The sequence below is a fragment of the Notamacropus eugenii genome, chromosome 2, assembly GCF_028372415.1.
Source record: "Notamacropus eugenii isolate mMacEug1 chromosome 2, mMacEug1.pri_v2, whole genome shotgun sequence".
NCBI classification, from domain to species: Eukaryota; Metazoa; Chordata; class Mammalia; order Diprotodontia; family Macropodidae; genus Notamacropus; species Notamacropus eugenii.
This window is the reverse complement of record NC_092873.1, coordinates 366,013,230-366,085,318: the sequence shown is the minus strand read 5'-3', so window position 1 is coordinate 366,085,318 and position 72,089 is coordinate 366,013,230. Positions and strand designations below refer to the sequence as shown.

The window sequence follows — 72,089 nt, the reverse complement described above, 5'->3', positions numbered from 1 at the left end:
CTCATCTAATAAGGGCAAGAACTAATTTATTTTTTCACCTCTGTATCCTTTGCATATGCTGGCCATTAATAATTATTGAATTGGTGGCATTTGCCCATAATCTCTGTTTCTGGGTAGACTGAGGTCAGTGGAAGAGCAACAGTAGAGCTCAAGTTCACCAGATGTCTTCAAAAATTTCAACACCAATATGGGTGAGCATCCTCTCTATTGGAAGAATTGAGGAGATGTAATATTAATAGAATAGAAAGATCTTCCCCACCCATTAATAGGCTTAACACAGGGAGCCTGTGGTCACATGGAGCTCAGGCTGGGAGGAGCTTGCCCAAGGATGAGAGAAAGAGAGAACACAAGCAGAGAGTGAGAACAAGCAGAGCAGAGAGAGAAGCAAGCTGTGAGCAGACATGGGGGGAATTTGTCTAGGGGAACTTGCTTTTGTGGGGAGGCCTGACAGAAAGGTTTAAGATGTTGGTGCTCCCTGGATTAGTGACAAGTACCCTGTTAAAGCTCTCTTCCTGTTATTCTAATGATGTCCCAAATAAATATTTTGGTTTTGCCTTTGAGGAGGAGAGTTTATTATATTTTGAGAATTTACCTTAGAAACATGAATGCATATTCATAGCGGTTGCTGTGGGTATCATTTTGGCATTACAAATGGTGACAAGGATGGGAACACAAAATATAAAACCTCAACTTGGAGACAAGAGGGTTCTAGGGAAGGAAATAGGTATTCCAGGATGGGAGGATATGCCTTATTCCTCCCTGGTGAGAGAATGAGCTAAAAGCATAGGACTTTGTGAAAACTGGAAACCAAGGCTACAGAAGGGAGAACTCATAGATTTAGAAAGATGTTTACAAGGAATACCAATACAACTGGGGAAAGACGAGGCAGAGTATGTAGAAGAAGATGGATGTTGTTAATAAGTTATTGAATTATATGTAAAAGTAGAGACAAATTGCTGGAGGAAAAGGTTCAGCTGAAAAAGAAGTCAGTCATGATTTTCACGAGAAGTTTTCTATGTTACAGCATCAGAACTTCCTTTTAGAAGAGCAAGTTAGAAAGTCATCAGGTGGTAGCAGAAAAGACAGCTGTGAGTTTAGCTCAGAAAAAGAAGAGAAAAGTTAACAAGAGGGAAAGTACATACAACTCTTGGACGTGTGAGGCCTGATTGAGATCCAGACACCTGGGAGGAAGATGCAAGGGAGGAAAATGAAACAAATTTAGATGAAGAGGCTTCTAGTAATGCAGATATTTGTCCAAAACTATGAAGGAAGCAGGAGAACCAGGGGGGGCCACTGAGTATTTAAGGAAGTAACAAAGGATTTTACTCAGCAGGAGGTCATACATATTTTAAGTCAATTCACCCCCAAAACTGGAGAATCAGTAGTATCTTGGATGGTGAGAATCAGTGACAATGGGGCCGGAGGAGTATGGGTAGATAACATAGATTGTTTGAAATTTATAGGTCTTAGTCAGACTCCTTTTGTACAACAAGCTTTTAGCGGTTACCATATTCAAGGAGTTAAAAATGGAACTAATTTATTAGCTTTAGCTGCTGAAGGATGCAATAAACAGTATCTCACAGATTCTATGTGACCAAGTAGAAATAGACTCTGGTATTTGCTTAGAGACTGTATGAGAAAGTTAAAAAAGAGGTAATGAAAACTGAAATCATGATTGGAAATGCAGATGCATATCACAGCACTCCCTTAACATTTTCTCATAGAAATATAATAGTGAAGACTGCTCCTCCTACTTATAAACACATAATTCTGACTACTAATGGGGGAAATAAGGCACCCTCTTTCAGAGGTGCTAGATAAGATTGCACAGTTAGGACTTAGGGGAATGGAGAAAAGATACATTTCCTCAAGAGAGAAGAGGAAATAGCCAGAGAATTCAAAGTCAGAATAGATCAACAAGGAGAGAAATATTTGCTGCTTTATTGAGAGCAGAAATTGATTATGGAAGAATAGATGGTATTCCAACTAATGAACTATACAAGATATAGTGGGAAAAGGGACTTAATATTAGACAGAATAGGGAAGTACGAACTGCTCCTACAAATCCTCCTGAATCACTGTATCCAAGTTTGTTACACCTGTAGGGAGAATAAGAAATTGGCCAAGCCTCAGCTCAGATTAAAGAAGTACACAGAAGGGATTACAGACCTCATATCAGTTTAATTATGTATTGGAAAAATAGATCAACCACTGTAACTAGGGCATTAATAGATACTTGGGTGGAGGCCTCCCTTATACATGGAAAGCCTGATAAATTTACACATGGAACTCCTATTACCATCACAGGACTGGGAGGAGCTGAAATACTAGTCAGACAAGTTAAACTAATGGTAAAAATTGGGCAATTACCTAAGAAAGAATATACAGTAGTAATTGTACTAGTTCCTGAATACATCATTTGGATAGATATATTGAGAGGATGACTTTAAATTCGCCTGAGGGGAGACAGCAATTTGCAGTAAGGAAAATAGGCATTAATGTAGTTCTAGTGAGTTAATGGATTCCAGAAGCATAGCTTACACTATATCTACCCTGCTTCTGGTTATTGTCTCCTTATTCTTTTTGGTCTTTGATTGTTTAATCTATTTGTTAGATTTGTCTCCTGTAGGTTTACTGCCTTCCACTTATAGATAACTGACTGCTTAAACTGGATGTCACCCTCTGTCCAAGACTATGATACATCACCCCTGGACTCTACATACCAGCTAAGGAACTGACCCCTTGAATGGGAACTTGTGAGGCAGGCACTGCTCTATGTCCAATCTCAGCAGGAAGTAGTTTTGGAAGATGAGACCTTCACCCATTATCCCAAGGGATTTTGGATGCCATATGTTTGGGGGGGAATGATGGGGTGTTTATACCCAAGCTCCCATCTTAAGATATTGTTTTATGTATTTATTTTGTGTTATCCCTTTTATATTGTTCTGCAAGTTATGTTGTTACAAGTTATCCCAAAGTCTCATTGGCTTATGTAATGCACATGGAAGCTCTTGGGGTCAAATGTAATGTTAATAGAATAGAAAGATCTTCCCCACCCATTAATAGGCCTAACACATGGAGCCTGTGGTCACATGGAGTCTGTGGTCACATGGAGCCTAGGTCACATGGAACTCAGACAGGGAGGAGCTTGCCCAAGTTGGAGAGAGAGCATGAGCAGAGAGAGAAAAGCAAGCTGTGAATGGGCAGAGGGAGGAATTTGTCTAGGGGAACTTGTTTTTGTGGGGAGGCCTGACAGAAAGTAGGTTTAAGATGTCAGTGCTCCCTGAATTAGTGATAAGTTCTCTGTTACATCTTACCTCCTAATATTCTAATGATGTCTCAGTTAAATATTTTGGTTTTGCCTTTGAGGAAGAGAGTTTATTATATTTTGAGAATTTACCCTGGAAATACACATGCATATTCATAGTGGTTGCTATGAGTATCACCCTGGCTTTACAGGAGAGGGAGAGCAATAACAATTGGGGGATCAGCGAGGGCTTCACAGAAAAGGTGATGGCCTGGGGAAGATCAGTTAGATCAGATGGCCCAGGTCAGAAACAGAGCAGATCAAAGTTTCTGTGCCAATTAGCAATGGGATCAAACCTAGAAGTGACCATTATTCTTCCAACATAGGTAAGATGGGGAGACCCAGTATTAAAAAGAAAAAAAAAACAATGCTGAATTTAATCATTATAGGACCTTGATTAGAGTGGGAAGTAAAATTTTTCTTTTTCCAAATCAAAGCACTTTATTCTGTTTGTAAAATTACTTAGAAGAGAAAAAATGGTGAGCTTGCAAAACTAAAGCTTCCCTTCTGATTAACTTGACATCAGAAGAACTACTTAGAGTCTGCATCTTTCACAAATATGAGGCTCATTTTTAAGCTTGCAAAGATCAGATACTGTTATTTTCTGTGATGCCTGTTACTGTTGCTAGGGTTGAGGAGCAGATGTTCTAAGCTTCAGACTCAGGGTTATCTGAATAAAGACCTTTTGTTTATCTAAGAAATGTCAAGAGAGAGTTGGTTGCTTCATGTCAGGCTGATCTCTTTTCATTGTGTATGTGTGTGTGTGTGTGTTTCTCTCATGACAACTTAGGGATTTGGAAAAGAAAATAAGCACAGTTCCAGGACTTCCATTTTCAAAACATCTCTAACAAAGCTCTGGGATAATCCTTTACATTCTCCCCAAGTATAGTATTTATTTTAGAGTTTCATTTTCTTTATTTTTTTCCTTCTTCTGATTTTAGCCCTGGCTATATCGAATATACTGATCAGCATATACACCTTGTGGAAAAGACAGATTGGCCCATAGCAAAACTCACTTTGTTACATAGATGTTAAGGTTTCTCTAGATCAAAGCTATTGTAAATTAAGCAGAACACTGCCAGGTACCATTTTGGGGCACAGAGGAATTTTTTTTTCATTAAAATGTCAGTATTTATTTTTTTCTCATTTAGATGTTTCATTTATTTATTTTTAAATTCTAATTGATTTATTTTTAGTTTTAAACATTCATTTCCACAAGATTTTGAGTTCCAAATTTCCTCCCCATCTCTTCTCTCCCCCACCCCAAGACAGGATGCATTCTGATTACCCCTTCTCCCAATCTGCCCTCGCTTCTATCACACCCCTCCCTTCTCTTATCTCCATCCTCTCTATTTTCTTGGAGGACAAGATAGCTTTCTACACCCCGTTGCCTAAATATCTTATTTTCCAGTTGCATGTAAAAACAATTTTTAACATTCATTTTTAAAACTTTGAGTTACAACTTCTCTCCATTTGTCCCTCCCCACTCATTCCCACTGAGAAGGCAAGCTATTAGATATACTATACATATGTAGTTATGGAAAAGATTTCCATAAAAGTCATGTTGTGGAAGACTATATTTCCTTCCATCCCATCCTGCCCCCCATTTATTCTATTCTCTCTTTTGACCCTATCCCTCCTCAAAAGTATTTACTTCTAATTACCCCTTCCTTCCACTTGCCCTCCCTTCTATCATCCCCCTCACACCCCCGCTTATCCCCTTTTTCCCTACTTTCCTGTAGTGTAAGATAGCGTTTCATAGCAAATTGAGTGTGCATGTTATTCCCTCCTTAAGTCAAATGTGATGAGTAAGGTTCACTTTTACCCTCTCACCTCCCCTCTCTTCCCTTCCATTGAAAAAGCTTTTTCTTGCCTCTTTTATGTGAGAGATAATTTGCCCCATTCTATTTTTCACTTTCTCCTCCTAATATATTCCTCTCTTTCCCCTTAATTTTATTTTTTTTAGATATCATCCCTTCCTATTCAATTCACCCTGTGCCCTCTATTTATATGTATATAATCTATACAATTACCCAAATACTGAGAAAAGTATCAAAAATTATAAATATGATCTTTACATGTAGGAATGTAAACAATTCAACCTTAGTAAGTCCCTTATAATTTCTCTTTCCTGTTTACCTTTCATGCTTCTCTTGATTCTTGTGTTTGAAAATCAAATTTTCTATTTAGCTGTGTTCTTTTCTTTAAGAATGCTTGAAAGTCCTCTATTTCATTGAATCACCATTTTTTTCCCCGAAGCATTATACTCAGTTTTTCTGGGTAGATGATTCTTGGTTTTAATCCTAGTTCCTTTGAATTCTGGAATATTATATGCCAAGCCCTTTGATCCCTTAATGTAGAAGCTACTAGATTTTGTGTTATCCTGATTGTATTTCCACAATACTAGAATTGATTCTTTCTGGCTGCTTGTAATATTTTCTCCTTCACCTGGAAGCTCTGGAATTTGGCTACAATATTCCTACAAGTTTTCCTTTTGGAGATTCTTTCAGGAGGTGATTGGTGGATTCTTTCAATATTTATTTTATCCTCTGGTTCTAGAATATCAGGTCAATTTTCTTTGATAATTTCTTGAAAGATGATGTCTAGGCTCTTTTTTGATCATGGCCTTCAGGTATTTTCATAATTTTTAAATTGTCTCTCCTGGATCTAGTTTCCAGGTTAGTTGTTTTTCCAATGAGATATTTCACATTGTCTGCTATTTTTTCATTCCTTTGCTTTTGTTTTATGATTTCTTGATTTTCATAAAGTCATGAGCTTCCATATGCTCCATTCTAATCTTTAAGGAATTTTCTTCAGTGAGTTTTTGAACCTTCTTTTCCATCTGGACAATTCTGCTTTTTAGGGCATTCTTCTCTTCATTTGCTTTTTGGATCTCTTTAGTCATTTGGATTCATCTATTTTTTGGAGTGTTATTTTCTTCAGCATTTTTTGGGTTTCCTTTAGCAAGCAGTTGACTCATTTTTCATGATTTTCTTGTATCACTCTCTTTTCTCTTCCCAGTTTTTGTTCTGCTTCTCTTATTTGAAATCTTACTTTCAAAATCCTTTTTGAGCTCTTCCATGGCCTGAGACCAATTCATATTTTTCTTGGAATCTTTGGATGGAGGAGCTTTGACTTTGCTATCTTCTGTTTGCATGTTTTGGTCTTCTTTGTCACCAAAGTAAGATTCTATAGTCTGATTCCTTTTTTCAGTTTTTGCTCATTTCCTTAGTCATTTACTTGACTTTTAAGCTCTCTGTCAAGCTCTGATTCCAGTGGGGGTGGGGGGTGTACTGTCAGCCACTTGATTCTCCCACAATCTGTGGGCCTAGAGCTCCAGAAACAGTCACTGTCTCTGCTCCTGCTGCTTCTGTGGCTGCTGCAGGATCCTCAACCTCTTTCCCCCTCTGCTGTCCTAGGGCTGGGGCCAGACCACTCTACTCTCCCACACTGGTCCCACAGGCTTTTTCTACTGATCTTTCAATTTGACCTCAGAGTTTTGGGGTCCTGAAGTCTGGTGAAAGAGATTCAGTCTCCCCAAGGCCTGTTTAGGTCTTGTCTGTGTTGGCATGGCCCACACTGGACTGCACCTTCACACAGAGGAATCTGAATTCAATTAAATTCAACAAATTTTTACAAAGACTTACTATATTCAATGAACTATGCCAGGTCTTGGGGAAACAAAGACATATGTTTGTTTTTTGGGGGGGAGTTGGAAAAAAAACTTACAATGAAAGGCTTCAGGCTTTGCAAACAAAATTAACAATGGGATTAAACAATCTCATAACTGCTGGTAGATATGTGGAAAAGTTAGTGTTTGGTACAAATCTGAATAGTCTGGTACATCCCTCATATCCAGACTATTGTTTTTTCCCTTAAGAATCTTAAATCTATCTTTATTGGGGGAATCATGTGAGAGAAATAACAGTTGCCAGAGAGTCAGAGAAGACTTTGTAGAGGAGATTATGCCTGATTTGAGTCTTAAAGGAAGACATAGATTCTGAGAGCCAAAGATAAATAGAGAAGTACATTCTGGGCAGGGAGAATGGCTTATGGAAATGTACTGGGGTGGGAGACAGAGCTTTGATTTTAGAAAATAATAAGAACAACAACAATAATAATTAGCATTTATATAGCACTTTAAGGTTTGCAAAAAGCTTTACAAATATTATCTCATTTTATTCTCACAACAACATTGAGAGGTAAGTGCTATTATTTTTCCCATTTTTTAGGTAAAGAAAATGAGGCAGACAGAGTAATGGCTGGAATAGAAAGTTCATTATGAAGAGAAATACAACATAAATGGAAAGTAAATTGGGAGCTGTATTACAGTGAACATTATGAGGCTAAGCATTCTAGAGCTGATGGGGAACTTGTTCAGCCGTTTTCAGTCATATCCTTCATGACCTCATTCTGGGTTTTATTAGCAAAGGTACTGGAGTGGACCATTCCTTTTTTTTTCTCTGGTCTATTTTACAGGTAAGGAAACTGAGGCAAATAGGGTTAAGTCACTTGCCCCAGGGGCACATATCTAGTGTCTGAGGCCAAATTAGAACTTGGGACTTCCTGACTCCAGGCCCAGAGTTCTATCCACTGCACCACCTAGCTGCCTGAAGAAGAACTTTTGAAATATTTTGAATAAGAGATGAAGTCACTCGCATTTTGGCTGTTGTGTGGAGAATAAATTAAAGAGGGGAGAGATTAAAAAGAGAGAGACACTTTAGGGCGTTATTACAATAGTCTTGGTAAGTGATGATGAGGGCCTGAGTTAGGGTATGTATATGTAAATGGAAAGAAAAAGGAGATTTGAGATATTTTGTGGAGGAAGAATCTACAAGACTTGGCAGCTATAATTTGTATGGGAGATAACTGATAGAAACAAGTCAAGGATGACTTGAAGGTTATAGACTGCCATGATGATGGAGACTAAAATGCAAATAGAAATTCAAAGCAGTGAAAGGCTAAGGAGGAAAATAATAAAGTACAACTCTGACAGTTGAATTTGCTATTCCTCTGGGATCCTTAAGAACAGAATTGTGCAGACACTTCTTTCTTCTCACATGCTTAACCTCTTTAGGTATCTTATCACTTCTCTATTGAATCATTGTGATAACCTTGTAATTATTCTTCCTGTCTCATCTCCCCTCTTTTGAATTTGTCTTACACACAACTGCCAAAATGATTTTCTTAAATCACAGATCTGACCATGTTATCCCCTTATTTAGTAACCTCCCATAGCTCCCTATTACCTATATGTCCAATATAATCTCCTCAGTTTGGCATTTAAAAGCTCTCACAACATGGCTTCAAATTGTCTTTCTAACCTTACTATATGTTAGTTCCTTTCATATACTCTACAGTCAGTCAAATTATCCATCTTTCTGTTCTTTACGTACAACACTCCACCTCTCATCTCTGTGCTCTTGCCCTCATTATAGCCCATGCCTCTATCTCTTTGAACCGTTAAGACAATAATACATAGATAAAATTTCTAGATAACTGAAATTTAACCCTTGAAACACACAAGCTCTTATAATAATGGAAATCATTATAAAATGTTATATGTTCCCTTCTCTTGTATCACAGAAGACTCAGAACATGATTAACTTATTTCTAGATGAATCAATATAATTTCCTATTACAGTGTTTATATGTTATTTCTTTTCACACATTCTATAGTCTTACTAAACTGTCCTTTTTTTCTATTCATCACATGACATGCATTTCTCAAACCTGTGCTTTTTGCTCTCTCTCTCACCTATACCTCTAATTTCTCAGAACTCTTAGTTTCTTTCAAAGCTTAGTCCAAGTACTATAATATAATGACACAAATTCAACAAAAATGAATTGCTGTCTAATATACATGGTACTAGTACCTTGTACTAACATATAAGGGTACTGGTAATACAAAAATAAAAAAGTAAACAATACTTGACCTCAAAGACTTTATATAGGGAAAACAGAGGAGTTAAAATGATTAGAGGTTGTGGTGGAATACAGAATGGATTTGGGAGGGGTGAATCCCTTGGGGAACTAGAAGGACATGGAGTTATTGTCAAATGAATTTCAGAGTTATAGATTGTGGAATTGGAACCCCTGAAAGTGATGCCAAGATGAAGAAGGTGACCATTCTTGCATGTGTTAGAGGTAAAATGAAAGTAGTATAATCAGAATTGAGGAGCCTGATGAACTGGGAAGCAAGGGTATTTGAGAGGATATTAACATGAACATTGAAGTCCTAAAGTATAAGAGCAGTGATTGAGGAGAAGAAGAAGACTGTCAGGCAATTACTAAACTCTTAGGAAAAGAAGGAAGAAAGAGTTGGGGTGGAGATGAGGGGGATGATTAGATAATAGCAAGCATGGGCATGATAGTCTGATGTAGTTGAATGGCTTGAATTTTCAAGGACAGGTTGCTAAGTTAAGGTGGTAAAGGAAAGACCTAGAAGTGGCATGAGGAGAAAGAAGGATGCCTACCTTCTTTGCTGATTCAGTGATATCAGGGGTCATGAAAGCAGACACCTTCAGTACTAGAGAGGGAAAAGAGAGGGAAATAATATCATCAGGTAAGAATCTGATTTTCTTTGAGTGTAAGGAGATGGAAAGGAAGTATTCTAACACAAAAGATAGTTGAAATTGACTAGGGAGTCCATGAGGCACAATGGAAAGGGACAATAGAGTTGAATAGGACCCTGGAAGGAATAGGAAGGCATAGAGGACTATAAGGAATCCAGGAATGACAGTGAAGGAAAGGGAGCTTTAGAGTAGGCAATCTTGAACTCAGAATTTAGAATGACAGGAATTCTGAATGGAGTTATAGGACAGCAGATTATTATACTTTCCCTAGTAGCAACAGGAATGTCTAGATTATTAATCCTTTAATAAGAGATGGAAGGGGACAGAGTACACAAAGGAGCAGAATATTTGGCTAGATGCAACTAGCAAGAGTGAGATATAGTTAAATATCTGGGTGTTACACTGGTTCTCATGGGATACTAAAGAGAACAAGGGAAAAGAAGCTAGTATTTTGGGTGGATCCTTTTTGGCAGATTTGTGGGGAAATATGGATAAGTATTGCTTAGATATCACGGGGTTGTAATCTTTATCGTTTCAATAAGGCAACATCTGATGGAGAGAACCAAGCTATATTTTAAGGCATTCTCTTTTGGTTTAATCACTAGCTTTATGATGTAGACTGTAACTTTGATTATATTTGTAATAACCTACTGCTGGGATGAGGAAGAATCTGATATTCTTTTTTAAAAATTCTTTGATAAATTTTCATCAACCAAAATCTTTATCCCCAGATTTAGTTCTGAAGTTCACAGGATTACAGAGAGTCCAACTCCCTCATTTTATAGATGAGGAAACTGAGGCACAAAGTTTAAGCAACTTTTCCAGGATCACACAGCTAGTAAGTATCTGAGACCAGATTCAAACTCAGGTCTTTCCCACTCCAAGTTCACCACTCTTTTTATGTATTGTATTTAAGCATTAGAATGTAAGCTCTTTCAGAGTAGGGAATTTTTTTTCTCATATCTATTATTTCCAGGGCTTAGCACAGTGCCTAGCACATAGTAAACATTTAATAAATGGACTATCTATCTATCTATCTATCTATCTATCTATCTATCTATCTATCTATCTATCTATCTATCTAATAATTTACTACCCCATGTAGCTGCTTAGGTGTTCAATTAACTTCGATGTTATCAGGATTATTGATAGCCACCTCTAGACTTCTGACCTAAAGAAATAAACAAGTTTCCCTAGTATAAATGAGTTTAATTTTTTTTTTTTTACTTTCTGAACTCTTCCTTGGTAGCCCTAAACAGGTTTATAGCATGATCAGAAAATAGGCATCCTTTCATGTAGTAGGAAAGCAACTGAATGATACATAGATGCATCTCTGTATTTTACATACCTTTAGCAATATCATTCCCCAGTTAGAGAGACAATTTAGGATGATTTTGCTTCTTGACATATTCAATATTCTGGTACCATGATTTGTTTTCACAAGGTCATTTAATTAGATGACAGTCACCATTGCTGATTTGAGAAATTGTCCTTTTATTATCCAGTGTTCTTTGAATAAGAAACTTAAGGTGAATGGTCTGATTGCTACTCATCTCTTCAAGCCATGAGAATGTAAAATCCTTGATATGGCCCTCTGTCATTTTATTAGGGAAGGAAACTCTTCACATTCAAAAGAATAGCTAGCTGTCTGTTGTCTTATATCAGCTAATCCCATTTTGATCCTTCATTTCATTATTCACAGGAGGGAACAGATAAACTTCTTAAAATTAACTCAGAAAGAACAGTATCTTGGGTCTTGCATGAATGATTAATTTGAATCTCCTTGTATAACTTTATTTAATTGCTGGTTTAAGGTGCATTTTCAAATATGTCTTTATCTCTTCTTGGAGACGATTTAACCTTCTCTCTGGTGACCATATGAGTAAGACAGGATTTGGGCTTGTTTGTTTCCACTTAAAATGACAGATTGTGCTAACAGGGCTTCACTGCAGCACTCAAGGAATTAATGTACAATTTCAGATTGAAGAGAAGGATACAGGTCAAATACTATTACAACAAATAGTTTTATAATGGAAATGTTATTACAATAAAAAAAAAAAACAAAACCTCTCAAGCCTAAAGTTGACTTTACCTTGGACAGTGTTGGTTACAATAAAATCCTAGACTCATTGAAGGACTTAGGTGATCCTTGAGAGCTTATTATAAGGAACTTTGACCATTGTCACTTTCCATCATAACGAGCTCTCAATTCTTCATTCTAGGTCTTTTTAAAAATAAAAAAAATAGTATTTGCAGGAAAATTATAACTTAATAAAGGGAGACAATATTGCCTTATTAGGATGACCACTTTACTTTTCAAAGTATTCAGGCTTAGTAGAAAATATTTCTCCGGATAGTTCCCAATTATAGTTTTAATGTAAAAATTATTGACCAGTTAGGGACAGCATGGTGTAGTGCATAGAATATCTGATTTAGAGTCAGGAAAAACCTACGTTCAAATCCAGTCTTAGGAACTTATTAGGTATATCAAGTTATTTCACCTCTCTGAGCCTCTGTTTCCTCATCTGTAAAATTAAAAGGTTGGAATTAATGACTTCTAAGGTACCTATCAGCCCAAAATCTAGGAATCTATGACTTCTGATAGCAGGATGTGCTAGCTACATTGGCTATACAGCACTCCTAAGCATCTATTTTGCTAATAATTGAAAAGAATGACATAGAGAAAATCATGCTTTATTTGTTCAGGGCCTCATTGGTGAGCTCAAGAAACAATCATTTCACTTTCATAGTACACTTTACAGAATACAGCCTTTTGAAATTAAATACTCTTGAGAAATTAGCAATAAAGAAAATGAAGATCAATGACAATAGTAAAATTCTCCCTATAAAATTCACTAACCACATACCTTTATCTATCATGTTAGCAGAGTTGGACTTATTTTTTAGGGGACTGGATGGAGTTACTAGAAGGTGCCATATAGATCTCACAAAGAGAAATAAATATTTCCCTAGCTAATTCTCCATGGTATTATCACCAACCATGAGTCAGTGCTTTCATTTCTACTTTTGAGTCTCCAGTAATCTTCTGATAATATGCAAATATTTCTAAAGAAAAAGCATATTAACTTATTGACCATTAACACTTTAGCATGGATTTATCCAGTACGACCTTTTGAAAGAGCAAAATTCAAGAAGAATAAAAGGAGATCTAGAAACGTCATTGTACTGGGGAAGTCAAGCAAGAGCACAGGATCATAGATTAAGAATTGGATGTGACCTAATAGGTCACTGAGCGGAAAGTTCCCATTTTATAGATGAGGAAACTGAGGACCAAAAAGGGTAAATTACTTCCCAAGTTCAAACAAGTATTAAATGGTAGCTCTGGGATGTTATAAAGAACCTGTGGCTTCAAACCGAGCACTCTTTTCACTGTTCCAATGCTATCTCTTCACTAGGATGACTCAATGAGTGATTATTACCCCCTTCATCACCTTAAAATAGCAATAGAAATGCCAAATAAAGTGAAATAACAATAACAGCAAAAAAAATGGAGAAGGGAAAAAATTCTCACCAGGAAAATTAACTCACAGAAAAACCAAAAGACTGAAAAAATAAGTAAGAAGAAAAAAGACTATAATGAAGTAAATATACATTTCAGAGTGAAAGAAAATAAAGAGAGGTCTCCAGAAAGGAAGAATAATATAGCAACAATGGTGTCTAGAAACAAAATTGGATTCAATGTAAGAAACTTGAATAATTAGTAAATTCATTAAGAGAAATGAAGAAATATGAGGTATCTCTAAAGACCAATATAGAATTTATGAAAGGAGGGGAAAAAAAGTCAGTCAATAAATATTTTTTAAGTACCTACTATGTGCCAGGCTCTGTGCTAAACACTGAAGATACAAACACAACACAACAAAACAAAAAAAAGAAGAAAGAAATAAATACAGTTTCTGCCCTCAAGAAGCTTGCAATCTAATGGGAAAGGGGAACAACACACAAAAGAAAGCTGAAAATCTTTGGGGACCTGGGGTTGGAAAGGGAAGGGCTGCCAGGGAAGGTATTTGAAGTGGGGGCATGGTAGAAGAGTCAGAGAAATCACAACGTAGTGCAAGATGAGAAATGAAGAAATATTTTGACTTGGAGTCTTTTAGATGGAAGTTTGGGAGTTCATGGCTCCACCCCATAGTCAGAGGCAGAGAGTGCTGATGTGGTGGAGTACCAAGGCTGATGGGATCCTGAAGGATTATGTTTTACTAATAATGAACTTCTTGAGGGCACAGGGGAAAAGTTAGAGAATTTCCAAAGTTGTGCAGCCAGGTGAGAAATGAGGAAGAACATGAAACTTGAGATCTGGGATGAGATCATGAAAATCTTAATGTATCAGTGAGTTTTCTGAGGAATAGAATGATGCAGCTAGAGGAGAAAAATGAAAAACTGCCTTAGAAAAATGAAGATAGGGAGAGGGACTGAACTTGTGATTTTATTAGTATAAGGAACTTATGGATGAGGAAATTCCCTCTGCCACAGATTGGCGCCTTTTCTGCCACTTATAGTCTTAGAGAGTTGTTCAGGACATTGAGAAGTGACTAGCCCAGGGACCCACAGCCAGTATGTACTAGATGTGAGAACTGAACACAGAACTTCTTGACTCCAAGGCTACCTTTCTATTCATTATATAATGCTGTCTATCAACAAGCAAAGTAAACAAAAACAGCACAAATTTGAAGATTTAAGATCATCTTAAATGAAGATAATTTATCGAAAGGATAAACCTCAGTGAGACAATCCAGAAAAAAAAAATGTGAAGAAATAAAGAGTTTGAAGAACATATTTCAGGGAATCATAAAAGAAAGTTTCTCAGAAATACTGAAAAGAATGGACTAAGTGCAGAGATATAGAATCCACTGGTCATCAGCAGAGAGGAACTTCAAATTTAATTTTCCTAAAAATGCTGAGAGGCAGTTAAGTGGCACAGTGGGTACAATGCTGAGTCTGGAGTCAGGAAGACCTGAGTTCAAATTTGACGTCAGACACCTACCAGCTACGTGATTCTGGGCAAGTCACTTAACCCTATTTGCCTCATTTTCTTATCTGGAAAATGAGCTAGTGAAGGAAATGGCAAATCATTAGTATCTTTTCCAAGAAAACGTCAGTGTCATGAAGCAATGCACATGACTGAAACAACTCAACAACAACAAAGAAATGTTGAATCTTCAGAGCTGTACTGACAGAGACTCTTGAAAGGAGCTAGTAAAGCATATTATGGATTTTACAAAGACTATGTAGTTTTCTCAGCAAGAGTAAGAAATTAAAAGAGAGATTGAAATGTGACATGACCCAAAAGCATGGCAATGGGACTTCATCCTTACATTGCCTATCCAGAAAACTGAGAAAAGATTAATTCAACAAAAGATTTCTACTTCTAGACTGATAGCATCTAGTGCCTCCCCTACATCTTCCACAAAATATGCAAGCTGATGACATTCCTCCAGTGCATATTAGATTGTGTTATGTGGCTCCTCAGAAATCTTCAGTTACTCCCTGTTACCTTTATATTAAAATACAAATTCCTCTGTTTTATAGTTCAGGTCTTTAACAATCTGATTTACAACCTATTTTTCAATATGAAAAAATTACTCCCTGTCACACATTTTGCTCTCATGAAAAGTAGTATGTTTCCTGTTCCCCACACATGACATTCCAATATCTCATTTCTATGTCTGCTTGAATCCTCTCTCTCCTCATTTCTGCATTTTAAACTCCCTAACTCCCTTCAAGGATCAGCTCAAGTGTCATTCCCTTCAAGAAGCCTTTACTAAATCCCCAGTAATTAGTAAACCATATTGCTGCCTGCTTTGGCAAATCTCTGATTATTTATAAATATTTGGTATTTATGGGAAATGTGAACATGCTACTAAAATGTAAGCTCTCTGAGGTCAGGGACCATTTTACCATTGCATTTGTATTCCCAGCATCCCACATAGCATCTGGCACATATATTTGCATATATTATTACTAGAATAACAATCTGATACAATAAAAATTGGATGCTGATCAGAATTTTGAAGGTGTTTGATATCACAGCATATAAGAAATAAATGAAGGAACTGGGGATGGTTAGCTTGGAGCATTCTTAGAGAAGACATAATAGCTGTCTTTAAATATCAAAGTGCTATTACGTGGAAGAAGGAATGAGGGTGTTTGTTAGTCCAAGAGGACAGAATAAGGAGTAAGGGGTAGAATATATAAGGAGACAAAGTCAAGCTTAATGCAAGGAAACATTTCCTCATGGTCAGTTGTCCCAAAGCAGAGTGGTTTACCTCAAGAATTAGAGGATTTTCATTTCTAAAAAACTTCAAGTGAGGGCTGGACTATTTCTTGTTGGTTGTGATGGTCAGATATGGGTAGAGTCAGTTTGAACTGAATTTGAATTTGAATTGAAACCTTTGAATTCCCTTCCTATTATGGGGCGTTATGCTTCTAAAAAGGTCAAAATGAAAGAAAAGATTGTCTATTGGACTTAGTGTGTCATTCTACTTTACAACCAATAGATCTGAGGAGTGAAAATCATACTGTGGGAAAGAGTGCTGGAGTCAGAGGATATGGATTTAAATCCTGACTCTGACACTTAACTAGCTATGTGGTCTTGGTCAAGTCACTTGACCTAAGCTTCATTTTCATCACTTGCAAACGGAAAAGATTAGATTCTTAGGTTCCTTCTCACCCTTTATCTGTGATCTCACGCATTCAATGATTGCCTTCTGGTTGACAGTGAAGCCATCATCTTTTAAAATGTATTTCTATTTTCTCAGCCCTTATACATACTGTATTGTTACTCAGACTTTTTTCTGGCCTCTTTTTTAAAAAGAAAGAAAATAAAGAAAGGCTATGGGGCAGATGGGGCATAGTGAATAGATGTCTGCAGTGGGAGACCTCTGGGAGTCAGGACTAACATGAAATCATAGGGCGCTGAAGGATTTTGGGGAGGCAGTGTTGATGTACTGACAAAGAAACATGGATAGTGGAAATAATCAATATTCTAACTTTCCAATATGGTCTTGGACTTTACTGTTAGTTATGGGAGTCACCAGAAACAATTCTACTCATTATTTATCCTTCAAATCAGTGGACCTAGAATGCTAAATGTATATACTTCTTTGGACATGAAAACTCATATTTCACTGATTCTTTCTCCTTGCTTCAGATATGAGGAGTACAAAGCATGTAAATATTTCATGAAATTAGTGGTGTGTATTAATAGCATACTGTATGCTTATATAACTTGATTTTTTTTAGCAAGCATTGCTATTTTGTGAGATACTATCATTCACAGACACATTATTTTTGGTTTTGATTTTGAATTTGTAGAAAATACAAGGAAGATGAATGGCATTACATTGCATATTGAATTAATCTTGCTCCTGTGAGAAGCTCTAAATTATTTGTACATGTTATCTCTTTTTCCTAAGCCCAGGCCTTTGAAGCAGAAATATTGAGGTAGGCATGGAGGAGCTGGTAGTTTCCTCAGCTTTCAGTCTGTTAAAAAGAGATAGTAGTGCTTGTGGCAGAGCCAAGGCTTGACCCTCTGTCCTTTAATGGTTGCTAGTGCTTCTGTGGTTGAGACACAGTCTACTTTTAAAAAGCCCAATCTCTGATTCTTCTCCTATAGACAGATATTTCACAGCATTCAGAGGCCACTCTTCATGAAGTTACAAAGAAACGTAATCCGCATATATCACAGCATCAAAGGCTAGGGGCAAAACCATAGGAAACAGCAAACTTAAACCACTAGGCCAAGAATGGAATTTTCCTAGTTTTTCATTTAAGTGTTTCAGATGTGAGAACCTCAACTTTCTATCAAGTAGATAAATTACTTGAATTATGGTAATCAAAGCAAATTTAGCCTTAAAATTTGAATTAGGATTAGTGGTAAAGAATTAAAGAAGCTCTTATGTTTAGTACATTTTTAAGGCAAGTAATTAAATGAAGCTTCCCTGTTCTCTCACCAAATCACAGTACCTTAAAATCTCACCTTTGTAAGGGACCACACAGGTGATCTTTTCCAACCTGTAGCTGACCAGTGTTTCTTTCTTCAACCTCTCCCACAAGTGGTCATCCAGACACTGCTTAAAGACTTTCAGTGAGGGGAAACTGATTGAATTACTTCAGGAGGCAGTCCATTCCAATTCTAGACCAGTCTGTTAGGAAGTGAGTTCCTTGAGGACAGTGGCTTTTCCTTTTTCATTTTTTTCTTCTGTTTTTCCAGAACCTAGAAGAGTTTCTAGAACATTATAAATACTTAGTAGCAGGACTTTAGGGACCTACGTCCTCTGGTGGAAAGGAATTCCCCATTGTTTCTCTACTGAACTTCTGGAGCCCTTAGTTCTTCCCATTCCTAGAAAGAACCCCTTGAAATACATCTGGGACAGAGAGCAGAAGAGATGCGCAGGGGCAGCGCTGGGATGCTGCCACTTTCACCACAGACTCACATACCTTGGGCCACTGCACAATAAGTGAATGTAGAAAGACCAAGGGTGCTATGGCTGGCTGTACCTATGTGAGAATAGTTCTGGGAGCCCAGCAACAGCGTCACCAGACACCAAGTGGAGGAGTGGTAGAGACATGGAGGGCAGCTCCCATGGATTTAGGAACACATCCACAGTGAGGAGGTTGCCAACCGTAGACTCTGGATGTAGGAAAATGTCTGGGGACGTTGTGGTTTTGCTGACTTTACCCAGAAGGTGGATCCAAGATGGTAATTATTCCTTCCTTCCTTCCTTCCTTCCTTCCTTCCTTCCTTCCTTCCTTCCTTCCTTCCTTCCTTCCTTCCTTCCTTCTTCCGTCCTCCCTCCCTCCCTCCTTCCTTCCTTCCCTCCTTCCTCTCACAGAGGTTCAAGAGTTTTACTTCACATTCTGTGGCAGGTACAAAAATGCCACCAGACAAAAGGAAATAAAAGGATTAGGGAATATAATGTATGTACGACACTTTCTCCACTATAATTTCTAGAGAACGGTCTCTGGGCAGGAAGGGCTCTGGCTGCACAGCAGGGGGTTGCAGCCTCAGGCCTCCTTACTCACACTTGACAAACCCTTGCAGATCTTCCAGAAAGTTGAGGCACTCCTGGTGCTCTAAGGCCTTGCTCAGCTCCATCACGTGTGGTCCACCCCTCTGCTGGCCGGGAAGTCCAGTAAGTGGCCGCACAGGGCCCAGTCCAGGGGCGTGTAGATTGTATCCTCCCAGTCGGATTCGCCGGTGGTCTGAAAGCTCGCTTCCGGGATGGAGAAGATGTCACTCTCCTCCTCTGCTTCCGGTCCAACCTCGCCCTCGGATCGTGGCGGTCCAGCACGACCTCCGCCACGAAGGTCGGGGTTGACCTCAGTGCAGGCCCTTGCTGTCCTTGGGCTTTGTGCCCCTCTGCTGGCTCGGTGGACCACGGTCCGGCTCATCTCCGGACCAACTCGGCTCCTGCGGCCTGCACACCCAGCTGCCAATCCCCGGATTCTGTTTTGTTCTCTCCCCTTTAATTTCATGTCAGGAATTCGGCAAAGGCCTTATTCCTCTCGGTGGGGCGCCGCCCCCCGCACGTGCGTGTGCCTAGGCCGGGCCGCCCCGGAGCGGCTGCAGGAGACCGGGGGGCTGGGCCCGGACCGCGGGTGAGCCCTCCTGCCGGGAGGCCCCCCGAAGGCGCGGAGGGCGGCGACCACGGCAGGGCCCGGCTTCCGGAGGGTGGCAGGGCCCAGGACCCGGGCCGCGGGAGGCAGCTGCAGGGCCCTGGCCGAGACACGCGGAGCATGGAGGGAGCGACGAAGGAGGCCTGGAAGGACGGTAATTCCATTTCCCTCTCCCCTTTCCCCACCTGTATTTGTTTCTTCGAAGTTTACATGATATTATGATAAAGCTGTGGTTAGCCGTTGTGTAGTTGGCCTGTACATTTTTTATTTGCTTAGACTCATCTGAGGGAAAGGCAGCAGTAGGACACACAGAAGAGACTGAAAGGAGATTTTAATCTACAATATATATTTGCCAGGGAGACAGAGAGATGGATTCTCTTCCTAATTTCTGGGAATTTCCCAGCTGGAGGCCCGAGCTGGACAAAAGAGAATTATTGATTTATTTCTCTATGGTCTCCCCAAGGCAGGGAGCAAGTAAATCCGCCCCCTCCTGGACATCAAACAGGAGTTCGCAGTGTCTGACGGAGGGAGGTTTTTAAGAGAGGTGCTTTCTGAGACAGTTGCCTCAGGCATCTCCTCTTCCCAGGATAGATTTGAAAGGAAACAAACGAAAAAAGCAAACATTTCCTCTAGGAGAAGAATTGAGGGTGCTGCCTAGGGAGAAAGTCGTTCTTGGCTGAAAGGAAGAGAGGTACCCCTCTCACAAGGTTAGGGGTCATTTTACCCCACAAAAGTGGTAGGCTTAACGAATATTTGTTGAGAAGCTGAGTACATTTTTCTTAAAATAAATTAAAACCTTCCCTTCTATGCTTTCTACCTATTACCCATTGTTCCACATCTTGAATTATATTTTCACATTACCTTCATTTAAAATACATCCATCTTTCTTCTCTCTCCCAAAGAACCATCCTTTATAACAAAAAATAAAAGGAAGAGAAAAAGATGTTCAGAAGAACGAACCAACGCATCATGAAGCCTGACATTATATGTAGGGTTCAGTACCTGTGGACCTTCCCCTCCCCATCTCTGCAAAGAAAGGAAGTTGAGACATTCTCAAATCTCTTTTTTAGAACCAAGCTTAGTGATTAATTAATAGTGTTTCATTTATATTATTCAGATTGGTTTATCTAAATCTTCCCATCCTTCTTCATTATCTATTCTTGGTCATTTCTTAAAGCATAACAGTATTCCATTACATTCGTATTCCATTATGACTGTAGTTATTCCTCAGTCAATGGGAATGTACTTTAATCCATTTCTTTGTTGCTAAGAAATGTGCTGTCATAAATATTTTGGTGTATTATGGGACCTTTCTTTTTATCTTTGACATTTTTAGGGCATATATGCGGTAGTAGGAATTCTGGATCAAAAGAAATGGACATTTTTAGCCGCTTTCTTAGCATAATTCTAAATTGCTTTCAAGAATGGTCAGACTAATTCACTCTTCCACCAACAGTATGTTAGCGTTCCTATCTTTTCATAAACTCTCCAAAATTGACTGTTTTCCTTGATATTTTTCATAGGAACTGCTATCTTGCTATGTTTCTCCCATCATCTATTTTTGAATGTGATTATTTTTAATCCAAGGGTAGAAATTACATTTATATGGAGTTAGACAAAAAGGTAGGTAATTCGATTTAATTAGATAATTACATCCCTGCTTAGGGAACAACTTCTGTTTGCTAGAATATGTCAGGAATGTGCTAATTGCCAAGTAAAGGAAGATGAGCAGATAACCTTTTCTTTTTGGGAAGATACTTGTCACAGATAAATTAAATCTCCTTTTAGGAGTCCCTAGCCTAATGAGGAGGAGTAGTAAACAGGCAATTTGACATAACTTCAAGAAAGTATAGAAGGCAAAGAGAATTTTGCAGTGACTTATCTCTTTCTTTGTCCTTAGCATTTGATACCAGCCTTACTACCTCTTTTTGGGTTTTAGCATTCCTGAGGCTTTGCTTATGATACTGTGTCATTCTTTTGCATTCATCCTTCATTACATTCCTTTGCTTCCATTTGGTACATGTTCATTTAAAAATCTATCAATTAGTGAGTTTCATAGACACCTACATATTTCTTTCGACAGGAATTCCTTTGCTTATGCTAATATTTTGCTTCGCCTTTATATAATTTTGGCAGCGTTTCATTCCCCCCAATAACTGACTTCCTCAGAAGATTTTTAGGCCACAGGATTCTAGAGTAAGATGGTCTGGATCTGTGATTTTGTCACTGGTAGGAAAACTCCCTTTACCAATACAAATGAGCATCTGTTCTTCTATTTATTGTCTTAGAGAATTGCCTAGACCACTGAGAGGTTAAATATCAGCACAGTACTGGGCAAATTGTGTGTGTGTCCATCCTTCGTTGCCGAAGAAGACCATGTCATGAGAGAAATAATGATATGACTTGCACTTGACTTTGTTTTGAGTGAGGGAGGGCTGTGCAGGTCACCAGCTTCACTTCTCCAGGAACATCTGAATCCAGTGACCAGATATTCATCAGGATGACTGGAGATCACCCAGGATGAGGCAGTTGGGGTTAAGTGACTTGCCCAAGGTCACACAACTAGTGAGCGTCAAGTGTCTAAGGTGATGTTTGAAGTCAGATCCTCCTGACTCCTGCACTGGGCCTCTATCCACTGTACCACCTACTTGCCCCTGGGCAAATTGTAAGCACTTAATCAATGCTTATTGGTTAAGTAACTAATCCAGGGTCACACAGACAGTAGGTACCAGAGGTTATACTTGAAATCAGGTAATCCTTAATCTCCATCTGACACTCTATCAAGGATATTGTTTTCTCTCAGATACTTTTTCTGAACTTTCAAAATGTTTCCCTTGAATCATACAATTAATAAGCATTTATTAAGCATCTCCTGTATATGAGTGACTGTGCTAAACCCTGGATATACAGACACATTGTATGGGAAGTATATTGTATACTTTCCCCTGGCTTTTCCCATCTCTATGTATCATGAAGTCAGGGGTAGAACAGGAATTCCAACCAGTGCTATTTTTAGAACCTTCTTGCTAGTCAGAATTGTAGTTTTTCTTCTTATTTACTCTAACTTTTAAAGGATAAAATTGTTAGTAAGGTAATTTAAGCTTAATTGATTAACTTTTGGCAGAGAGAGAACTGAATCAGATATCCTGATGATCCAAGGTCATCTATTTCTACCATATTATACTTCCATTGCTAGATTTGTGATCTATTTCATGAGCTCATCATCCAAGATGATGGGCAGAAGGCTATATCTAATCACATGATCTTTCCTTCCCTTAATCCTTCTCCAGATTTTATCTTATATGCTTCGCCACTGAGGCTCATGGAGTTCCTCAGATACGTATTTAAAATAATATATATATTATATACATACATATTATATATACAATACTATTCTTCTATCTCCTTTATCTCTTTTTGAATTATGTATATCCTTATTCCAGTCATGTTCTAGTGATGAGTGATGCCTCTCTTTCTTGCATAGTTCAGTAATATATAAAAGATTACATTTATCTCCTTGAGCTAGGGCCTCAGTTTCACTTAACCCTTATTTTATATTTTAACGTGCTTATATTTGAAGACATCATTTAATCAACAAACGTTGATTAAGTGCCTACTATGTACATGGTAGGCTCTGTGGTCAGTTACAGAAATGTGAAGATAAAATCTCTCCCCTGTAATAACTTACATTTCAACTGGAGAGATGTACATATAGAAGTATATACAGAATTGCACAAATGTCACGTGAAACTTGTTCTTGTTTAGTTGTTTTCAGTTGTATTTGACACTCTGTGACCCCATTTAGGGTTTTCTTGGCAAAGATACTGGAATGGCTTGCCATTCCCCTTTTCAACTCAGTTTATAGATAATGAAACTGAGGCAAACAAGATTAAATGATTTGCCTGGGGTCACAGCTATTAAATATCCGAGGCCAGATTTGAACTCAGGTGCTCCTGATTCCAGGTTCTGTTCTCTATCTACTGTTTCACCTAGCTGTTCTATACTGTATCTGTATATTTATATCTATATGTGTGTGTATATAGGTGTGTATGTATGTGTTGTTTATATGTATCTATGCATACATACATACACATATATATGCATTTCATGTGTGTATACCTATATTGTGAGTATGTATTTACTGTCCCTGATTAAATGGCCTTTAATTTATCCAGGTGTCAGGTTATGGAAACCCTCAGCATGAAAAGAAATCACAGAGAGATAGAAACAAAGATTCATTGGGAAGAATGAATGTTGAGAAGCAGTAGAAAAATCCAGAATTAAACTAGGAAATAGGTATAATCCTCCTTCAAGATAAAGACAAGTGTTTTCTGGACTACCACACTTAATCTAATTTTAATGTTGGCTTAATCTTACAGTAAAGGACACCTGTCAAGCCACATGTTTATTCCCTTTAATTGTCTGTCAAAATACACTTCCTTTTAGTAAATGATCTTGGATCAATCTGTCACAAATTATTGTACTTTTATTCAATGGACACCTTTCTATATGAGGATCCATAATTAGAATAAGAATCTTTGATACTGAGTGCTCAATGAATAGCATTGCCTATGTACAACCCATAGTATTTAAAAATGCAAGTGAAGAAATTTGATGCATAAAAATGAAGCAAATCAATACCTTGAAAAATGTTTATTGGTATCTTTTGTTTTTTATATCATCTTCATTTTTCAATATATTCCCATGAGCTTCTCCACTCAGATTGCCATCCCTTAAAGTAGAATTAAGAAAAAAAGAGGAAAAAATTATCTTTGCAAAATTAGCCAACATAATAAAAAAATTTGACTTTATCTTCATTGTTTTCTATCTTGTTCCCCCCATCTAAAAAGATATCTCATATCTTTGTATGCTATTTTCCTGATTTTGAACTAGACTTTCTAGTCCCCAAGTCTTTACTTTCTCTCTTTTTCTTTGGTCTATCCATCTCAGCTTACCCCATATTTTGGTTTTTAACCTGCATACTGATTCCTGGCCATAGCTCTGAGATTTCAGGGTCTCTGTCTGTCCCTTTACACCTGGCAGTTGCCAGACCTCTAGTCATAATACACCTGGGAGTCCTTCTGTACTTCTTACCTAGTTCAACATTTTCCCAATTGTCAGTGATAACAAAGAGACCTATAGCCCTCTCGTGCCTCTCCAAGTAGAACTCAGGGTCTCTCTATTGTATTCTGTTATGATTGTAGATTTGAGCAATTTCTATGTTGAGCTTGATTAACTCTTTAACTCCTGACATTCTAATGCAGCGTAATGCCTGATTACTTATTCTTGATCCCAGGATATACCTTTGTTTTCAAATATATTATTCTTTATGATAACAATAATAGTAATAATAATTATTATAATTATTCACACACATGTGGTGAAGTTGTCACCCCAAAGCTATCTTGGAATTCTTTTTTCTTCTTTTCTTGTGAATCTTACTAACTTTCATAGGTTCAGCCATCATTTATAGATAACCCCTAGATCTTTATATCCAGCCCTCATTCTCTCTTGAGCTCCACTACCCCACCAACAGTTGCCTACTTGAAATCTCCAAATGTATTTCCTATAGACATCTCAAACCCAACATATCTAAAAAAATAGAACTTTTCCTACCAAATCTTCTCTTCTTCCTAACTTCTTTATTTCTGATAAAATATCACCATCCTTCCATTCTCCCAGCTGGGCAACATCAGATTTGTCCTTGACTCATCCCTCTTCCTCAGCTCTCCATGGTTAATTACCAGGGCTTTTCAGTTCTGTCTTTAGAACATCTCTACATCCACTCCTTGTCTACTTTTACTTGGCTTTCACATGGCCACAACTACAGTTAAATACATATTCACAGGCTACTGTAATAGTCTTCTAATTGGTCTTTCTTCTTCCAGTCTACCTCCTCTTCAATACATCTTCCACATGGCTACAAAAATGATACCCCTAAAGAACAGGTCTTACCATAGTCATGGGGGATTGACAAGTGAGCCCAGTCTCATTACTGCTGGTTCAATTCCTGACATGGAAGAGACTGGGGATCCCTGTTTCCAGGAGATTCATAGTGACATCTAAGAAAAGTACCTTGAAGAGATTTTGTAATCATTTTGTAACTGGTTCTGGTGTGCTAACCACATGGTAAATATAGTAGTTTATTTGATTGGCTACAGCTAGTCTTTTGATTTAACTCCTTTGAAGATATTATCTAGTGAAAGACAACACTATAAAGGGAGAGGCATGAGTTTCTTTCCTTGGTCAAGGCTGACATATGATTCTGTGAAAACAGGCTCCAGTCTTTTGCTTTAATATTTATTCTTTTACTTTGGGTGGAGATAAATCTGGAGGCTGTGAGTTTTGAAAGGACAGGAGAGTGAGCTGGGACAGGGGAGAGAGATGCCAGGGAGTTGAATTCATTCTAGGTTTTGCAACCAGTTTAAGCATCCGTATCTCAAGGAGTAAGAACAATCTTTGATATTTGGGACCCAATCCAGTAGTAGGTAAGTGGAGGACTCATCTGGCAGACAAGACACATTTGGACATGAACTTTATTGGACCAGTGCTATGTAGAAACTGAGCTAATCCTGAACCCATTCTTGCTAGAGACACTGGTGATATAATATAGAGGGTACTCTCAGGGTGTGGGAAATGTTTATGTTTTTGTCCTTGCTATATCTTTGAAGTAAATATCTCTTTGTAAAAAAGTTCACTGATAGGAATTTGTTTAATGGGATGGCGATGGGTAACAATGGAGGGAGAACAGATTTGGAATGGGAACTCAAGCTATAAGTGCTAGAGAAGCGACACCCATGCTCGTAGATAGTGTTTGCATGGCTCTGGGATAGTGAACTCAGAGAGGGGTCACTACGTGAAATATGATGTCCTTACTCTGGGAGAAGTGGCCAGAATATCACTATGCTATGTTACTACTTTGCTTGAGAATCTTTGGTATTATTGCCAGTGGTACTGGCAGTACTTGGGCATTGTATACTCTTCACAATATTCTCTTACCTATTTTCCATGCTAATTATTCACTAAATGCTTTGCATCTAATTCATTTATACATATGTGTATATACGTGCATTTTTGTATGTATGACTGAATTGTTATTAAAATAATAATAATAGCTACATAATTAATTATATTGTTGACAAGATAGCTAGCATTTATAGAGAGCTTTAATGTTTGCAAAATACAAATACTTTCTTATTTAATCCTTACCAGAATCCTGGTAAGTGGGTGCTATTATTATCCCCATTTTCCAGATGAGGAAACTGATGCAGAAAGAGGTTAAATGACTTGTCAAGAGCCACACAGCTAGGAAGTACCTGAGGCTAGATTTAAGTCAGGTCTTCCTGACTTTCCGTTAAGCGCTCTATATACAGTGTGCCATCTAACATTCTGCTATAAGGAAAAGCATCCTTGATTTGGAGTCAGAGGATCTAAGTTCAAGTACCAGTACTCTAAGTTATTGGCTATGTGACCTTGGACAAGTCACTTAACCATTCAGTTTTAGTTTCACCATCTATAAAATGTGAGGATTAGGCTTGATTGCCTCTAAGTTCAACAGTAAAATGTAAAGTCCGTGAGGACAAGGACAGTTTCATTTTTGTTTTTGTATCTCTATCACCCAGCAGAGTGCTTTGCATATAATAGGTGCCTAATAAACGCAAGTAGAATTGAAGAATTTAAGTGCTTAAAGTTTACCAAGCATTTTGCTTCTTAGTTTTTCTTTCCTCTTGCCCTTGACAGGAGAGAGGAAAGGCTTGAAAACTCTACCTAACCATTCAGTTCTGTTCTGTAACTCAGAGACAAGGGAAGACTCTTCTGTTTTCCCAACTTAAAAAACCCATAAATAAAGTAAAGGAGGAATGTGGTGAGCCAGGAGTTTTTATCATGAACAATATAGTTCAAATTAGCGCCTTACCTAGAAGTGCTCAATTGTTATCACAGTTGTTTGCTTTATGTTTCACTGAGCTGGCATTTATAAATTACTCCTTAATAAGCTTTGGACTGGGTGGGTTTTCTTTAGGAGGGGAGGTAGTGGGAAGGCAGGGAATGTTCCCTTTTGCTGTAGAGCTAATGAAAATTCATGGTGTTTGCCAATCCCCTGCACTTCATCGCTAAAATCAATGTCTGGGATATAATAGCTGCATAGTGATGATCTGTGGCTTGGGGTCTTGCCATCTTGCTGCAAATGGGCTGCTGAAAAGGTAATCTTTCGGGCTCCCCCTGGAAAGCATTGGCATCGTGTGTCAGCTGCCTTCCTGACCTTACATTTTCTATCTTCTAAGTAGGCCAGAAAGTTTTCTGTTTTCTTCTTTGGAAACTGTAAGTTTTCTGGGGTCTGGGCTCAAGGGGAACTGTGCAGTATACCTGTTGGTAGCTGGGCAGCCCCCACAGTCTCCCAGATCAAGGTATATTAAGATGAGCATTGTAGGACCACCTTTTGACTTACAAACAGTAGATCTTGCTTGGGTTGGAAGAATAATATTTATTAAGGCAACAGCAGCCAGAATAAAGGGCAGCTAGGTAGTACAGTGGATAGAATACCAGAAATGGAGTCAGGAAGACTCATCTTCCTGAACTTAAATCTGGTCTCTGATATTTATTAGCTGTGTGACCCTGGTCAAGTCAACCCTTTTTTGCCTTAGTTTCCTCATCTGTAAAATGAGCTGGAGAAGGAAATGGCAAACTGTTCCAGAATCTTGACCAAGAAAACCCCAAATGCAGTCACAAAGAGTTAGATATGACTGAACAACAAGAACCAGAATAAAACAAAACAAAACAGACAAACAAGCAATAATAAGATTGTTCCTTTAGCACACTTTCTAAAATCGGAAGGTTTGCTGAAGCAGAATGGAGGATTGAGGTAGGATTCAGTCCCCAGGCTACAGTTCCTTCTACAATGACTAGATTTGCTTACAAGCTAGTAGCTTTCATCCTTGAATAGTACTTTCTGTAGGATCTTCCCAAGGGCAGAGCAAGGAGTCATAAGAGAGATTCAGGACCAGATTCTTCAGGCCTTCATTTATAGACATATATGGCATGAGTAAATTTCTCAAAAATGGAAAATTCAGCACAGGGAAGTAAAGGAGAATTGACCTTTCAAACTTGAGAGAAATAATTCAAAGAAGGTGTTAGCCTAGCCTCTGTTCACCAGCTGTGTGACCTTGGGCAGGCTACTCATAGCACTACAAATTTAGATTTTGGAAGGAACCTTAGAGGACAGCTAGTCTAACTGCCCTTATTTTACAGATGAAGAACTGAGAGGGTTTCTGACTTGTTTATGGGGACTCAAGTAATAAGGAGTAAAATTAGGTTATAAAGGTAAGAAGTAGTAGTCAGGATTTGAACTCTGATCATCTGTCTTAAAATGTAGTATTTTTCTATTGTTCATGCTGCCTCAGTTTCCTTATCTGTAAAATGAGAGGACAGGACCAGAACCCAGAGGTTGTTACTTATTTTTTTAAGTCATGGCATCTTTTGGAAGTCTGGTAAAGCCTATAGATCCCTTCTCAAAATAATGCATAAAATAAAATACATAGGATTATAAAGAAAACCAATTATATTTAAATACAATTACATCTACTATCTATGTAATAATGTATCTATTTATCAATTTAGTATCTGGATCTTCTTATGTATCAATGTATTTATGTACATAGTAGATAGGAAGATGTCTGTCTGTCTGTCTATCTATCTATCTTTTAAGTTCTCCAAGTTAAGAATCTCTTCTTTAAGTGATGAAACAAGTAGAAATCTGGATTGGTATAGGGTGTTTCTTCATTAGGAAATACTGGTAAAAATCACATCCAGTTAAAAAGAAACAAATAAGCAAGAAAACAAAAAGGATGGTATCTTTAAGAGGCAGTTCTGTACTTTCTCTGCATGTACCTAGCACACCACTCAGGGATGGGAATTGACAGAAATACCCAGAATATTGCTGAGGCAATTGCTTCCTGATTGGTTCTCCCACACCTGTCCTTTAAATGGTTAGTGGCTCCAGTGACCCCATGCCAATGCTGTCATTAGCCAATGAAGTAACACTCCCGATCCACCTTGATGGAGGGCACTGATCGAATGACACATCCTGCCTTTCCTCCCTGCAATGTTTGGGGACAGATAACTACATATCTCATCAAGTGTTATTCCAAATTACTCACATGTCCTAGCTCCCTCCTTATCTGCGTTTTTGCTGGCATGGAGGGACTGCTATTGCTTTCATCCCTCTCACAGAGAATCACTCCCATTTGGGATGCAGAGCAATTTCAGCGTCTCAGTCTAACGTACAGAACAAATCTCCCGTTTCACCTCAACAAGGGCTCATTATGTTTTGCAACTGGGCTTCTTGTTTTATTTACACCTCCAGTAATTATGGCAGCAAGTCTGCCAGCCTTCACTTCTCCAGCTTCCTAGTGTTTTCAATGATAGTAAACAGGCATCAGTCACCAACTTAATGAGCAGAATTTGTTGCAAGTTAAACAACTTACAACTTAACCCCGAAGCTGGACTGAGCTTTGATATGCTGTTAAAGATACTGAATAGGGCAGTTGGATAGAAGGAAGAATCCTATGTCCTAAACAAAGAATTGTCTTCTCCCAGAACTTCCGCACTTCTTAAGTGCGTTGTCCTTTATCCTTACTTTCCCACTTCAGCTCTGAGAACAACAAGCAAATCAACAATCCCATTCCTGGAAAGGACATCCTAGGACTCCAGTCACCTCCCCAGTCTTCTCTATCTAAAACATGTCTTGCTGGCCACCAAGCTCCTTTATAGGTTGTTTTCCCTAGTAGGATGTAATGTCCTTTAGGACCTGTGCTTTATGAAAATTACTTTGGCTGTTGAGTGGAGGATAGATGGGGAGAAGAGAGAGAGATAGAGAGAGACACTGAGACAGAGACACAAAGACAGAGAGAGACAGAAGACAGAGAAAAAAAGGCATAGACAGAGAGACACAGAGACAGAGAAAACTTGGGAGGTTTTTTGCAGTATGAGAGCTTGAAATGGGAGAGTGGCTATGTGAGTAGAGAAAATGGGAGATGACATTTTCAGCATTTATTGAGAAAGTGGAAACAATGAGAGTAGGCAACTGATTGGATAAGAGGGTTAAAGGAGAGTAGAGGGAGGTGTTGAGGATAGCACTGAAGTGTTGAATGGAGTTTATAAGTTTATAAAGATATTGGTGCCAATGACAGCAATACAGAAACTTGGAGGAGGTATGGGTTTGGGGAAAATTGAGTTCTGCTTTGGCCATGTGGAATCTAAAATGTCTATAAGACATCAAGTTCAAAATGTCCAATAGGCAGCTGGTGATGTGGGACTGAAGTTCAGGAGAAGATCAGGTCCGGAGATTATGGAAGGGTGTGAGGGAAGAGGAAGCTTCCATACCCCATTTTCAGGAGTGATTGATCATTAATTGGGGTGATTCATGTGACAGAGGCAGAAATGGAAGAGATGCCACAAGAGGAGAGTTCCTGGACAATGTTGAATTTTTGACCCCAGCTTTGGTGAAGTGGGGTCTATGTCTGTCTCTCCACTATGTGGTAACTACAGAGAAAGGAACCGTTTGATGAAGTGGTTAGAGTTCTTGAGGGTTGCTGCTCTAGAAATCCCAAATTTGAGATTTCTACGACATGGCATTCTAGTAAGAAAAGGGGGAATTCCTAAAATGCATAATTTTAAAATTCAGCCTTTTTGTGAGAGAAAGGGACATTTCCTAGTCACTGTCAGCCTTGAAGCTGTATTATAAGTTAACTTCACATTTAGCAGCTTAGGTATCAAGCCTTCTGGTGAAAGCAGGGGAGTTTTCTGAGTAGCTTGGCTTTTGGACATAGAAGACAGTATTGATTCCATTGCTCATAGGAAAAGACTGCTACTACGACATGGGCGGGGGGGGAGGGAGGGTGGAGGGAAAAGAAAGGAGTTCAAGGAAGTCCTCTGCTTTCTCTCTGTTTTTACTGTATTATTTAGATGGTACAGTCATGATGGGAAGAGGGGTTGCCTATCTAGCTGCCCTAACTATGCTTCCCTTCTAGGGACACCTTTCTAGGGGATTCCATGACTTCAGAGTAGTGCCATAAGGCTGAATATATTTGTGGGTCTCTATAGCATGAAAGAAAGACTTATCAAAATATTATCATGTTGCCTTCTAAGCAACCCAGAATGGGCTTCCTTTGAAGTCCAAGCTTTGGAAGACCTCTGTGGGTTGAAAGTGGGACTCATTTAAAAAACATCACTGTTTGGAAGCCTCAAATGTGTTTGTCTTCTAAAAAGATTCCAAACAAGGGACTTTAGGGCCTTGTGAAAAATAAGACCTACTGGAGAGGAAGGATAATTATGTTGATGTTATAATGGACTTTTGTGGGTCCCTTGTGTGTTTTCTGCATTTGTTTATGGGTTGCTTTACATTTTCTGTGGGATGGAAAAAGGCTTTTCTTTACCCAATAAATATATTGTTACATTGAATGCTTCTATAAGTTAGGTCAACAAGCATTTATTAAGTGTCTATTATATATCTGACACTTTTCTAAGGACATGCATAGTGCTTTTACCTATATTTGTGGAGAGAAAGACAGGAGTCATATTTAAAATTTTTCCCAGAGTAAACTCTAGGCGAGGATATAATAAGACAAAATATTTTTGATTTTTTGGCAGTAGCTCCCGTGATCAAACCTGATCTATGTAAACTCAGAATATAGGCATTATCAACCATGCTGCAACAGCAAGTGTTTGATAAATAATGATTTGAATGGTTCAATCATGTATCATTGTTTGTATGCAATAAGGAAATTTTAGGCATCTTGGGTGTTTTTGAAATAGGATGAATATGAAAATCATAAACTCCAGGCATGGAGGAAGCAAAGGTCTTTAATATGGAACAGTTAGTATAAAGATGACAGATAAGCAAGCAGCATGCCCTGTTGGTCTTCCTTGACCATTTACCGCCTCCATCAGCACAAATTGATACTCTATCTGAAATTTAAAATAAAGAACAGAGGCACTAAGAGTTCAAGTGACTTTCCCATAGTTATTCAGCTTGTATGCCTCAGCCAGTGTTAACTCAGATCCTTTACATTTCTAAAACTTAAATGACCACTTATATCTAACTGGCCTGGAACATCAGATGAGATTGTGCTTCACCTTCATATCCATCCCTTCAGGACGTCTTGTTGTCTGCTCGATGCTGCTGTACCCTTCCCATTTGTTCTATTGCTGCTCTTCACTTGCCAACTATTAGCCTGGGGTTATTTTTACCATCCCTTTCTTCTGCTCCCAACTCACAGTCCATCTGGAGGAGATGTCCCAACCATGTTTACTGAGTACATTACAAATCCATGTAAGATAGTTCTTTTATTCCTCCCTAATTCATCCCCTACCTCACTGCCCGCAGAAGTTATTCCAAACTTTCTCTTCCCTCCTCAAGCCTCCTAAATCTCTCCCTTGCTCCACTCCCCTCAGTTGAAGACTTTGCCTCTGACTTTACTAAGAAAATTGAGGTTACTTGATGTGAATGCTACCTTCTCTCATTCTATTTACATTTAATACTGCTTTTCCCAAGTTTCTGACAAAGACCTTTTATGACAAGGACAACCTCTCTACATGTGAACTTGATTCTATCCACTCTTGTCTTCTGCCAGTAGTTTACACCTTCAGTCATTCTCACTGTGTCTGTCTGTCTCAGTTGTCACTTTCCCTACTGCCTTTAAATCTACCAAGTCTCACTCATCATTAAAAACAAACAAAAAACCCAACACCGCCCCTACACCACTACTACCACCAGATTTCACTAGATTCTATCATCCCTTCAAGCTGTTGGAGAGACCTACTGTTCTACATACAGAATAGCCAGTAAAGCTTCGTTAAATGATTATATCATGGAGAGCCTCAAGTTCTTCCTTCCTGATCTCTAGGGACCGTGTCTACAGGATATATAGGAAGAGTTAACAGCCATTGTGGCATTTAGAAAGGTTTGAGACACATAATTTCTGGGTAATTTAATCATTTTATTAATAATGCCAGCATTTTAATAAAAGGATAGTCATTTGGCCATCTCTCTTAGACCAAAGACCCTCATGGTGATGGACTCATGGCTTATATGCCATTTTGGAAGAAGCTGTTCCCCCAGGGTGGCAGTCACTCTGATTGGCTAACAATTAATGAGAAAATGAATAATATGATGAGGAGGTTAGAACTCAACTTTGATTATGTCATTTAGCTCTTAAGTTTCCCCAGCCTTAGGCAACCTATTCAAAGAATTTATCCCCACCAATGGCTGCCCCCCCAGCAAAGGGTATGGACAGAGGAGAAGGTTAATTCTACCTTCAGAGACTGAGGTCCTGAAATGAGCGTTAAAGAAAAAGGGAGAAACCTGAATCTCCCTAAATCATTGGCTATTAACAGCTATTTCTTTCACCATTAAGCATTTAATAATGAATCACCAAAGATTGGAATGACATAGTTGGTTGAGGGATGTGTGTGAAAAAGGAAATAAGCATTTACTAAGCACCAGCTATGTACGAAGCACCTTGTTAAGTACTTTACAAATATTATCATTTGGGAAGTAGCTGCTGACATTATCCCTATTCCCAGTTGAGGAAATTGAGACATACAGAGGTAAAGTGACTTGTCCAAGGTCACACAGCTCAAAAGTATCTGAGGCTGGATTTGATCTCCTGGATGATTCCAGGAACTCTACATACTATACCACGTGGTTTCTTCACTTAGTTGACAATAACTAAATTGGCATAATATCTAAGACTGAACTGGGTTGTTTCTGTTTGATCTGGGGATGTCTTCAATTAAATTTTGGAACTGGTTTTATGGAAGTTAGCATGACTTCACTGCTCATCAGCAGATGGCATATCACAGTTTTCTAGTGTTCATTTCAGGTTTTTCTAAAGATCTTTGCTGATGTCCATAAATCCATTATAATGACCTAGGACTCTTGCAGTTTTCTCTTGGGAGAGTGTGACTTTCTTGATCTCCTTGGCATTTCAAGGGTTGTGCAAAATTGAATAAAATGTGACTGTTTTCTAGATTAGTAAAGAATGAGACTGTAGGTTCTTTAAAGAGTCAGGGCTTAATAACTCTTTGTTGAATTTAAATCTGAATATAAAAGGCAAAATGGATTGTGGATCTTGTCTGCTATGTTTCCTTAAGGGAGCCTCCAAGGTAAGTTTCCTCCTTTCCCTTTGCCACATTTTGCACTTGGTTAAGGAAACATTTAGACCAATGTTTTACATTATTAAAGTGATGAATAATACATACTTTCTTGTCCACCAGATGATGTTGCTGGTTCTGGCACAGTGCAGTTGGTGACATTCCACATCCATTATGTGAATAACTTAGGAGGAGAAGTTCATTCAATTTCCACTTCTACTTTGCACTCTAGGATGAAATCTATGCAGACAGTAGAACCTCTCAGCAGCAGAGTTCAGTGGATTACAGAGCATGCCAGAACCTGGATGTGAGACATATTCAAAGAAGTAGGAAGAACAATCTGGAAAAGAAGATCCTGGCAATATACACTAGGGTGAAGTGGTATGTCAGGAGATAACAGTAGGAGGCAGCTAGAGGAGATCCAGATAGGCAGATGATTGAGACAAGGAGTTCCTAGGGTTGACTGTGAGTATTTCAGCAGGTGCTAATAGCATAGTATCAGGGTAGTCTACTGACAAATAGTGTTTGGTGGAGATCTTAGCCAGAAATTAAGCAGTAAGTATGAGGGATTGGAAGAAGATAGTGGGGACCTAGTCATAGAGATTGTGATTTGGATATACATCTCAGAACCCTGAGGATGGGTCTAGATGGTAGGACATGGTAGCTCCAAAGATATTACTGGTTGTAATTTCCCTGTGAGTCTGTGGAAACAGGTGGAAGGGACCTAAACTAAGCTAGGCTAGATGTGGTAGAGGACTACAGTGAAGCAAAATATGTGGTTCATTTTGGTCTTAATCAAAAAACAGATAACAATATTATTGATTGAAATTCTTTCACTTGGGGCAAAAATGTGTCAAGGGGACAATCCAACCATGGCCAGAGGAAGTAAAATATGGAGTAATCCTTCCTCCAGACTGTATAACCTGTTTTTCTATTGGGGTTAATGGGAAAGTCTCCTGAGAGAGAAGATCCATAATAATGGCACACTGAGGAGGGGAAAGATGACCCAAGGCTAGACAAATGAATAGGGGGACACCACATGCTGAAAGCTATCAGAGGACCACGTGAAAGAACAATTGTAGGGAGGAAGCAAGTTCCATGGCAAGCTGGCACACTGGAGGGAAGCCCTGTATGCTCTGCCTTAGTTATTGCCCTGAGGCAGAGGCATGGTGACAGAAGGAAGATGAAGACAAAGTCCAAATCCAAATAGTTCAGAGAGCCATAAGTGCTAGTGATGCTTGGTTGAGAGCATCAGTAGAGCTTTGCAAGGTGATATGATTGTTCTAAACACTTCTCCTTGGGCAATGCAGAGGGATAATCAGGACAAATATGTGTACTTAATTATATGATGTCAAAGGTCCCTTGCAGCCCTAAATTCTATGATCCTGTGAACTAACTATGGTAATCTAATTCCTGCAGGCTCCTAGGGTGCTATGATGAGATTCTGTGATCTAAGATCATTTAGGTTGAGAGTCAGGGGAATACCTTTGGTTCAGACAGGGAGCAAATGATGCCTCTCTGTCTCTGAAACCTTCAATATTTATGGCTTTGAGTTTCAGTCTTTCCCTACAGGGGCTTCAGGAGGGTAGCAGAGAATCTTCCATTTCATTCACTAAAACAAACATATTAAGTGCTAGATATGTGCTGGGTCTCAAAGATTCAAAGACAAAGATGAAGATAGTCCTTTTACTCAAGTTACTAAGCTTGTCAATGAAGGTTAAATTGCAACGGGACTGGAGCCATGCTGTGCATCATCATCGTCATCATTAATGATCACAACAAGTAGCATTTACAGCCTTGTATTTATTGCAAAATACTTAGGCCTAAATTCTGATTCTGACACTAGTTAAGTAAATTTGACAAAGTCTCTATTTCTCTGAACCTTGCTTTCTTTTTTGAAGTGAGAATAAGTATCTCTATGCTACCTACTTCACAGAGTTACTGTGAGGAAAGTACTTTGTAAGCTTTAAAGAAACCTACAAAAACAGATTAGTTCATTTTGAGGGACTACATAGATATGAGAAACAGATGGCAAACTCAAGTATTGAGGAGATTCCAAATGAAAGATCACTTAAGGGAAAGTCTCTGAGAGAGTTTGATAATTAAGGTCAAATCTTTTCTAGATGCTCAAGTTTAAAATAAATGTAGGAGTAGGATTGAAAAAAAGTGAGAGGAGAACATTCTAGATGAGGTAAAAGTGAGAGCTAAGGCTGTGAGGAATGAATGAGAATGATGTTCATGGGGAAAAGCTAGGAGGAGATAAGCTTGATTAGACCTGAGAGCATTGGGTAATAATAAGATTGACAGACTGATAATGTGGTTTCATTCTGCTGCTCCAAGTGAGACAGGGCAAATATTCTTGTTGCTTTTTCCTCCGTCTGTCTGTATTTGTTCAATTTTCTTGGACTTCATCTTTGAAATAGGAATAGCACACTTGGTCTCCTCACAGATGTAAAACTACCAGTATTAATGGTTAGCCAAAATGGAAGTTTCAGGTGGGTACTTAATTACTTAATCACAAAATTTCAGCATTTTACTGCCTAGAACCCTCTTCCACAGTGAACTTCAGATCTTAATTACTTGTATTTTAGGCACAGATAAAAACAAATAGCAGCCTAGTGACAGGATATTTGCACTTCTCACAGATTTGTGAGATTAATAATAAAAGACTCTGCCATTTATTAACTGAACTACCAGACAAAGTCTGGAACATTTGATTTCTCTCACCCCAGGTTAAGAAATGCAATTGAGCTTTCATATTGATCGTCCAACAGTCAGAGTTGGTATCATCATATAAAAAAAGTATACAGAGTACTTTCTAGGAAAGGGCATCTCCAGAGATCTGTCCAAACACATTTGAGCTTGAACCCCATCTGCATTTTTCAGTAAGAAAGATGGAGAAAGAGAATCATCTCAGAGGTTAACAATTTATATGAATTAGAGATTATAGAATTTAGAGCTGGAGGAAATCTCAGATATCACCTAGTCCGGCCTCCTTACTTTATTGATGTTGGAACTAATGCTCAGAAATTGGAAGAGACCATTAAGATCATACAGTTAGTGGGTAACAGACACCTAATTTGAACCCAGATCACTTTATCGCAGAATCTGAAAATTAGAAGGAACATCAGTGGCAATGGATCCTTGGGCTTGAGATTTCATGGGCTTTGGGGACCAAGTATATAGAGAAACAGAAAGGAGAAAGAGGAAGAACTAACCATTCAAGTTAGTTGCCAAGAAGTGTGAAACAGGTGTGCTGCCTTCTTATGACATAAATACATGAAAGCAATGTGTAAGCTGTAATTTCTTAGCAGGAGGGGCATAAAGGCTTGGTGTGAATTGGAGCCAAATGGAGAGGTGAAGAACAGATTGAACTAAACCAGTAGTAAGAATGAACAGAGCTCAGTCCACAACTTCTGGGTACAGTACCAGGGAAATGTATGCACAGAGTTTAAATCTCAAATCTCTTTTCCTTCTTGTACCCTCAGTTTAACAGAGTAGAGGTGGGTAAAAAAAGGAGAATTCAACCCTGCATGCAGGTTCTAGTAACTGAAAGTATTAGTTGTATATTTGTATTTCTGTGCTATTTGAGAAAGCTAGTAAATTATATGGTCATTAACAGTGAATTATATTGAATCATATATGTTTGAGTGTTTGAGGTTAAGGAGGGAAGGTAGTCCATTTGAAAAAAAAAATGAGATTCAAGATAATTAGATGGGAGGGGAGATGGGAGGAGGGAAAGGAAATGGAAAGGAGAAGAGGGGCAAGGGAAAGGGGGGAAAGGAAAAAGAGACACAGAGAAAGAGAGACACAGAAAGAGATGTGTATATACATATATGTATGGATATATACATTTATGCACATATACACATGTATACATATAAATATGTACATATATACTCACTTATATAGAGAAACAGAGAGAAAGAGAGAAGCAGGGAGGGAAAGAGAATTTGTATTTCTTTACAATTTTTTAGTGTTCCAAAGAATATGCCCAATAGATTTCCTTTTAACTAAGAGAAAAATTGAGCAAGGGGGTGAGCCTTGGAGTGGTGTGTGGTCGTTGAATACTCCTTTCAGCTTTGCTTCTATTGTAAAAGAAGTAATTCATAACTCTTCAAACCCAATTCATATAAGTAATAAGATGCTCTACAACTTGATAAATTTATCAGATTCTGAATTCCTTTTTGATTAAACTCCAGTATCTATTAATCAGAGGTATAACCTAGGTGAGAACAAGGGCTAGACATCTCTTGAATCAATAATATGATCAAATATATAACTAGATATGAATTGAATGAACACAGAGGAACCATGCAGGCAATGTGTGGTCACTGGTTAAAGAGAATCACTTGGGCCTTATAGAGCTTGGAAACAAAGAGCAAGACAATTCTTAATCCACTATTCCAATAGCAGGGTAATTTAGTGGTATAGCACTCCCAGCCAGGTCCCTGAAAGGAGATCACTTGGGAGGGTACAAAGAGTATCTCTCTCTTTCCCTCAGCTTTGCCCTGAGGATGACCTTGTGTACTTTGAAAAGTCCAGTGATTTGGACTTTTCATCAGCATTTGTAGTAGAGTCTTCAGAACAGCAGAAACTGATGGCAACATCTGCATTGGGAGTGGAGGACACATTTGACACGCTGAGAACAGGTTAGCACCAGGATCTTCAAGAACACTGACTCTTGGGGTCTAGTAGAAAGCTATACCAACTGCAGAATTTCCTGAGGACTCTGCAAAGGGAAAAAGAACTTCTAGAAACCAGAAACTGTGAGTTATCTCTTTGCCATATGTGTTCTCTAAGCTTGTGTTTACTTAGGGATTTTGTGTATGGAGAGTATGCCCATGGTTCAGAGGGATGATTCTGTAACAGTGATTCTTATACCACATTAGCACATATCCTTTTCTAAATGCCAATTAACTCTGGCTGGCTAATAATCAATGGGGACCACACTGGATGGAGGCTTGTGAGCATTAGCGTTAGAAAATAACCTCCACTGCTAACCCTGGTTAACACTAGAACCCTACTTGGGAGAAGTAGATAGCTGAGGATCCAACCTGTCAGTGCAAGAGGAAGTTGAGAAGGGAGGCAAAGGGGTTACTAATGAAGTTCCTACTGATCTCTTGCCATGCAACCTATTTGTGTTTGCTTTATTTTGAGAGGCAGTGTAGTGCAGTGAGCTATAGAGAGCTAGCTGTCAAGCTAGCAGTTCCTGAGTTTTAATCCTATCTCTGACATATACTGTGTTACCTTGGGCAAGTCATTTAACCACCAGTTTTCTAGCCAACTCTGTATGACTAAAGAGAATGTGTTGTCCTGTATTGGTAAAGGGCATTCCCTCTCCTATGTATGTGTTCAGTTGTTTTTCAGTCATGTCTGACTTTTCATGACCCCATTTTGGCTTTTTGGTTCTTTGGGGGTTTTTTTGGCAAAGATATTGGACTGGTTTACCATTTCTTTCTCCAGCTTATTTTATAAATGAGGAAACTGAGGCAAACAGGCTTAAGTGACTTGCCCAGAGTCACACAACCATCTGAGGATGAAAATTTGACCTCAGGAAAATGAGTCTTCCTGACTTCGGGTCTAGCTCTCTGTCCACCTAAATCAGTGAAATCAGAGGTTCAGCATCTATCTTTATGTTGTATGTATTTATGTACCTGTTATTTCCCTGAAGGTTCTTGGGGAACTGGATTGTTTTGTTTCCTATTTGCATCCCCAGATGGAGTACTGGCACCTGGCAAGTACTTAACAAATTTTTGTTCATTAAGTCAACAAGTCCAAGTTTCAGTCCAGTTTCCTAGCTGATGACCTTAATCTCTATGAGCCTCAGTTTCCTCATTTGTAAAAATAGGATAGCATTATTTTCATTCATCTCTTACATGGTTGATCTGAAGAAGCTGTCTTGTAAACCTTTAGAAACTTTATTAAGTGGATTACTATGGTGAATGAATTTTCACCTTAGTGGACTACCTTACTATTTCTCATTTTAATTAATTTATTATTGCAGTTTATATAATTAGATGTAATTACTTTTATAATTTATTATTAGTAGTAAGTCTTAAAGTGTCATATAAATGTGAATTTGTATTATTACTATGAATAAACTCCAAAGAACTATATGAAAATGATCTAATAAAAGAACATAGTTTTATCTGATCTCCAGGAAAAAATTAATTTCAGCCAATTCCCTTTATATGTTTTCATTTTTTAAGTCCCTGGCTGGTTTATTGGTGGGATGATGGACACAAACAGCTGTTAGTTTAATCAGGAAGGGGGTGGGGAGGAGAGAGAGATTTCAGGACCTTAAGATACCTGGACATTAACTTTCCTAATCTTTTGAAATTCACAAGATTATTCTCTAATCTTTTTTCTTCTAGAACATAAAAGAATATCACCTGCCATCATTCTGTCTTCAGAGGTAATACTTGTTCTGTCAGACCAGTCCTCCCTATCATACCAGACCACTCCCAGTCTTGGGCTGGGTAGACAGAAGGATCTGTCTCCACCTAAACCTGAACAGATTAAATCAATTTAGGTTAGGGTTGGAGTTTGGCCAGAATAAGAAGATTCATTGTGTAATGAGATTGTATAATCTCATCATCAGTAATATCATTCTAAAGGAGAGACTGAATTTATAAGGGGGAAGGGATTGGGGGAAACTCAGTCTCCAAGACACTGATTCCAAAGATTTAAAATCATTTTTCACAACACTGAATGAAGAGGTCATAAATTGAGGTCTGTTTCATGGGGCCACATTTCAGTAATATAGGGGAGGGCCTTTATATAATTCTTTTTTGGCAGACATTGTCAGACAAGGAGTCGAAGTCATCCACCAAGATTGAGAAGCAGAACAGAGTGGCTGAAAGATGAAATTACTGAGGTCAGCTAAGGCCCATTTACAGGCATTCATAGCTCCATTTATATAGCCATTCAAAAATTCTTCTAAGCAAGTGGTTAGCAAATCTGAGTCAGTTACAAAAGGTTTACGCATACTCAAGACTATCTAAGTTATTACCATTACATACAACATGACTCCCTTGGAAGCAGGCTCCTTAAGCTTTCCTCATAGGGAGACACCATCAAAGACCCTCTGAAAATTTGGCAGTCTCCATTATAAATGTAGGGGTGAATTGAAAGCTTTTTCGTATTTTACTGGACATGTTTGTAAAGGAAGGTTAAGAATCAATCAACAAGGAAAACTTCCAAGATTTATTTGGCAGCTGCTGTATGCCAGGCATTATGTCAAACACATTACAAATATTATCTCAATTGATCTTCCCAACAATTCTGGGAGATGGGTAATGTTACTATTCCCATTTTACAGATGAAGAAATTGAGGCAGATAGAAGTTTTATGACTTGCAAGGTCACACTGCTAGTGAGTATCTGAGGCTGGATTTGAACTCAGGTCTTCCTGATTCCAGGCAAAATGCTCTATCTACTCGACCACTTAGCACCTTGGGACAAAACAGTCTGTACCTACAATAAGACTGCATTTTATTTGGGCAATAATTAATAATAATAATGATACAATGTACTTAGTGCTTCAAGTTCTGCAAAGCACTTGCATTTTATTTGGGCAAATGATAGTGATGATGATGATAATGAAGATAGAATTTATCTAGCACTTCAAGATTTCTATATTGATTGTCATATTATCATACTATATTATGTCATATTACATCATATTATCACATTTTTTCCTCACAAAAACCCTGGGAAGTAAATGCTATTATTATCCCCATTTATCGGATACGGAAACTGAGGTAGAAAGATGTCAAATGATCTTCCCAGGGTCACAAAGCTAATAAATGCAAAAGAGAAAGAAAGAAAGAAAACAAATACAAGCTAATTTTGCAGAAGGAAGTCCCAGAAACTAGAGATATGGAGGAGAGTGATCAGGAAAAGCCTCTTGTAGATGGTGGAGCTTTGACAAAAACTAAAGATTTTAAACTGGAGAAGGGAGTGGCAAACCACACTGCTGTGTGACCCTAGGTAAATCACTTAACCCTGTTTGCCCCAGTTTCCTTATCTGTAAATTGAGCTAGAGAAGGAAATGGCAAACCACTCCAGTATCTTTGCCAAGAAAACTCCAAATGAGGTCACAGAGCAAGACACAACTGAAATGACTGAACAACAGCAACAAAGGATTTTAAAGGGAATTCTAAGAATGCAGCCGGGTAAGTTGATGTAACAATGAAGGATGGTTTTAGAGGAAGAAATGGTGAGTTCTGTTTTGGTCATGTTAAGTTTGAGATGACTACGAGACACCTGGTTTAAAATGTTCAGTTGGTGTACTGGCAATTGATGCACAGTTAGTACTGAAACTCAGGAGAAAAACTAGAGCTGAATATATAGATTTGAGAATGATCAACATAGAAATTATCATTGGACCAATGAGAATTAATGAAATCTCCAAGTAAAATAGTAGAAAGAGAAAAGAGGAGAACCCAGTAGAGAGCTCTGGGGACTTCCATAGCTAGTTGATATGATGTAAATGAAAATCCAGAAAAGGAGAATGGGAAGGAATGATAACACAGTTAAGAGGAAATCCAAGAAGGTGCAGTGTCACAAAATCTCAGAAAGGAGAGGGTATCTAGGAAGCAGTAGTGATCAAGAATATCAAAGAAAGTAGAAGCACTGAGTAAAAATGCCTTTTTCAAGGAGTTCAGTGGAGGAGGTAGGAAATATAGGATCGGGGATATCAGAGATGATAGGACTTAGTGAACTTAAAAAAAACAATTGGTAGAGATGAAGATGTTTTTAAGCATCAGGGAGTGAACTAATAGGCAGAAACTAATGATTAGAGAGGAAGAGTGGACAAGATAGTGGAGTTAATTTAATGTAACAGAATAAAATGAAATTAAGTGTTCATATCCAGGGGTTTGCCTTGACAGAGAAAAGGGCCATCTTTGTATACCTGTCTTATGTCGTACTGTGAGTTAAAGGAATTTGAAAACCTATGTGTGCTATATAAATGTGTTACTATTATATGTGCAAAAAGGTTTGGATCAAGAGAGCAATGTAACCTAGTATTCAAGCCTAGCATTTGCAAAGGATTTTTATTATTTATTATTTATTTATTGTCTTTCAATCCACTTATGTTGCCCATACAAATTCTCAGTTAAATGGAATAATTTAATAACCCAGATAGTCCTTCCCTTCACCCTTTTCCCTCCCTGCCTCATTCCTCAACCATGGAAGTCCATTTTGCCAGATCATTCTGGTTTTGAATTCCATTATTTTTTAAGCTACACAGAGTGCCTGCACTGTAGCACCTTTGTGGAAATTACTTTAGATTCTTTCATTTGCATAATCTCAAATAAATCCTAGAGGCTCTTGGTTGCCTCCTCATTTTTTTCTGGACTGTCCACACAGATAGTAGTTAAATGAAAAGAATTCCTTTGTCTACTTCCTTGTTAAATCAGAGTTAGGCTCCTTGCCTGCATAGGGGCATATTTCCATAACTTTAAAATCAGCTTCGACTCAGTCCATTGGGACACATTTCCTTTAATCCATTTCTTATCCCAAGAGGGTATCTCATTAAAGCAGCTCTGCCTTGACAGCCTGTGTAGGAGCTCATTCTGCTCATTAATTACTTCACGGGTAAAAATTGCTTCCTAAGCTTTACTCAGAACTGATTTCTTTTCTCCTTTACTTAATTCCCATTTCCTTTTCTAGGTTCAATTGCCTATGATAAATATGAGGGAGGAAAAATGCTCAGACTGTCACCTATACTTCTTCTGAACCAAAAAATGTATACTTCCATTTTTTTTTTTCGTTCCTTTATGAGTCAAAATGGTACAGTAGAAAGAACTCTCAATTTGGAGCCAAAGGATTTGGGTTTGAATTCAGGTTCTGTGTCTTACTAGCAGTGAGATGTAGGTCTCTGGGTCTCATTAACCTCATCTGTAAGGTGAGGGGGTTGGAGTAGAAAACCTCTATCCACTCTTATAATTCTAAAGTTGTAATCTAATTGTCTTTTTTGTTCCATATAAAGATTTGTAACCTGTCTTGAAATTTAAGTCTTTTGTTTTCCCAATGGACCTGGTTGCTACTTGGTCCATTTTAATGCTAGACCTGTTACTGCTTCTGCTCTCAATAATGCAGCAAACAAAATAATGTATGAGAGGAAAAATATAAATGCATTGGGGCTGACCTAAACCTATCAAATCCTATCACAATAGTTCTTTCCCCCCATTTCTTACCCCAGAAGAATTTATGGTGAATTGTTTGGCTTAATCTTGCTATGGACCATTAAAAAAAAGTCACATGTGATACTGATAAAGAAACCAGGCTCTAAGAGAGCTCAACCTTTGCTACTTGACTCATCATCTCTTGGGGGAATCCATTCTGCTTCCCTGCTGGATGGGTGCAGGAAAGGGATTCATCATCTGAGTAGATTACTAAACTTCCTTTGGTTTTTTTGTTTCAGATTATATCAGGCTGAAAAACAAATCCAAAAAAAACATTATTGCTTTGACACCTGGTAATTAAGTTTTTCAGAATCTGGCCTAATATTGTCTACTTGTTTCCTATTATGTACTTGTCTTCATACATTCTATATTTCAGTAAAACTAGCCTGGTTAAGGTTCCATGAATTCAGTATTCAGTATCTCTGACTTCCATGTCTTTGCATATGCTTTCTTCCATTCTTGGAATGTACTGCTCCTCTTTGAATTCTTGGCTTCTTTTAAGATTCTGCTCACATGCTTCCTCCTACCAGAAATCCTTCTGGATCCCCTAGTTGTTAATCCTTTCTCCCTAAAATGCTTCTCCCTGTTGCCACATTGTAGTGGTAGTTAGTGGGGAAAGAAAGAGACACTGGATGTCTTGGGACTAATGCTGGAGAGAACTTGCATATTTAGGAGAGGATGGCAGGGTCTATACTAAGGATCAGTTCTCTGGTGTCTCTCACACCATGCACCATTGTGTCTTAGGGGTCTTTCCCTCCCCAGCTTAAAAAGTCAGTCTGAGGGAGTATTTGTGAAGCTTTTCTCAGGAGCCAAAATTGTTAGCCAGTGGAGAAAGGCATTCCTTTGATTTAACTACTATCTGTGTGTCAACAGCCCAGAAGGAAATGGGGAGGCAACCAAATTGCTAGCTAAACTGATTATGCCACATGTATATGAATGGGACATAGGTATTTGGGCTCTAGATTCTTACTTTGAAGTCTTGAGTAAATGATGGAATTTTTCCAGCCCTCAGTTTCCTATCTGTAAAATGGGTATAAAACTAAGTAACTGTAAATTCGTTGATTAGCATGAAAGGGTTACAAAATGGAGGGAAATGCTATATAAATTCAAGTAATTATTTTTAGTGTTATATTATTCCAATTCAAGTGAATTCCACATGTGCCCTTAATGAGGTTTGACATCCAAGGTACAAGTTATACATTGACTAAAATCCCCTCATTAGAAATACTAGCTTAAAATAATGAATACTATTATTACCCTCTCTCGACTCCACGTGTTAGCTTTACATGGTATAGTGCATAGAGTGAAATTTGAAGCCAGGAAGACCTGGGCTCAGAACCTGCTTCTGACACATACTAGTTATGTGATCTTAAACAAGTCATTTAACTTTTCAGTGCTCTAGGCAGCTCTCTAAGAATATAAATGGCAGAGAAAGTGCCAACCTTCATTTGGAGAGGAAGTTTCCTCCTTTTAGACTTCCCTATATCGATGAAATTACAGTCTCATCTCTGTACCCTCATAATTCCTACCCTATTCCAACTAAGCATAACCAAAGCCCAAGGTAAAGACTCAGGTTCCTCATGTCAAAAAATGAGATGGTTGAACTAGATGACTGTTAGGATATCATCCATTTCTAACATTTGATGATTTTGTTTTTTTCCAGCCTCAGGAAAAATCTAGGACAAGCCTGCACAACCTGCGGCCTGCAGTCCTGCTTATGGACTTTGGGCCACTAGGTATCACCAAAGGATTTAGGGCAACCTGCGAAAAAATGTAGAGGAAAACATATTTCATATGTACAGGAAATCCTTTAGTGTGCCACAAGCAGCTCATGGGCTGTAAGTGGCCTGCAGGATGAAGGTTATGCAGGTCTGGTCTAGGAGAAGATCTTTTGAAGGATGGCATTTCAGAGGAAGAGAATGCTTTCAAAATTTAATATTAATATTAAACCTTTATTTGGATTTGAATGGTGAGGGCATTTTTATACCTAATCACACCAAGATAATTATTGATAAATTACAGAAATGATCTTAAAAAGTGAATTTTAAGTTCTTCCTACACATGCAGAACAATTGCTCTTTCAAAAATGAAGACCCAGTAAAGAAACAATTCTTGAGGGTGGAGACCTTCTTTTGTGAATTAGTTAGATTGGTTGTTATTGTTGTTGGTCCTTCCTTCTTGAAGAAGACCAAAGACAATGTCTTGAGGGCAATGTCTTGACTTGCAAGTGAACTGGATTTAAGTGAGGCAGAGCTGTGCAAACTGATCAGCCTGACTCTCTCCTCCAGAGTTAAGGGAGGCATAGGTCAAGATGACAGGTTATGGCCCCAGATTAAGTAGGAGGCTATGAGCTTTTTAGGCTAAGGTCTTTCAGATGTCTCAGTTTGTCTGAGGCAAGTCCATTAGGTAATTAAAGGGTAGGAGGAGGCAGAGCCAAGATGGCAGAGTGAAAGCAGGGACTAACCTGAGCTCTTCCACAGATTCCTTCAGATACCTCTAAAAAGTGAATCTGAACAAATTTTAGAGCAGCAGAATTCACTAGGAGACAGAAAGAAGAAAACCAGATTACCAGTATCAAAATGAAAAGGGTACATTCACCTCCAAGGAAGAAGAAACTAAAACAATAATTAGAAATTATTTTGTCCAGCTGTATGCCCATAAATTTGATAATCTTAGTGAAATGGTTGGATATTTAAAATATAAATTACCCAGATTAACAGAAGAGGAAGTAAAACATTTAAATAACTCCATCTCAGAAAAAGAAATTGAGCAAGGCATCAGTGAACTTCCTAGGAAAAAAATCTACAGGGCCAGATGGATTTACAGGTGAATTCTATGAAACATTTAAAGAACAGTTAATTTCAGTTCTATATAGCCTATTTGGGAAAATAGGAAGAGTCCTATCAAATACTTTTTATGATATAGATGTGGTGCTGCTACCTAAATAGGGAAGAGCCAAGCAGACAATGAAAATTATAGACCAATTTCCCTAATGAATATAGATGCAAACATTTAAAATAAGATATTAGCAAAAAGATTACAGCAACTTATCATGAAAATAATAGACTTTGATCAGGTAGGATTTATACCAGGAATGCAGGATTGGCTCAATATTAGGCAAACTGTAGGCATAATTGATCATATCAGCACCAAAACCAACATAAACCATATGATCATCTCAAGAGATGAAGAAAAAGCTTTTGACAAAATATAACACACATTCCTATTGAAAACACTGGAGAGTGTAGGAATGAATGGGACCTTCCAAAAAGTGGTAAGTAGCATCTACTTAAAGCCATCAGCAAGCATCATATGTAGTGGGGGACAAGCTAGATGCATTTCCAGTAAGATTGGGCGTCAAACAAGGATATCCATTATCACCACTGTTATTCAATATGGTACTACAGATGTTAGGTTTAACAATCAGAGAACATAAAGGAATTGAAGGAATTAGAATAGGCAAAGAAGAAACTGAATTATCACTCTTTGCAGCCAATATGATGACATACTCAGAGAATACTTAGAGAATCAAGTAAAAAAGCTACTTGAAATAATAAACAGCTTTAGCAAAGTTGCAAGATATAAAATAAGCTCAAATAAATCATCTGCATTTCTATATATTACTAACAAAGCCCAACAACAAGAGATAGAAAGAGAAATCCCATTTAAATTTACTGTAGACACTATAAAATATGTAGGAGTCTACCTGCCAAAGCAAACCCAGAGAATATATGAAGACAATTACAAAATAATCTCTGCACAAATAAAGTCATATCCAAATAATTGGAAAAACTTCGGTTGCTCGTGGGTAGGCAGAGCTAATAAGATAAAAATGACAATTCTACCTAAATTAATTTCCTTATTCAGTGCTATACCAAACTACCAAAAAAATTATTTTATAGAACTAAAAAAAAATAGTATCAAAATCACAAAAGGTACAAAATATCAAAAGAATTAATGAAAAGAAATGCTAAGGGAGGTGACCCAGCCATACCAGATCTTAAATTGTATTATGAAGTGGCAGTCATCAAAAACCACATGGTATTGGCTAAGAAATTGAGGGGTAGATCAGTGGAATAGTTTAGGTACTCAAAACACAGTAGTGAAGGATTATAGCAATCTGCTATTTGATAAACCCAAGGACGTGCGATAAGAACTCACTGTTTGACAAAAACTGCTGGGAAAACTGGAAAATAGTGTGGCGAAAACTGGAAAATAGTGTGGCGAAAACTGGAAAATAGTGTGGCGGAAACTGGACACAGAGCAATGCCTGATACTGTATACCAGAATAAAGTCCAAATGGGCACATGATCTAGGTATAAAGGATGACTTTAAACAAATTAGAGGACCAAGGAACAGTTTATTTGTCAGATTTATGGAGAATGGAGGAATTTATGACCGAGAGAGAGAACATTATGAAATGTAAAATGGATCATTTTGATTACATTAAATTGAAAAGTTTTTTCACAAACAAAGCCAATGCAACTGAGATTGAGAGGGAAGCAGAAAAATGTGAAAGAATTTTTGTAACTAGTGTCTGTGATAAAGACCTCATTTCTAAAAATAGAGAGAACTGAGTCCAATTTACAAGAATACAAGTTTTCTCCAATCGATAAATGGTCAAAGGATACAAACAGGCAGTTTTTAGAGGAAGAAATTAAAGCTGTATATAATCATATGAAAAATGCTCTAAATCACTATTGATTCAGGAGATGCAAATCAGAACAACTCTGAGGTGCCACATCACAGATTGACTATCAGATTGACTAACATAACAAAATAAGAAAATAATAAATGTTGAAGAAGATGTGGGAGAGTAGGAACATGAATTCATTGTTGGTGGAGCTGTGACCTGATGCAACCATTCTGGAGAGTAGTTTGGAACTATGCCCAAAGGCCTATAAAAATGTGCATACTCTTTCACTCAGCAATATCTTTTCTAGGGCTGTATCCCAAAGAGATCATAAACATGGGAAAACGACCCACATGTAGAAAAGATTTACAGCGGCTCTTTTTGTGGTGGCCATGAACTGGAAATCAAGGGGATGCCCATCAACTGAGGAATTGCTGAACAAGTTGTGGTATATGAATATAATGAAATACTGTTATGTTATAAGAAATAATGAATAAGCAGAATTCAGAAAAACTTGGAAAAATTCATATGAGCTGATGCAGAGTGAAACAGGCAGAACCAGGAGAACATTATACACAGTAAGAGCCACAGTGTGCGTGGACTGATTTTAGTGGACTTAGCCTACCTCAGGAATGCAAAGATCTAAAATATGTCCAAGGGACTCACAATGCAAAATGCTATTCATATCCAGAGAAAGCAGTATGGAGTCAGAACACAGAATGAAGCAGACCATTTTCCCTTTTGTTTTGTTCTGTTTTGTTTTTCTCATGATTTCTCCCATTTGCTGTAATTCTTCTATGTAACATGACTAATGTGAAAACATGTTTAATGAGAATGTATATATAGAGCCCATATAAGATTTCATGCTGTCTTGGGTAGGGAGGGGGAGAAAATTTATACCTTATGGAAATGAATGTTGAAAACTGAAAACAAATAAATTTATGAATTTAGAAAAATTAAAAAAAAATAAAGGCAAGAAAAGAACTGGACAAAAAAATAATCTGTTTACCTTCAAAAAAGAATCATTCTGGGAAGGCAAGACCCTCATCTGTGTCATCCAAGAAGCACAATATAAATAAGTCAAAGCTTCTCTGCTGAAACAATTTATCTTTTACTTAACTTGTGGGTGGGGTATCTCTAAACCCAGCTCAGTTCTATTGGGCTTGTACGGTAACATTTAGGACAATTATGGAACATCTTGTTAGATGAATCTCCTGTACCTAGCACCCATTGCACATAATAAGCTTTTAATGATTGTTAAATAAATGAATGTTATTAAAGGAATTTGCACATTTTCTACAGTAAAGAACCATTCCCATACTGCCTAGGAGTTGCTTAACCAAGGCATGATAATCATAATAATCAAAGTAATGACCTAATTGATTGATTGAGTCAAATGTCAGGCCTTGTCAAAAGCAATAGTTTGTCTTTCACTGAAGAAATTGTTGAAATAGAAGAATGCGCATGTACATTGAGGGCATTGTGTTACAATGTAAGAGATTTTGTTTCCCTTTATTTTTGTCTTTTTGTGTTCCTGAACTTGTTCGCTGCAGTGATTGCAATAGTTAGTTATATGTTAATAATGTACAGTCATAACTCCTGAGTTATATGCATTTATAAATAAGTTCTGTGAAATATTTAAAGAGGAATTATTGCAATTACCACAAAAAAATAGAAGCAGAAGGCATTTTGCCAAAATCCTTGAATGAGACAAATATGGGCCAGATGCCAAAAGCAGAGAGTGACAAAATAGGGAAAGACCACTTTTTTCTCCCTAAATTTTTCATTGATATTTTTGCTTATACATAACCTTCTGTTTCCCTACCCATTAAACCATCTCTTGTAACAAAATCAGTGCAATAAAAAAAAAAAAAAAAAACAACAACAAACCACAAACTACATATGCAACATTATAAACCCATATGATTCATCCCTTTTTTTGGGGGTGAGATGGAAGGGAGATACAATTTCTCAATTATTTTCTTGGACCAGTGTTGATTATTATAGTTACAAAGTGTCCTATTTAATTACATCTTACCCTTTTCATTTACGCCATTGTAGTCATGTTTATTGTCTCATCTCCAGCATTTCTAAAAGGCCTTCGTTAAACCCTACCATGTCCGGAAGACGTTAATCTAGGTAATAGGAATACCAAGATAAAAATGGGGGAGTGTCTTCCCTCAGGTGATTTGCATTCTTTTGGTATGATGCAGAGTAGAAATAGATAAACATGTTTAAGTTCTGTTGGGGTGGGAAAAAGTACAAACAACTATTGAAATCAGGAATGGCTACCTGAAAAGGTGGCACCTGAATTGAGCCTTGGAAGCAGCTTGTTATAAGTAGCTTCCAGGAACAATAATACTGTCCTTCCTCCACCAGCTTATCAGAGAGATTCCCCAGATAACAGAGAATTTAATGAATTCTATGAGTCTTCACTACTGAAGCTATAGTTCATGAGCCCCCATCAATATTTTTACCATTAATAGTCATCCAAAGGACACTTCAGTTCTTTGTTTCATTATTATGTTGAGAAAAAAGTCATCTGGTTCAATAGGAGAATCTCAGAGCTGCTCAGTTTCCAAATGGATAGGGCACCAGATTTGGAGTCAAGGACAACCTGAGTTTAAATCATACCTTAGACATTTGCTAACTGTTGGATTCTGGAAAAAACATTTATACATCAGTTTCTTCCTTTGTAAAATCAGGTGATTGGATTTGAAGGCCCTTAAGTTCCCTTTCAAGTCTGTAGCTATGAAATATGATTCCAAAGACACAAATTTATAGTGATACCAATCTTCTAAAAGTAGTCTGACTTCCTTGCCCTCATCAGCCTTCCTCTGTTTATGTATTTAATACTTATAAATTGACTTTTGTGTCAGAGGAGATACTGTTATTCCTGGATACCATAAAAATTATCAATCTATTTAACCTTTTTTTCCCTAAACTTATATTAAATATGCTGTAAGCTGTGCACCGGTAATGTGATATTGAATGGAATGGAAAATAAGATCTTCAGTCTTCCCTAATCTAATTATAGCTACCTTCTGATAATTAATGAAAAGGCTAGAAGGTAATCATCCTCTTTTTTTTTTTTCTTTTTGTAAGAACAGTTTTACAGCTCACTTGCAACTGTCTGAATTTCAGGCTTCAGTGGTTGCTACGAATATGGAACCTGTAGATTGAACTCTTTTGGAAACATTGTTTGGAAGCCATAGTAGAATTTATATTCCCCTCACTGGCTCCTAATCATTGACTTCCATTGCATTTTGTAAGAAGATAAATATACTGAACTTCATAGAAGATAGCAGAAAATTGAATTACAATGGATTATCTCTGGTATTTCTACCAATTAACATCTAAATGCAGATTTTAATTATTTGTAGCACAGAATTAAAGAACACAATCAAATTTAATTAAATTTATAACAGAATGATTGCATAGAGAAATTTAGTAAGGAATGACCATTAATTTCATCCTTGCAGATAGGAACAAGGTTCCTCACATTTTTTCTTAGTATTTTTCTAACTCAAGGGATGTCATGTCATCACATATTTGAACCTACAAATTACAAAGGGCATCCTGTGCCTTTATGACTTTTAAAACCTTGGTGTAGTTAAGAAGTACATTGTCTCACACACATTATGTGGCGTGATTTTGTGAATGCCACCTAAAGTCATGTTTTTGACTCTGGAATGCTTTTTATGTGAATACGTGAATTGGCTGTCCTGACCAAATTCACTGGTGCCTGCACAATGTTCCATTTGATTTTGGTTGCATCTGTCTTAACCAAAGGGTGTGTTGGTAAGTGTTTAATCATTGGAATGTAGAACACACATTTTAATTTAATCTGCATGATTAACATTTTCTCTATCACTTTCTAAAGCCTAATCCAGGGGTGGGGAATCCTCAGCATTGAGGCTCATCTCTAAAACTTACAGTCTTAGAGAGTTGGTTAATGCTCTTAGAAGTGACTTGCCTATGGTCACAAAACCAGTATGTATTAGAACTTGAAGTCTTCTAGCTTAAGGATAGTACTCTTAAACTGTGCTGCCTTTTAATATCTGTCTATTTTATAAAAGCTATTTGTGTATATGTTTTATCTACCCAATCAAATTCAAATGTAAGTTCTTTAAAAAAAGAATATAATATAGATAATATATGATATAAATATATATGGTATTTGTGTGTATATATATGTATATGTATACATATATATGTGTTTGTATCCTCACCACCTAGCTCAGTGACTTGAGCAGAATAGTTATTTAATCAATATTTGTTAGATGGAATGGAATTAAATGGAATGCCATATTGACAACAAACATTTATTAAATGCCTGCTATGAAACAGTCACTATGCTAAGGATTGGGGATACAAAGAAAGGCAGTGAAACAAAACAAAATACAAATAAAATAATCAAAGAATAGCAGCAACAAACCAAATCACTTCTCCCAAGATACTGATGACTAACAGAGGAGATGACATGCAAACAACTATGTACAAACAAGATAAGTACAGGATAAATTTGAGATCATTTCAGATGGACAACATTAGTATTAAGGGGGCCAAGAGAAGGCTTCCCAGTGTTATATTCCAGATGTAAGGGAGACTGCAAAAATAGAGTTCTTTATTTGTGGTTCTCAAGTAAAATGCAAGGGCAGAAATTGATTGAATCAATCAATCGATCAGTTACCCCACCCCACTTAAACTAAGAGACAAAATACTAAGCTCCATAACCTTTCCAATGAGAATAATCAATCCATTGTGTGAAGTGGATCTGAACAAGGCCCAGACATGTTTATTGAATTAATTAAATACAAGCTTTAGATTACGTTAAAAAAAATTCCTTCATAAACTTAGATGTCTGAAATCTGTCAGATGAACTAGAGTGACATTGCTCACGAACTCTATTCAGATTGGTTGAGAGACTTGGTTAATATCCTGTGGAGCTTTTACACATCAATGAGCTAGTCTAGAATTGATGATTTTTGTGCCTGGCAACAGAGAAGAGAGAAAGACAAGCCTTTAAAAAGGAATCACCTGGTTATTGGAGAAGACCCTTAGTTTTGGCCTGGGTCTTAGTCTTCTCTCCACCTCCCTTGGCCAGAGAAGGACCTTGACAAATACAATAGGACTGGAGAACTTTGGACTTTCCATTCATATCGTGGTAGCTTCTCCAGGCCATTAGAAATGTCTGCAACTAGAACTGAGGACAGTCTGGACACAGTGATCAGAAGCTGGATTTAAGGTTCTACAAAAATATTCCAGCAGAAAAGCTGTATCATATTGAAGGTGAACATTTTGAGTACTCCAGCAAAAAGATTCCTGTGAACTGTGTTACAAATTTTTGCACTTAAGCACATTTTCCCCTGGACTCTGTTCGTTGTAGTTAGAAAAATAGAGTATGGACTCTAGAGGGGCTATTTTGTACCAACCATGCCACCATGACAAATATTCATTTCTAAAAGCTGTCCAGCTTACTAATTGGTGTCAACTGATACTCAACTGATACTGGGAGAGGCACATTAGTGGGGGCTCCTGGGATAGAACATCAGAAGGACATCCATTCAGGATGTGTTATTCATTCAGGGCTACCTTTAGATCCCTAAGAGGCAATAGTAGCTTAGCTGTGCTCTTCCAAATTTTAGTAGGGGGTGGGAAAATACCTCTAAAATCTACACTTGCTATACAGTTTGGAAACTACATGCAATTTGTTAGAATAAACATGCTATACAGGGAAAAGTAGGTGTAGATGAAGTGAGGATCACATGGAATTTCTTGCCTAAAAGAGTGTTCTTTTCTTTTATTTTATGGTGATAACTTTCTAGCCAAGTCCCCTCCTAATTTCATTGTATCATTATCAACAGCAACAATCATAATCATAGAGATGGGCAGTGTGGTATTTCTGCCACTTGTGCTCAACAGTAAAATTGATCTTCCTAAAGTAGAGGTCTGATCATGTCATTCCTATATTTAATGGACTCTAGCAGCTCCTTATTACCTTTAGGACCAAATATAAAATCCTTTGGCATTCAAAGCCTGTCATAACTTGTCTCCCTCCTACATCTCTAGTCTTATATCTTACTCTCCCCTCACACCCCTTCACATACTCTTCAATTCAGTGACACTAGCATTCTTATTATTCCTTAAACTAAGTTTTTCATCTTTATATTCTATGCGTTTTTCACTAGCTGTGCCATATGCCTAGACTTTTTCCCCTTCTTCATCTATACCTTCTGGCTTACTTCAAGTCTCAGCTTGTTTTCTGATCCCCTTTAATGCTATTGCCTTCCCTCTGGTGATTATATCCAATTTATCCTGTATGTATCTTGTTTGGACATAAATGTTTTCATGTTGTCTCTCCTCTCATTAGACTGTGATATCCTTGAGTGCAAGGACTATTTTCCTTCACCCCCCTTTTTATATCTCTAGGTTTAGTGAAGTGTCTGGAATATAGTATTTGTTTAATATATGCTTATTAACTGACTGACATAGTGGATAGAGAGCTGACTTTGAAGCCAGGATTGCTTGAATGTGATTCCTACTACTGACAAATATTCATTGTATGATCCTGAGTGTTTAATTTCTCAATTATCTGGGCAATTTTTAAAAGACTGTAAGTTGAAAAATATTTGCTAAACTGAATTAGTAATCACAATTTCCTTACTGGGAGCTTTGTATGCCAATGAAATCACAGATTTGGATTAAAAAATACACACATGAGAATAATACCTTACATTCATATTGCACTGAAATGTTTGCAAAACACATTAGTGTTAATTCATATGAAACTCACAACAACTCAGTGAAGTAGATACAGCAAGTATTTTTATTATTCCCGTTATTATAGATGAGAGGCAGTTTGGTGTGAGGGTAAAGAGCTGTCTTGAAAACTAGGAAGACATGGATGGGTTTTGTGATCCTGCGCTAGTCATGTAACTTCTAAGGACTTTAAACATCTTTCTAAGACTATGAGTTGCAGAGACTGGGCTACCTGTGTTGATAGAAGGTTTTTCTTCTCTCCCCAGTCTGCTAAATCAATGGAATTGAAAGTCTTGTCTTCATCCTTATTATAGAGAAGGAAATTGAGATTGATAGAAGTTAAATTACTTGCCAGTGGGCATGTTAGCTAGCTGTTAGGCATCAGATTTCTAATCAGAGTCTTTCTGACTCTGCCATATGACATCAGTTTTGCCTCAAACTGGAGCATTAGAAGCATGCCTGAGAGGAACTAGGCCATTCCACTCTGCCTTCTATGAGAACATGGGTATTCATCTTCACTCCAACATTTTTAGTTCTGCTACCATACCACCTTCTGCTTCCCACTTCTACCCTAGCTATGTTTACCATGTCTTTCTCTAGAAGCTGTAATCAAATCAGACTACTTTAAAAAGAGTATATTAATGGTCTTCTATATTTTTCCATTGGCCATCTTTTGGACTCCTAAGATCATAACTTCTCTATTTCTTTTTCTTTCCTTTTTTCTTTTCTTTTTTTTTCTTCCTCCTTTGTTCCTTCGTTCCTTCTTTAATCAAATCATCACCACTCTTGCCTTTGAAAAAGGTGTATCAATAATAGACTGCTCTATTTTTCCATTTACCATCTTTTGGACTCCTCAGACCATAACTAGTCTCTTCTTTCCCTTCCTTCCTTCCTTCCTTCCTTCCTTCCTTCCTTCCTTCCTTCCTTCCTTCCTTCCTTCCTTCTTCCCTCCCTCCCTCCCTCCTTGCTTCTCTCCCTTCTTTCCCCCCATTGATTGTCTTGTCTGTATGATTGTCTATATTGAGCCTCCCCCAATAGAATGTAAGTGTTTTGAGGGCAGGGAGTATTTTACTTTCATATTTGTATCACTGCCTTGTACAGTGGTAAATAGTACATGTTTAATAAATGCTTTAATTAATACTGCAATTAATTCATTAGCATAGATAGCCAAGAAATCCTTTATCATACTGATGGTTTGTGGAAGTCATTAAAAACAATAATATTTGACAAGTTTTGTTTCCAAGATACTAATAATGCATCAGCTTTTGTTTGGTGGTTCTGAAGTCTCCAAGATTAGTTTGGATCAATGGTGCCAAACTCAAATTAAACTGAGGACACTAATCTTAACGTAAGGATCCCATTGAGCCACATGTTGACGTGGTTTTAAAAGGTAATGTATTCTATTGTATTTTTATTTATTCTGTTAAACATTTCCCAATTACATTTTAATCTGGGTCAGGAGTGTTTTGACCCGTATTTGGCACATGGACTTGGTATCACTGGTTTAGACAATCCTGAATTATCTGATTTGGATGCCTGACCTAACATGATTATATCTTGACATTTCATTTCGATAATGGGAAGGTGATCTCAATTCAGTTCAGTTCAACAAAGAATTTATTAAGTGTCTTCCAGTTTCACAGCACTGAGATAGGCACAATGTCTAAGGATAAGAATGGCAACTAGAACTGTGAATTCATTGGTTTTAGGAACTCCCAAGTGAGGAAATTCCCTCTATCAATGCAGATCATCACTTTCTGTGCAACTTGTAGTCTTAGAGAGTTGGCTAGAGCATTGAGAAGTGTTCACTGAGCTAGCAAGTATTAAAAGCAGAACTTAAACTTTGATCTTTCTGGCTTTGATGTCAGTTGTCTATCCATTCTTTCATGCTGCCTCAGCTCTGACTAGAAGCACAAAGCAAAAGCAACTACCATCAAATGTCTCCTGCCCATAAGTACTTTGTATTCTTCTGGATCTTATGAGTGGTTTGGTTTTTATCATCTCTTTTCCCAACAATAAAAACAATGATAGAATTGTGAATAAAGAAGTTTAGAGAAAAAAAAAATTCCATTCCAAGGGCAAATAGCTATTTGTATTTAAAGCAAAATAATCATATTTCATCACATAGGACCATGACAACAATGACTTATCAGGAACTTCAAAGATGGCAGAAATCTCACAATGTGTTCCCTAGTCTGGACTGAAGATCCTTGAGGGAAAGAGCTCTATCTTCCAATTCATCTTTATCTCCTGAAACACTGTATTCATTGTTGTGGCCATAAGGTTCGCAAACAATTTTCATTCAGTGTATGCATGAACATCAGAGGGATTTCTTAAAGCTAAAACTTTCTTGTCAATGAACTTGCTTTAAACTGCAGGGCAGGAGAAGAGCTCTCCTAAAATGGTAATACTTATGGTTATTCTAACATGGTGGTTATTTGTCCATCCTAATTGTGCCCTAGCTCAGTATAACCACAGGTAGTGTTACCCAGAAGGCACCTGAGCATGGTCTGTTCTTTTCTGTTCCATTTTATACATCATTTAGAACTTGGCTGCAGTGATTCCACAAAGTCAGTAGGCTTTAAAAAGTTAATGAGGGAAACACAAGAAAAAATGTAGCATTTGTTATTTTGGAATGCCCTATAATGTCTAGGACTTGTTACATTGGGCAGAGAGATTGTTTTTATGACTTCCATTTTTGTAACACAGGACTGATGGGAAGCACCCTAGCTATATCTCCTGTGTTAATGAATAAGAAATGGAATGCTCTTCAATTGGTTGGAAAAACTTATATCATGCTCAGCACCACTCAGATAATGAACTCTGTCTCTGAGGTCTGATGTGAGAGTCCAAACCCCAAAGACTCCACAAGGGTTATTGCATATTAGTTTTGCTGTTATAAAATAAATATTGGTGTATTTTGGTCTGGAGGTATTTCAGTGAACTTGGATGACTGGGACTAAGGAATAAATTTCTTTATAATATACTTCCTTGAAACATTTCAGATTTTTTTTTTTTAAATTCTATTATGTCATTTAATTTAGTGTGCTTGTCACTTAAGCTCTGTTTGTCTTGGTTTCTTCATCTGTAAATTGAGCATAATAATAGAACCTTCCTCCCAGGGTTATTGTGAGGATTAAGTGAGATAATAATTATAAAACATAGAAATGTTGGCTATTATTAAGTCAACTAGTCAGTATACATTTTAAAAGTACCTACTATGTGCCAGGAACTGTGCTAAGAACTGGGGATATGAAGAGAGATAAAAAATACTTACTGTCTTCAAAGACTGATTAATCTGATGGGGGAAACAACATGCAAACAGCTATGTATAAACAAGGTGTATATAGAATAAACAGAAAATAAACAGAGGGAAGTCATTAAAATTGAGAGTTTAGGAAAGGATTCCTATAGAAAATTGGATTTTAATTGGGACATGAAGGAGACTAGAGAAATCAAGAGATGGAAATGAGAAAGGAGAGCAGTCCAGGCATGAGGGATAGGCATTGAACATGACGAAGTCAGGAAATAGAATGTCTTGTTCACGCAACAGAAAAGAAACAGAATATGTGGTGGAATGTAAATCATAAGAAGACTGGAAAGTAGTGGGAATGGTGAGTGGGGGAAAGGCTTTGAATGCCAAACATCTTTTTTTATCCTTGATTTTGGAGGTGATAGGGAGCCATTTGAGTTTATTGAGGGGGTAGCGTGTATGTTACATGGTTGGATGTGCACTTTGGGAAAATAATTTTGGTGGTCAGTTGGAGGATAGATTGGAGTGGGGAAAGACTTGAGGGAGGCAGAATAACCAGCAACCTTTTGCAACAGTCCAAGAGTGAGGAGGGTGGTGACAGTATCAGAGGAGAGAAGAGAGTATATTTGAAATATGTTGAAAAGGTGAAATTGACAGGCCTTGGCAAAAGATTGAATATAGGGATAAGAGATAGGAAAGAGTCAAGGATGACACCTAGGTTGTGAACCTTGGTGACTGGGAGGATGGTAGTGTGCTTAGTACATGCCAGTCACGGTGCTGAGCATTAAAATAGAAATACAAGTAAAAAGAAAGATGGTTCTTACGCCCAAGAAGCTTTCCTTATAATTAGGATAAGCAAAGAAGAAACAAAGTTATCATTCTTTGCAGATGATAAGATGATATACTTAGAGAATCCCAGAGAATCAAGTAAAAAAACTACTTGAAATAATAAACAATTTTGGCAAAGTTGCAGGTTACAAAATAAACCCACGTAAGTCATCTGCATTTCTATATATTACTAAGAAAGCCCAACACCAAGAGATAGAAAGAGAAATCCCATTTAAAGCCTCAGTAGACACTATAAAATATCTGGGAGTCTACCTGCCAAAACAAACCCAGGCACTATGTGAACACAATTACAAAACATTTTGCACAGATAAAGTCAGATCTAAGTAAGTGGAAAAACATCAGTTGGCCATGGGTATGCTGAGCTAATATAATAAAAATGACAATTCTACCTAAATTAATTTACTTATTCAGTGCCATACCAATCAAACTACCAGATAATTATTTTCAAGAGCTAGAAAAAATAATATCAAAATTCATCTGGAAGAACAAAAGGTCCAGAATATCAAGGGAACTAATGAAAAGAAATGCTAAGGAAGGTGGCCTAGCTCTACCAGATCTCAAGTTGTATTTGGTAACATTTAATATGAATTTTGGACTTTAATAAAGGCCAAAGCTTGAATTATGAAGAGTCTGGACCTAATAGTCTCATTTGTAATCTTAAGTAAACTCAGAGAATGCCTTTTGTCAGCAAAGCAAATAGGGCTGACATAGTAACTTCCTTAGGAGGCCCTTCTCATGGTATCTTAGTGATAAGGAAAAACACAGATGTCCTGGGTTGTAATTTCAATTGAAACTTTGTTAAAGGTACCCTTTCCTGTGTCAGCAGGAGGCCTGCCATCAGAGTTGTGGGATTTTCTCCTTATCCATGTGCTACAGAAAGGAAATTCACACAGACTGGGATTATAAAACTCAATTGACACTACTTTGTTAATTGTCTTGTCTTACGAAATTTATGATTTGTTCAACTAAGAGAGTTCCTTTCTCATGGTAAAATGTATATAAACCAGCAGATTTCTGTACTGGGCAGTCAGATAATTTTTCTGACTTCATAATGCATTATGTTACTGTTTTCTTTAAAGGGAATTAATTAAATCATAAAATGTATGCATTTAGCCTGTTGCCTTTTCTTTAAGTTTTCAGGTCAATATATTATAAAGCAACAATCATCAAAACCACTTGGTACTGACTAAGAAATAGAAGAGTAAACCAGTGGAATAGGTTAGGTACTCAAGACACAGTAGTCAATGAATATAGCAGTCTACTGTTTGATAAACTCAAGGACCCCAGTTTCTGGGATAAGAAATCACTGTTTGACAAAAACTTTTGGGAAAACTGGGTAACAGTGTGGCAGAAACTGGGCATAGACCAATACCTAACACCGTATACAAAAATAAAGTCCAAATGGATATATGATCTAGATATAAAAATTGATACTATAAACAAATTAGGGGAGCAAGATTGTCAGATTTATGGAAAATGGAGAAATTTTTGACCAAACGAGAGATAGAGAACATTATGAAGTACAAAATGGCTAATTTTGATTACATTAAATTGAAACGTTTTTGCACCAACAAACCCAATGCAACCAAGATTAGGAGGGAAGCAGAAAACTGGGAAAGAGTTTTTGCAACTTGTATCTGTGATAAAGGCCTCATTTCTAAAATATATAGAGAACTGAGTCAAATTTACAAGAATACAAGTCATTCCTCAATTTATAAATGGTCAAAGGATATGAACGGGCAGTTTTCAGAAGGAGAAATTAAAGCTGTGTATAGCCATATGAAAAAATGCTGTAAATCACTATTAATTAGAGAGATGCAAATTAAAACAACTCTGAGGTACTACATCACACCTGCCAGATTGGCTAACGTGACAAAAGAGGAAGATGATAAATGTTGGAGTAGATGTGGGAGAGTTGGAAGAGTACTTTGTTGTTGATGGAGTTGTGAGGTGATCCAACCATTCTGGAGAGCTATTTGGAACTATGCCCGAGGGGCTACAAAAATGTGCATACCCTTTGACTCAGCAATATCGTTTTTTAGGACTGTATCCCAAAGAGACCATAAAAGTGGGAAAGGGTCCCACATGTACAAAAATATTTATAGCAGCTCTCTTTGTGGTGGCCAAGAAATCAAGGGGGTGCCCATCAATTGGGGAATGGCTGAACAAGTTGTGGTGTATGAATATAATGGAATATTATTGTGCTATAAGAAATGATGAACAGGAAGACTTCAGAGAGGCCTGTAAGGACTTATATGAATTGATGCTGAGTGGAAGGAGCAGTACCAGGAGAACTTTGTACACAGTAACAAGCACAGTGTGTGAGGAATTTTTCTGGTAGACTTAGCCCATGACAGCAATGCAAGGACCTAAAAAATTCCCAATGGACTCTTGAGGCAAAATGCCTTCCATATCCAGAGAAAGAAGTATGGAATTGGATCACAGAATGAAGCAGACTGTTTTCTCTTTTGTTTTGTTTGCTCATGGTTTCTCCCATTCATTTTAATTCTTCCATGTAACATAGAACCTATATAAGATTGCACGCCATCTCGGGGAGGGAGAGGGAGAAAAATCTAAGATTTATGGAAGTCATTGTAGAAAACTGAAAACAAATAAATTAATTTTTTAAAAAAAGAAGCTTTCCTCATAGTAGGGGAAGCTAAAAATCAGGAGACTGGGTTTGGGGGTTGGGGTGGAGAGGAACTTGGACTGGAACTGAAAGATGGTGGCAAAGTTTTTAGCAAGAGAAATACAGTTGGTAAAGGAATGATTGGTTGACCTGGGCCCATCATCTAAAATGAAAGCTCCTGATGGAGAAGGGACCCCAGAATGGTAGAGTAAGAAGGTCCCAGGTGATGAGGAAAATTTCAGGGCAAAAAAAGGCAGCTCATCCTTTGGGTTGCAAAGTCCTTAGAGTAAGAAGCACAGTCAAGAAATGATTTAGCTGTGAAGAAATCTGTAGAACCTCTCTTTAGCCAGATCAAGATTTTTTTTTTCAGATCAGGATTTTAACTGAGAGTTTGGAAACTTAAAAAAAAAAGATAACTATATTTCAATATAATTGGTTTATTTTGTAGTTCTATACATTCTATTTTATGCATTTAAAAACATTATTCTGAGAAGGGTTCAGGCTTCAGCAGATTGCCAAAGAGGTCCACATATACTATATGGACCTATTATACACATATGTGTACATATATGGACATATTATATGTGTATGTAATACACACAAGATATACACACACATATACATTCATGTATATATAGCTATGTATTTAAATATTTTTTTTGTTTAGTCATTTTTTGGTCATATCTGACTCTTTATAACCCCATTTGGGGTTTTCTTGGGAAAGATACTGGAATGGTCTGCCATTTCCTTCTCCAATTCATTTTATAGAGGAGTAACTGAAGCAAACAGGGTTAAGTGACTTGCCCAGGGTCATACAGCTAGTAAGTGTCCAAGGCCAGATCTGAATTCAGGAAGAGGAGTCTTTTTAACTCCATGCCTGGTGCTCTATTCACTGTGTCACTTTGCTATTCTATTTTTAGGTATACATACATGCATACATATATATGTATGTATGTATATATAAATAGAAATAAAAAGTATATATACATATACACATATGCATGTGCAAACACCTCTATGTATATGTGTGTGTGTATATACATCCATATATATATCACTTTTCAATTGTAAAGACAGAAATTATTAATTATTATTTTCTATATTCTACATAGGGCCTAGCACAGTCCTATGCAAATGATTACTTGGTTACTCAATAATTAGTTTGTGTATTGCCTTTCTTTATTATAATGTAAGCTACTTGAGGGCAGGGACAGTCTCTCTTTTTTCATATTTGTATCCCCAAACCTTAGCACAGTGCATGGCACATAGTGGGCACTTAATAGATTTTCATTGATTGAGTTATTGATTGATTATTGCTTTTCTTATAGTACACAGGATAATATTTGATTCTGACTATAAAGGTCCCCTCTGAAACAAGCATGCCAAAGAAAATAAAGAATTCAAATCAATTGAGCAAAACTTTTAGAGCATCTATTATGTGCAAATCGCTGACAGCAATATTGGTGATACAAGATGAAAAATGGTATATTTCTTGTCTCTAAAGAGTTTCCAATCTAATAAATTTAGGTGAACCACACAGCTGTTGCTTATCTTCTGACTCAGATTAATTACATCTCAATTCCCTTCCCCCACTTTATTTCTTTTTGTACTACTCAGGTGGTGTATAGTATAGTCATAAGTGTTCTACCTCTGTAGTCAAGAATTCTGAAGTTCTTATATCTAACCTCTATTCATTTTATCTCCTCCTACTTCTAATTTCTTTTAAACCTATCTTTCATCTACCTCTCTTCAATTGTCAATGCTCTTCTAGATTATCCCATCTAGAAACCCATTCTGGTTTCATATTCCTTCCCTCCTAATCTTGACCCTGATGTTACAGGGTCAAGTCTCATATCCTCTTTTTCTGTTGTTGCTCACACACTGTTAAAATTCAACCCAGGATTTTTGTTATTTTTCATTGATCTGACTCTTGATGACCCCATGATCCATAGCACACCAGGCCCTTCTATCCTCCACTGTCTCTCGAAGTCTGTCCAAGTTTGTGTTCATTGTTTCCATGGCACTATCTATCTCATCCTCTGCCATCCCCTTTTTCTTTTGCCTTTCATCTTTCACAATATCAAGGTCTTTTCCAATGAGTCCCGTCTTCTTATTATGTGGCCAAAGTCTTTAAACTTTAGCTTCAAGTATTAGCTTCAGTATTTGAGCTTACAGTGAATAGCCTGGATTAATTTGTTTAATTATTGACTGATTCAATCTCCTTGCTGTCCAAGGTATTCTCAAAAGTTTTCCCCAACCCTACAATTTGAAAGCAACACTCATTTTTCCTTATGATTCAACTCTCATAGCCATACATTGTTAGTGGAAAAACCAAAGCTTTTACTATATAGACCTTTGTTGGCAAGGTGATATCTCTGCTTTTTAGTACACTATCCAGATTTGCCATAGCTTTCCTTCCAAGGAGCAAGCATCTTTTAATTTCATTGCTATGGTTACCATTTGCAGTAATTTTTGAGCCCAAGAATATAAAACATGACACTGCTTCTATTTCTTCTGCCTATATTTGCCAGAAAGTGATGGAACCAGTTTCCAAGATCTTAGTTTATTTGATTCTTTAAGCCAGCTATTACGTTGACTTTTTTTCACCCTCATTAAGAGGCTTCTTAGTTCTTCATTTTCTCCTATCAGAGTAGTATCATATATATATCAGAGATTGTTGATAGTTTCCTTGGAAATCTTAATTCTGGCTTTTAATTCATCCAGCCTCATATTTTGCATGATATACTCTACATATAAGTTAAATAAACAAAGTGACAATATATAGCTTTTCCACTCTTAAACTAATCAGTTGTTCCTTATTCAAGGCTAACTTGTTTCGTGGCCCCTATCCAGGTTCTGTAGGAGACAAGTAAGATGATCTGGTACTCCCATCACTTTGAGGACTTGCCACATTCTGTTGTCATTCACACAATCAAAGGCTTTAGTCTAGTCAATGAAGCAGAAGTAGAAGTTTTTTTTCTCTAACTCCCTTGCTTTCTCAATCCAGCATATTGATAATTTGGTCTCTAGTTCTTGTGCCTTTTTGAAAATCTTCCTGCTCTTCTGGTAATTCTTAGTTCACATATTGCTGAAGCCTAGCTTGCAGAATCTTAAGCATAACCTTGCTGGCATGTGAAATGAGGACAATTGTTAGGTAAACACAAACCAGAATTATTCCATTAAAATTTTATGCTATCTGATCTCACCTGAATTTTCATTGCAGCAAGGCAATCCTTTTATTTTCCTCTGATTAATTCTTCATTGTTTTCCCCCCAAATGAATATTTCAAACCTTTTCTTTTCTTAGCCAGTGTCTTACACTTTACTCTTTCCCTCATTCACTCAATTGAAGATGTAACCTTATATTTTACTAAGAAAACAGAGGCCATCCACTGTGAACTCCATATTTACTTTTACTCAACATTTCTATATCTATGTTTCTTGAGATTACTTCCCCAATTATCTTCTTTTTTATTCTGTTCTTTGATGAAAGACTCATCAGTCAACCCTTTGACTCTTACCCTTGTTCCCATCATCTGCTATCTCTTTTGATAGGTTATTCTCATAATTATTTCAATATCTTCCTATCTATTGGTTCATTCTCTGCTGCCTACAAACATGCCCAAGTATCTCTAGTCCTAAAAGCAAAGCAGAAACCCTCATCTGACCCTGTCATCTCATTAAACTATTATATTAGCTTATACCTCTCCAAACTTAGAAAAAGCTGTCTATAACTTTTCATTTCATCTCTGCTCACTCACTCCCCAACACTTGTAACACCAATGTGATACCCATAGCAGCTGCTATGATTATGCATGTGTATTTCCAGGGTAAATTCACAAAATATAATAAACTCTCTTCTTCAAAGGCAAAACCAAAATATTTATTTGGGACATCATTAGAATACCAGGAAGTAAGATTTGACAGGATACTTATCACTCATCCAGGGAGCACTGACATCTTAACCTTCTTTCTGTCAGGCCTCCCCACAAAAACAAGCTCTGTTAGGTTCCTCCCTCTGTCCACTTATAGCTTGTTTCTGTCTGTCTCTGCTCTGCCTGCTCTCCCTCTCTGCTCTTGTGTGTGTTCTCTCTTTCTTTTTTTCTCTTTCTTTCCTTCTTTCCTCCTTTCCTTCCTTCCTTCTTTCCTCCTTTCCTTCCTTCCTTCCTTCCTTCCTTCCTTCCTTCCTTCCTCCTTCCTTCCTTCCTTCCTTCCTTTCTTCCTTCCTTCCTTCCTTCCTCCTTCCTTCCTTCCTTCCTTCCTTCCTTCCTTCCTTCCTTCCTTCCTTTCTTTCTTTCTTTCTTTCTTTCTTTCTTTCTTTCTTTCTTTCTTTCTTTCTTTCTTTCTTTCTTTCTTTCTTTCTTTCTTTCTTTCTTTCTTTCTTTCTTCCTTCCTTCCTTCCTTCCTTCCTTCCTTCCTTCCTTCCTTCCTTCCTTCCTTCCCTTCCCTTCCTTCCTTCCTTCCTTCCTTCCTTCCTTCCTTCCTTCCTTCCTTCCTTCCTTCCTTCCTTCCTTCCTTCCTTCCTTCCTTTCTTTCTTTCTCTGTCTGTCTTTCTCCCTCTTTCCCCTCCTTGGGCAAGCTCCTCCCATTCTGAGGTCCATGTGACCCAGGCTCCATGTGTTAGGCCTATTAATGGATGGAAAAGTCTTCCTATTCCATTAACGTCACAACATCTTACAATATGACTTCTTACAAGTAAATAGACATAGCCAGAGTGGCAGCCAGAGCTTCCAGGGAGATAAGATTTCTAGGTGAAGAAAAATAATCCACAATCCTATGAGTCCAGAGTAGAATCTAGAGATAAATAACAATAACAATTTTTAAAAATTGGATCATAGAGTAGCCATGCTATTGTAATAAATCAACTCTATTTGTAGGCTTTTTTATTTTTTTTAGAACTAAACTGAGACAGGAGAGATGTAAAGCCTGGAGAGACATGAAGTTGCTGGAACTCTTTCCAGTGTTAGGTGAATATGACTAAGCTAAGTTATTAAATTATTAGTGAATGAACAGCTCCAAGTTAAATTCCCTCAGAGCAACATCTTTATTTTATTTCAATGAATACTGAATAGAGAATAAATTAGCACATGAACAAAGTTCTTTAAAAGAATGAATAGAAAAAAAGAGGATTTGGGGCTTGGGACCCCTTCTTCTCTGGTCACTGGATCCAGATGGCTCTGGAGGAGAAAGTGAGGCTAGTGACCTTCCTCACACAAATAAAAGTCAACTGCAAGTCATGTCATCATTTCCCTGATGCCACAGTCCTCTTCCAAAATGAAGGACAAACATAAACATGGAAGACTCTGATTCTACGCAGAATACTTGAACTAAAAGAGGACATATTAAATACCAACTTTCTTTTGTGGTAAAGGACCAGATTCTATATAGATTAACTAAGGAAACTGGGTTTAAAAAAGATACAGTTTAGTAACATGTAAGGATCTCTTTTGGAAAGGAGCCAGAGTTAGGATCTTTAAGGATTAGGTGTCCATGAATGCAGCACTGCTCAAAAAATCTTAAGATCAAATGAAGATATCTTTACCAAGGAGAAAAAGGGAGTGATGATATTGCATTTTCTTTTTTTTTTGCTTTTGCTTTGGCTTTAGGTGCTCAGGAATGAAGGAGGACCAATAAGTATTCTTTTACTTCATTCATCTTAAGGGTAAGAATATATTAAAAACACCTGACAGTATATGTCAAGTACTGTACAGTGTAAAAGGACACAAAAAACAGTAAAACAGAACCTCCCTTAAAGGAACTTACATTCTTTTTTTGAAGGGGGGGAGGGTTAGAGAAAATATGTAATCACATAATTAAATATAAAATATGCACATATATGTACACACACACACACATATATATTAATTACAAAATTTTGAAAGAGTGGTTGGGGGAGAGTACTAATAGCTAAAGAGATAGGTATATTCAAGATACATACAGAAAAGATGAAAGTGAATCTTAGCAGCAAAAGTCACTAATAGTGCAAACGACTGGAAATATCCTTCCAATGAAGGAGGCATCTTAAGTATTTTGAAGGAAGCCAGAGGTTCTAAGTGTTAAAGGTGAGTAGGAAGAACAGTCCAAGCATGGGAGACAACTAGTACAATAGCATGGAGACAAGATATGGAAAGTTGTATGGGAGGCGCAAAAAATCAGCTGGTATGACTGGTTCATAGAACATATAGAAGGGAGTAACATGTAAGAAGAATGGAAAGATAAGAGGCCCTTCCCCTCTTTTTGCCTGTTTCCTTGCCCCCTCATATTTCCCTATTGAATTTAATTATTTCTATACCAAATTCTCTTTCTCTAATTATAGTGAAGTCATAAGATGCCTCTTCACTCATACCTCTTCCTTTATGGTTGCATATTTTTATTATATTGCATTATATTTTATTTAAAATAGTAAGTTATTCTCTTCCTTATCCCTTTCCTTTTATGTTCTTTTAATTATCTCCTAAAACCAAGAAAACAGAGGCTGGCAATTGTCTTATTTAACTCCCCCAGTGATACTTGACGATTTAGAAGAGACAGTCTTTCTCTCCCTGTTAGAATATCAGTCACTGAATAAGCATTTATTTAGTCCTTATAATAACCAGGCAGGTGCTAAACTATAGGGATACAAAGGGGAAAAAAAAGACACCAGTCATTTGATCCCTTAAGTGTCTTTCACTGTTCAAAGGTATGTGCCTTTCTAAGTTTCTCTAGACTCCTGTGTTGGCATTTCAAAATTTCTAGCAATTCTGGTCTTTTTAATAGGAATGTTTGAAAATCCTAAATTTTATTGAAGATTCATTTCCACTCTTCACCCTGATAGAATTGTCCTATTATGTAGAGTAAATTATTCATGGTTGTAAATTTGGATTTTTTTGGGGGGGAATTTTGATATTCTATTCTAAGATTTTCCCTCTTTTGTGGTAGTTGATGCTAACTCTTGTGCAATCTTGAACTGTAGTTCCTTGATACTGTCACTGTTGTTTCAGGTTGCTTGTACCACATTTTCTTTGATTTGGAAGATTTTTTTTCTTGTATGACCTTCCTATAGTTTTAAGATTGAGGTTTTTGTCAGAAGCTGATCAATAGATTTTTTTATTCTGTTTTCATTTTGCTCACAGATATTGATAGATTTGAGCAATTTCATTTTGTTTCTTGAAATATGGTATCTAGTGTTTTTGGGTTTTTTTAGGTTGTGATTTATAGGAAATCTGATGATAGACTCTTAAAGGCTTTTTTATTTTTTATTTTTTGTTATTTTCCAGATCAGTTGTTTTTAGTAGTAAATGCTTTATATTTTATTCTTTTCTGAATCTTTGACTTGTTCTGTTGTTGAAGAGAAGGATGGGAGAGCTTGTTCAAAATGTGAATGAATTCACTTTGACCTTCTCTGTAGCTACTGGGAACTTTACTGACAAAAAAGCACTGGGCCTAAGATTTAGGAAGGAGCTAAACAAAGGCAGTGATATTAGAAAAGGATCATACTTATATAGGATAATTTTAGGGTTTCCTTGTGGGGGTTAGAGATCTAGGGTAAGTCTTGCAAGATGAAGGCACTGGGTGAGGACTATGAATAACCCAAGATAAGGAAATCCTGTTCCCCAGGATGAGGGGTGTGGACAAGGAATTATATGGTCCAGGATAAGCGAAAGTTTTGTGGTAAGAGGAGACTTTAGGGCACCAAGGGCTTCACGAAGTCAATCAATATTATTTTAACTCTTAGGATACTGTTTCTGTCCACATCACTGTCATAGAGTAGTTGAGTCAGAACTCAATTGTTAAATTCCACTTTTTTTCAAAGAATTTATTTCTTGGGCAAGGTTATGTATCTTCTCTGTTAAATTATTTATTGTCCTTTATTTTTTTCTCCCTAAATCTAATTTCAGTTGTAATTTCATTTGATTAATTTATTTTAGCTACTCTTGCAGTCATTATGTCTAAGTCATTTCCCTTTCCTTTATAGTTTTATGGGACTACTACTCTCTTCTTTTGAGTTTATCTCTTGGGCTTCTCTTAACCCTTCTTATTTTCTTACTGTGTTGGGTTCTTTCTCTTAGTCATATTTTGGACCTTATTTGTTGAATTGGAATTTTGTATTTGGACAAGTATCCCTGATCATTCTTGGATGGTTTAGGATTTGCCTGCTACTCTCCCCTCTGTATTGTGGATGCTGCTGCTGCCATTCTTTATGAACTTGTATTAGCTCCTTTAACCTCTCTTTCGCTACCTCCATGTAGCCTTAATTCTTGGTTTCTCATATATCAAATTGCTTGCCTTCTCAAGAAGGGGGAAAGGGGAGGAATGAAGAGAATTTGAAGCTCAAAATTAAAAAAGAAATGTTAAAATTGTTTTTTACATGTAATTGGGAAAAAATAAAATACTAAATATAAAAATTCTTGTTTTTTTTTCTCAGTTCTCAGGTTTTGGGTCACTGTGGTTTCTAACTTTGGCTCATTTCTATCTCCAATGACTTCTGCTCCCTTTTATGGAGCCCTAGTGGGATATGAGTAATCATACTGATCTTAGGCCTCTTGCATGACCCTCTTAGTGTTGGCACTCATGTACTTAGTTGTCCCTGTATCCTGTTATGTCTCCCAGTGTTCCAAGAAGTAAAGAGCTAGTTCCTCTCTCTCTGTGTAATGACTAAGGGGACAGGCTCTGTCTACTGCTTTTGTTCTAACCAGCCAAGGCTGGGATCTGCTTTCAGGCCAGCAGCTATTTAGCAACATGCTAAATTGGACTTCCTTGTTGAGAGTACTGGCTGACTTCATGCTTGTTTGCAGGTACAAGAGCTGGCTTCCCTGGTACATCTTCTCTATTAGTGTCAGTTAGCTTCTGGCCATCTTTTTGTGTAGATCTGAATGGGATGACTGATTTTACATGTTTAAAAAAATGTCTTTACCCTTGGTCTTTTGTGATCCCTTTTCAGATAACTGTTAGGGTTTGCATGAAAGACTTAGGGTTCTTCATGACCTCTCACAATGATTGCTTAACAGGAAAACTGGCACAAAGATTAAGAGGCAGTTTGGTAGAGTTGGCTTCATTGAGACTTCAAAGGTGATAGGAAGTGTCAATTCATGGATCACTGATCTTCTTACTCTGTGGAA

At 37.5% G+C, this 72,089-nt stretch overlaps 1 pseudogene; it reads right to left on the bottom strand.

The window, feature by feature from the left end:
* Positions 1-18,816: 18,816 nt before the first annotated feature.
* LOC140523078 (complement component 1 Q subcomponent-binding protein, mitochondrial-like) lies at positions 18,817-34,840 on the bottom strand (annotated as a pseudogene).
* Between the last annotated feature and the right edge of the window lie 37,249 nt (positions 34,841-72,089).